The 60,948-nt window shown below is 42.1% G+C and overlaps 2 protein-coding genes across 2 annotated transcripts; one reads left to right on the forward strand and one right to left on the reverse strand.

The window, feature by feature from the left end:
- Positions 1-19,546: 19,546 nt before the first annotated feature.
- dlgap3 (discs, large (Drosophila) homolog-associated protein 3) lies at positions 19,547-40,740 on the forward strand. Its single transcript, XM_085345926.1, has 11 exons — positions 19,547-20,629; positions 28,470-28,684; positions 31,425-31,527; positions 32,443-32,659; positions 34,199-34,737; positions 36,493-36,587; positions 37,564-37,783; positions 38,855-39,149; positions 39,238-39,329; positions 39,505-39,651; positions 40,261-40,740. The coding sequence occupies exons 1-11, from the start codon at positions 19,547-19,549 to the stop codon at positions 40,576-40,578; spliced, it is 3,324 nt and encodes a 1,107-aa protein (XP_085202052.1). The 3' UTR covers positions 40,579-40,740.
- Positions 40,741-50,932: 10,192 nt separating this feature from the next.
- On the reverse strand, positions 50,933-54,756 carry LOC146609984 (tissue alpha-L-fucosidase-like). The gene is made up of 8 exons (XM_085346056.1): positions 54,230-54,756; positions 53,948-54,082; positions 53,414-53,551; positions 53,214-53,319; positions 52,844-53,044; positions 52,367-52,557; positions 51,863-51,962; positions 50,933-51,776 (listed from the first exon to the last, which is right to left on the reverse strand). The coding sequence occupies exons 1-8, from the start codon at positions 54,568-54,570 to the stop codon at positions 51,642-51,644; spliced, it is 1,347 nt and encodes a 448-aa protein (XP_085202182.1). The 5' UTR covers positions 54,571-54,756; the 3' UTR covers positions 50,933-51,641.
- Between the last annotated feature and the right edge of the window lie 6,192 nt (positions 54,757-60,948).

The following is a 60,948-nucleotide window of genomic DNA, read 5'->3' on the forward strand; positions in this document are numbered from 1 at the left end:
TTAAAGATGGACCACCACCCCATCTTTAAGAAGGGGTGGTGGTCCCCATCTTTAAGAAGGGGACCACCACCCAGGTCTGCCAGTCCAGGGGTACTGCCCCTGATCTCCATGCAACATTGTAGAGGCGTGTCAACCAGGACAGCCCTACAACGTCCAGAACCTTCAGGAACTCGGGGCGGACCTGATCCACAGCAAGGAGTTGTTTAACTGCCTCAGTGACCTTGCCCCCGGAAATTGGCGGGTCATCCCCCTCATCCCCAGACTCAGTGGGATTAAGGAGGTCCTCGAAGTATTCCTTCCACCGCCCGACAATTTTCTCAGTCGAAGTCAGCAGCGCTTCGCCAGCACTATACACAGTGCAGGTAGAGCACCGCTTTCCCCTCCTGAGACGCCTGACGGTTTGCCAGAATCTCTTCGAGGCAGTCCGAAAGTCTTTTTCCATGGCCTCTCCAAACTCCTCCCACACCCAAGTTTTTGCTTCAGCCACTGCTCGAGCCGCATACCTATCGGTACCTGTCAGCTGCCTCCGAAGTCCCATAGGCTAATCAAGCCCGATAGGACTCCTTCTTCAGCCTAGTGGCTCCCTTCACCTCTGGTGTCCACCATTTGGTTTGGGGATTACCACCACGACAGGCACCAACTACCTTGCGGCCGCAACTCAATGCAGCAGCTTCGGCAATGGAGATGCTGAACATGGTCCATTCGGACTCAATGTCCCCAGTCTCCCTCGGAATGCTGTTGAAGCTCTGCCGGAGGTGTGCGTTGAAGATCTCATGGAGTGGGGCCTCTGCTAGGCATTCCCAGCACACCCTCACTACGCGTTTAGGTGCACCAGGTCTGTCCAGCGTCCTCCCTCGCCACCTGACCCAACTCACCACCAGGTGGTGATCAGTTGACAGCTCAGCCCCTCTCTTGCTAGTAAAGGGTAGGACCTCCTTTTGCCTTCAGAACTGCTTTAGTTCTTTTTGGCAGAGATTCAATAAGGTGCTGGAAATGTTCCTCCGAGATTTTGGTCCACATTGACATGATAGTGTCAAAGAAATGCTACAGATTTGAGGAATACATATCTATAATATGTATCTCAAATTCCACCACATCCCAAAAGTTGGACTGTGCAGGCCAGTTGAGTACAGCAAACTCAGTGACATATTTGTGAAACCAGTTTGAAATGATCTGAGCTTCGTGATGTGAAGCACTATCCTGCTAAAAGCAACCAGCAGAAGATCGGTACACTCTGATCATATAAGTGGACAGACATGCTTGGCAAAAATACTCAGGTAGGCGTTTAAGTGATGTTCATTTGGTACTAAGGAGACCTAGGTGTGCAAAGAAAATATCCACCACACTATTACAACACCATCAGCAGCCTGAACCATCGATAAAGGATATGTGGATCCATGCTTTCATGTTGGTTATGGCAAATTCTGACTCCACCATCTGCCCACCACAACACTTTCATGGGACCACAAAACTTTTTTCCAATCTTCTGTTGTCCAATTTTGTTGAACCCGTGTGAATAAAGCTTCAGTTTCGTGTTCTTAGCTCACAGGAGCTCTTCTGCTTCTGTATCCCATCTGCCTCAAGGAACCTGCTGCTTACCGGATATTTTCTCCTTTTTAGACCATTCTCTGTAAACCCGAGAGATCGACCCAGTTTATGAAATACTCACGGCAGACCGTCTGCTACCAGTAACTTTTACATGTTCAAGCTTGAAGTAAGTCTTTCCCTCCCCCATTCTGATGCTCAGTTTGAACTTAACCAGGTTGTCTTGACCAATCCTGACCAATCATAAAAAAACTGATAAACTATTATCCCCTTTCTTTTCTGGACTATTTAACGGGTCTTCTCATTGGTTTATTGCCCATGTCTAATCATTAAAGTGCTGAAAGAAGGGTTAGAAATGTTTGTATTACTGAGCATGCATGAAGACCAAAGAGCTCATTTAAAATTGGTCTTAATCCTGAGGAAAAGTTCTTTTTTTTTGGTTTGGTTTTGATTTTTTGTTTTTTTCCTTTTTCTTATTCTCTCTTTAGTCTAACTAGAAAGGCAAAGTAAGATATTCAGTCCTGTCTCCCAGTTGAAGCACCAGTGGTGTACACGTAGGTGTACATTTTTTAATTGTCAGTTTTCTTTGGTAAAACCTACTAATGTACTCACTACGGCATGATTGGAACTGCTCACATTGTATTTATATCCCACTTCTGAGTCATATCTGGGATGAGGATCATACAATGTTTATAATATGGCCCACAACCTCATATTTGTATGCCAAATGTCAATGCAGTTAAAAGCTAAATACCCCACATCCTTAAGCTAACAGCTTTGCTCTCGTCTCACATCAGGCATTTATTGTGTCAAGATATGAACTCAAAGCAGAGAAGTACAGCCTACCGCAGCACTTGTTTGGGTATTTTCTTTCAGTATTAGGATAAATGGCTAGATGTAAAACATGAGTGGGGCTTTTCAGTCATAAAAACCACTATAGTGTACACCCTGCAGAGCTCCACGTTCAGTCTTCCCTTTGTGTCATAACCATGTGTGTGTGTGTGTGTGTGTGTGTGTGTGTGTGTGTGTGTGTGTTGGGTACAACTAAAGCCATTAGTAGAAGGAAACAGACATGTACACACTATCTCTGCCTCAAAACACAATACTTTCACTGCCTGCTATTTCTCACCTATTGCACAGCTGCGTCCCTATCGGCAGGAGTGACAGAACAATTCTCAACACAACACGGTTTTTATCTTTCTGTGTGTATCTGTACGTTGTGTGCTGTGTGCATGCGTGTGTGTGTTTTTTCCCAAATGTGTACGTGCACGTGTAAAAATCCATCTGACTACTGACACACGCAGCATGTGGCACAGCGGACACAGCCTGCCTTTTGACTAAATGATGTATACACATCCGATTTAGTGACCTCTAAACTATTTCTTTTGCACCTTAATGACATTAAGTGTTAATAAGCGTCCTCCGTATTTTCAATATTGGAACTCTTCAGACCGTGCACTACACTTTGAGCACTGATATTAGTTGGCTGTAATAAGGTAAGGGAGACTGGTGTGAAGGGAATGTGTGATGGGGATAATAAAGAATAAGAAAAAATGGAAGAGGGGAAGTAAAGGAGTGAAACAAATGAAAGGGAAGGAAAGCAGTGGAGTCAGCTCTGCCTCTGTATTAGCTTTACCCTCAAAGCTGCTGGATGAATGGATGGAATTTATTGAGCCCTCAAAAGAAAATTACTATGTTACAGCAGCAGCAGCATAAAGAATAGAAATAGCATAATGCGCAAAATAAAAAATCTATTAATAGTAATAGTACCATATACAGAAAAAGTGATAAATAAATAAAATAATAAAAATTAAGTTGAAGGAAAAATAGAAAGATAAGACTGAGATTTTTTTAGCATACAGTATTTTAAATGCCATTAATAAATAATATTTACACTATAAATAAATCAAGAAACAGCAAGAAAGTGTGATACAGAAATGTGTTATGTCCTGATAGGTGTGTTCATCTGTTACAAAAAGGAGGATTGTCGCAGAGTTTTACAGAGAACGATATGAACGATTTCCTGAAGGGTTCTATATGGTAGCAGGGTTGGATAAGTCAGAGGGAGAATGAGCTCTGCTGTGCCTGCAGTGTGGAACAGAGCGGGTACGATGGATGGTCCATGATGGAGAGTAGTTATCTCAGTGACTCAAACACCTCCACTCCCCCCAACCGACAGCAGCAAAGTAAATGGGATTTGCTACTACAGACTGGCAGAAGATGTCCAGTATCTTGCTAAAATGATTAACGGATCTGAGTCTCCTCAGAAAGTAGATTCTGCTCATATCCTTCTTGTACACAGCATCATTGTTGGTCCTCCAGTGTAGTCTGTCATTCAGGAGAGCACCCAAGTACCTGTGGCTGTCCAGTGTTTCAGTCTCTGGACTTAGTAGGTTTAAAATCAACCGCTCTCTCTTTGGTTTTGCTGACATTCAGGACTATGTGTATCTGCTCCACAAAGCTCTTCACCAGCACCAAAGCACTGCAGTGCCATCAGAGAACTTCTGCAGATAGCATGATTTACTGTTTTACTTAAAAATATGAGGTGCGTGAGTAAACAGGATCATCACCTGTGGTGCCCCAAATTGAGGCCTCTCTGGCACATAGTCAGTAATCCAGGAGACAGAGGAAGTGGTGATGCACTGAGCAGCTTCTCAGTCTGCAGAAGTGGTTGGATGGCATTAAAGGCACTGGAGAAAGAAAACATGCTTCTCACAATGCCACCTTTACTGTTCAGGTGAGAGTGAGCACATTGCACAATCCACCCCAGCATGAGTTAGGTAAGCAAACTGAATAGGGTCGAGAACATATTTCATCTGCTAGCTAAACAACTAGTCTTTCTAGCACCTACATGATATGTGATATCTGAAGTTGTTAAGGCCAGAAGGGTCTTTTTTTCGATACTTCCACTCTCCTCGTCCTGCACTTTCCTGCAGCAGACTAAGGCTGAAGAGATGCTGGGTAGCACAGAACTTCAAGACCCTTGGACTTATGCAGTCAGAGCCAGGAGCTTTGCTTTGGTGTAGTCTCTCCACCTGTCTCCTCAACTGACTAGCTGTCACAGTCATATGTACAGCCAGAGGAATCTGAGAACAGATAGGGTTGGGGGTTGGGGGCACAGGGGATGACTGGTGGAAGGTGGCATGGTCAGGTGGCTGAGGAGGTGGTAAGATTAGAACTGCGTGGAAAGGAGTGTTCAGTACTGAATCCACTGAAGAATGGCTTTAGCAGCAGGGCAACCCTGTCCAGGTTTCCCTGCTACTAATGGTCTCTTGAGTTCAGCTGGAGTTTGGTCTCCAGCTCCCACCAATTTTTACACTTAGACGGTCTTCTTTTCATTCATCTGGGTAATCCATGGCTTGTTATCAGGAAAATAGTTCACAGTCCTGGTTGGGATGGTGACATGTTTGCAAAACTGTATATAGTTTATATATTCTGTGATGTAGTCTATATAGTATGTTGATGTTGTCCTCAGTCTACAATGTTGAAGCAGGCCTTGCAGTTTTCCTGACGCTACAGCTGGAAGTGTTTGAACCACAGGGACAGGGATAGGTATTAACAGGACCAGGTTGTGGTCTTTTCTACCTAGTAGGATCAGAGCAGTGGTTTTGTATCTATCTCTGGTGTTTGGACAGAAGGTCCAGAGATTTACTGGCTCATGTTTTACAGTATACATCCTGCCTAAAAGTTGGCAGAGTGGAGTCCAGATTAACACGATTGCAATCACCAGGGATGGTGATTAAAGGCTCTGTGTGTGTTTATGCAGTAGGTCAGCAATAGTTGTGTATATGATGTCCCATGATGTAAACAAATCAAGATGGTGAAGTAGAATTACCATCATAACTAAAGCCTAAATTATGGTCCCACAAATCTGTCTGCAACAGCAAAGTTGCAAAGAACAGGACAAGTGCAAAAAATTAACCAGAACAGAGCAGGAAAAGTGCAGAGAGTAGCTGCAGTGGACACTCATCGTTATTTTTAACCTCGCAGTTTCTCTATTGTATGTTACAACTTTGCTCTTCTCTGTGGCTGACTGATAGAGCAACAACAGCACCAGCAAGAATAGTCCACAGATCAGTTGTATCACATGTTTGTGATACTGCCTCTGTCTGACAACAAACACTCTGTAGGTAGACAGGCCGTCCGTGACTGTCCACAGACTGCCTTCGCACTGCACTGGCTCAAGCATAAAACATGAATAATATTAATGTACAGTATACTCACAGCTAAAAGTCTGGAGAGCAGACGTTCCTTCACTGCAACTAATGTGGCAGTCCTAGATCAAAGCACCAGCCTAAGCTGGCACACACATGCAGACATGCATGCATTATGCAAATACATGTAGACATTTTGCATGTATACTTCATTTGCATTTCAAACGTGCTGAAATTTGTACTTCAAATCAGTAAACACACACATATTTGATTCCTGATCACAGATTTACACTTGGAAAATGAAGTAAGACTCATCAGCATTACTCTTCAAAGCATACTCTGCTCCACTGTTTCATGGTATACTGACAATTGTGTGACATTTATGCAAATTTATTCTACATGTAGTAGTCTAGTTCACCAAGTAACCTAGCAACACTAGAGTCAGCTGGTTAGAAGGCTGTTTGAATGTATGGATGTATGTGTGTGTTTGTATGTGTTCATCGCTCTTCTTGACCATCTTGGACATTGCTGCACTGAACATGCATGTGCAGAACATGGAGGATTTTAAAGTGTCTGGGAATCAAAACTACATTACTGTTAAAGTTGTAAATTGCCACCAGAGTGACTATGTGATGATTATTTGTGAGTTACTTCCTCTGATTTTGTCTTTACTCCTGTATGTCTTGCTGTGATTTTTTGCATCTCGGTGCTCAACTGTAGGAATGGGTACCGGTTCTGACATAAATGGTAGTAACCAGACTGAAAAGCAGCGCACATTTTGGTGCTTTATTTCGGTGCTTTTTTTCCTGAGACGTCATACACTTTGGATTCTAGCCAATCATTTTACCTTTCCGAGGATAGTAGGCGGGCCCAGGTATGTACGTTCTTTTAGAGCAGAGCTACAGAATAAAAAGGCTGGCTGTACTTCACAGCAAAATATGCAAACTCAGCAGCCTGCAACAAGTGCTTTAAGGTGATACTGTGATACGGTCAAAGGATGTAACACCTCGAATCTGATGAAACACATGGCGGCGCATAGCATTTTTTTAAAAGCCGAGAAATGCGCCATATTTGATAGCTTGCTGTGAGACCTCACACCGTGCACATCTACTGCGGGAGTGGTGCCTGTTATCGGACCCAGAGTTAGCAACATCTCCCAAGAACCCGAAGAGGAGAGTCCTGGCCCCTAGCCCTGCCAGTGTAGCAGAAATGATGACGGATGATGATGGCAGCAGGCGTTCTTCTCTGGGCGAGTAGCTTAGTGTTGTTCGTGCTAACCACGTTATTACATTAATGCACGTAAGGTGAACTAGCAAACACCATCGTAGTTACATGTGGCTGTCTTCTTGTTTGATGGCAGATACTCCCTTCACCCTGGCCAAAAAGGCTAAAAGGACCAAAGAAAAAATGGAAAACAGTTAAACATGAGAGGTTTTTGGACAAACTTGGTGTTTTTTCCATTGATTAAGCACTGCTTCCAGCCAAGAGTGATACCATATATGCCCCATAGCTGCAGAAAAGGCTAACATTGTTATCTTTTTACAAAAAAACAGCTAAACATGAGAGGTTTTTGGACAAAGTGTGTGTTCTCCATTCTTTAAGCACCGGTTCGAGCACCGTTTAAGCACTGGCACCGTTTCAAAAGTACCGGTACTGGTATCAGATAAAACCTAAACGATACCCATCCCTACTCACCTGTCAGTCAAATAAGCCCAGAACATCATAAGCAGTTGGATTTTTATTTGTATTTTTTCATATAATAACTTACATTTCTTTTTTTCTATCTCAGAAAATGTAGAACAAAGTGAGTGCAAGTTGCATGTAAAAGAATTTCTGGAGCATTTTGATCAGATCACGTAATCATCCAGAGCAGATGTTATTTTTGTCATTAGTCAGGGAAATGTAGATATTCAAAATTTGCATAAGAAGGACTTCTATGTGTCAGAAAACTGTGTTTATGTCTGTGCGTGTGAGATAAGGAGAGTGAGAAATGAAAGAGTTAATTTGTGTCAAAAAGCTGGGAAGAGCAAATTGTTCCTGCCAGTTTATAATGGCAGTTCAGAATTAAAGTTCATTCTTTACCTTGTTTCATAAGATGCTACAAAAGAGAGACATGGCACTCCACAAATCCCAAATTTAGGGGGGAAAAAAACCCCAAAATGAGTCAAACTTAAAATCTATTTTGGAGAAAAATCAGCAAACTTTTAAGAGGTTTTTTTTTATCAGATTTGACTGTTAGAATTTTATGATTGTTCATTGTATCCCAATAAACAATTAAGTTTAAGTTAGTTCTGGTATTATTATAAAAAGTGCCCAAATATGTATTCTGAGGCCGTTCACAAGGACTTGTGAAGATAGCTTCTTGAAGGACTTTTTGCTACGAAAGAAGTTAAATGACACACTCAAGATAAAAAAAAACAAAAAAACAAACTGAAGATGTCTTTAAAAGGTTTAAAAAACAATTCAAAGGCTTTTGTTCTTTATGACACTGTGAAAACATAATAGCTGCCATTGGTGTGTGACTTAATTCATTTCTAAGCCTCGGTCTGTGCATCTACCTTTGATTTTTTGTCAAGAGAGTTTGTAAAACAACACAAGCGGCTCAAGGTACTCATGGGGGAAAAGAAAGAGAAGCAATCCATAGAGAGAGTGGCAGAAACAAAAAGTGAGGTGGAGGTAAAAAGAAAGAAAGATATTTGTAAAGTGACGAGGTAACAGCTGAGAAAAGGAGGTTAAAGACGCAGAGGAGAAATAAGGAGGAAACAAAAAAAGGAAAGGGGGGGAATGTAATAAGTAGGTGGGGGTGAAATATGAAATCCAATGTGGGAGCCCCTCATGTGGTCTCGTACCACACCCATCTTTCAACTTAAAAAAAATATTGATTTCAGGTACTCCCTTTTTATACCTTAAGGAAGGAGGGAGGGACACCTAAGCCTTGATTATACTCTGTTGTGGACAGATGGAGACACAATGGCCGACTAGACATTCCTGTTATCTTCTTTGAAGACCACCTGAAGTCCGTCGCCTGGGGCTCATGCTCAGTTCTTGCACTATGATGTAAAGTCACAAAAATCTGGCAAGCACATGGATGTCCACACATTCTCTGTCTGATGACAAAATTTATGTCACTCTGACCCAGGCAGGCTGGCGGACATGGAAAGTATAATCATGGCCTTAGCCTCTAGCTACATCGCGTGCATGTCGGTATCGAAGGACTCACCATCAGAGGGTTAACCCCTGATGTCTGACGGCGGATTTTTGAACGAGCCTGTTACATTGTTCTTTCATCACCTGTGATCCCTGTTTATCCCCATCTAATACACCCATTCATGTCCTCACATGTTATCTGAGGCAGAGAGGGAAAATGAAGGCCAATTACAAGTGAGCAGCACTCTGCTGAGTGGTGTTGGTATTTTCCTTCTCATTAAGTCACAGTCAGAAGCTCTCTCAGGCTGTTTTCAGTGGCATAAACATACAGCTCAATGCTAAATGTGTGGGGGGGGGTTTTTCATCGCGCTCACTGAATCAGACTAATAGATGTTAGATGAGATGGTCAGAGGAGAGGAGTGCATTTTGACATTATCAATTTGATGTTTTTATATTTAAGGTTGAAAGGGTGGCGAGAAGAAAATGAAGAATAAGTTAGCTGGTGTTCAAATTCTCCAAAAGTCTTGACAGTCACAGAAAATTCAGGAAGTCCAACTGCATTAGGTTTTTAAAATAATTTGTACGTAAACAGGCAACCGATTGTCTTAAAGATGCATTAAATCATGAAGGATGTCCTCTCACACATACAGTTTTCATGAAGATTAAAGTGTTCATTAAAGAAAAAAATTACCATCAGTTAAATAAAAAACTAACTGTGTATTTATGAGAAGCACAGATGGAATTAGTGTGAAGTTATTTGTGTGCCCCTCAGTCTTTCAGCATACCAGGAGCTCTGACACTATGGGCCACTTTGGGTTACAGACTTCTGTCAACAGTCAACGCTGGTCGGATGCAAGTGCTTATCAAAAGCATTGTATTGAGTTCTACATATTCTTCTTGCCTGCTCTAGATTCCATTGGTATTAATGTTAAAGTTTAAAAACATTTCTAAGCGTAGAAGATGCATTACAGCTAATAGTGGGATTTTCGTTACAGTGGATTTCAAGAGGCTGTTAAAGTAAGTGGGAAGTTCATTGCCTTATAATGGACAATTAAGGGCTAAGTGGGGCTAATTAGCATTGCATTGCAATCAAAAATAGCACAGATAGGAATGGAAGTTTTCCAGGTGATGCACTAACAATGTGCAAATGTAAGTACACAGACAGGCAGTTAAATTTACAAAAGACCGGCACGATCTGACCAAGAGCAAATTAGAGTGTCTAACTATGTAGATGGAATGAGGATATGAGTAACACAGTAATAGAGAAATAATACAGTATAAGTGTCTGTTTCATGCATGTGTCTCTCTCAGGAAATCTTCAGATCGTGAAGAGGAAGGGGAAGCAGAATCGATATGTTCTCATGGGGGTCTGCGATATAAGTCAATATAAATGATCTGTCAGATACTGAGACACTGAATTCCAAGATCTCAGCTGGAGAGCAGGATACATGCAAGAAAAGGGCTGCTAAACTACATAAAAACTCCAGAGTATAAACTTAAAATCTGTGTTTAACTGCTGAACTGTCAGATCTGCACTGCTCTGCATACTCAAGTGCACAGTCTAAATTTTGTCTGCATTCTTTGTGATGCAGTGGGTGTTTAATATTAATAAGAAAAATCCAAACTCAACCTGCTTGCTAGCATGTTATGATGCAGTGTTTCCCATTTTTCTTAGGTTAAGAACCAATTTGAACATGATATGAATCTCCTGTTCCTCCAAATCCAAAAGGTGGTTTTTAAGATTAAGATCTGGTGATTGTTGAGGTCACCAGATCTGGGGACCTCAAGCCACAGCACTCCTCTGGATTGTAAAAGCTTAATCAATCTTAATCACCAGTTCAAGATGATTTCATGTTTTTGATACCAAAAGTTATCCTGCTGGAAGCAGACATCAGAGGATGGATATGTTGTGGTCAGAAAGGGATGAATATGGTCAATAACAATGCTCTGATGGTACTGAGGCACCTAAAGCATGCCAAGAAAATCTCCCCCACACCATCACACCGCCACTCTCAGCCTGTACCATTAATATAAGGCAGGATGGAGCCATGCTTTCATTTTGGTTACATCAAATGCTGCAGCAGAACTTGAGACTCATTAGACCAGGCTACATTTTTCTAAACTTCTATTTTCTAGTTTCGGTGAGCCTACACAAAGCCTGTTTCCTGCTGTTAGCTTACAGAGGTGCCACCTGGTGTGGTCTTCTGCTGCTGTAGCCCATATGCTTCAAGGCTCAATGTCCTGCACATTTACAGATGCTCTCCTGTATAATTTGGTTGTAATGAGTAGTTATGTGAGCCACTATTGCCTTGGATATATTGATAAGGATACTTTCAACCTTCAATGAGAAGACCATTAAATATATAATAACTATTCAGCATGCTGTTCTTATATTTATTTGTAACCTTGCTTAGTCATGGACAGAGTATCTCCTTGTACCAAACTGTTTTGGTGCCTTGAATTGACCAAAGTGGACAGATTCATGCATGCAAAATAGCACAATCCTAATATGGGTCACTGGAGTGTGCAAAGGGCAATGAAAACTACCAATTGTGTCAGAACACTTGATGTTTTCATAGCACCATGTTGCATCCATGGAAAATTCAGATGATTGCATATCTCTTAGAATTGTCTTTGACTTCCAGAGATGTATATCTGTGATAATATATTCTAGACTTCCACCACAGAGACATCCCTCAGGTAGCTTTAAAAGAAAAATCGTGCTAACCCTGCACCTCCTTTAAACTAATGGTGTTGGTTTTGTTGAACATTTTCTGCCAACCTATTCTGAGAGATGCAGATATAGAAGAATAAAAGGAGAACACAGGTTTGTGCAAGGGAATATGGGAAAGACGAGAGATGGGAAAACAGGGCAAGAGGAGGAGACGGAGAGAGCGCAATAGAGGAATTGCCCCCTAGGCACTCTTCAATTTTGCCCTTATGATGGGAGCATATTTCCCCTGTGTTGTGACCATCATCTCTCTGTCTTACGCACACACATCCACTGTCATATTCCCTCTGCCTCTCATTCTAGCATTACCCTTCTGTTTTTCTTGCTACATCTCTTCTCCCTTCTCACTCTTTATTGTCCCTCATAGGCATTTCCAGCACCACTCAATTGTCCGCTGCCTTCACCAACAACTATTTCAGCATCTAGAGTGTGTATGTGGGCACACATTCATGCGAATGTGCAACCTACCTTTCAGCACCGCCATGTTTATATATTAGCTTCTGCCACTTCCCACTGAAAAGTCTACAGCGCCTTGCAAACTTGCAAATACAGCCATTATATACACATTTTTTTTCCTTATTTTTCTTAAAATTTCACACCCTTTTTACCCACCTGTGCTCTCCAGTCTGTATGCACAGAGATAATGAACTGCAGTAGGTCAACTTGGCTCTGTAGTTGTGTTTTTTTTATGGGTCCTCTTCTCCAGGTCATCCTTGAAATCTTCAATCTTTCCCATCATCCCTGATTCCTTCTGGATCATGATGGGTTAGCTACAGCAGTTACTCAGCTGCCAGAGAACAGTGTGTGTGTGTGTGTGTGTGTGTGTGAGCGAGTGTGTGGTGTGGTTGTGTGCATATCGGAGAAAGACAGTGGAAAAATGAAAATAGATCATTCATGGCTAAAAGCTGAGAAGAGCAAATCAGTCCTTCTGCCAGTTTCCCAGCATGCATGTCTCTGGCTTGAAAAAAAGGAAGTGCATGCCAACACATAGCTGAGCCAATCCTCTATTATTTCCTATTCCCATAGTCATACATTTCACTATTGTCTGTCCCACTTGCCATTATGGGCTTTCAGAGTGCCTAGTATCTTTGAAGTACCAGCACATATGGGCAGACACCAAACTAGCAAAAACTTTCCTATTGTTTGACTACAATTCTATAAGCATTCTATGCAAGTTCACCTCGTTTTCTTAAATGGGTCGACGTATCTGCCTCGGACCACGTTCTAGCTTGGTTCATTGTATCTGCATTCAAACAAAGCCAGTATTCAGGCACACAATACCCACTGCCTCACAGCGTTAGCCCATTTTAGTGAAAGCCAAGGTTGTGCCTGCCTTGTCCAAATGATTGTCTGCTATTGTCCCCCATTAAGCTACTGTCTGTAGAAAAACATATGGGGAGAAATATATAAAACTGTTCATTCATGATATATGCAGATGAGACTAAATGACTTTAAAATTTACATGTTTTTGCGTGTTGGGCAAGTTACTTTGAAAAAGTAATTAATTATAGTTACTAGTTACTTCTTCAAAAAGTAACTGAGTTAGTAACTGAGTTACAAGACTCTAAAATTTATTAATTACTTGGAAAGTAACTATTGCATTACTTTAAAAAAAAGTGTTTAACCCTCTGGGGTCCAGGGTATAATTGGCAATTTTTAACTACTTTTGATGTTTCCTCTACATTTCACCTTTAAAAACTATTTACTTTGCCTTGTTTGGTATCATTCTTTTCAGCACAGCCTCACGTGTCTGAATTTACATTCATGTTTTCATTTTGACATACTGTATTAACACAATTGATCTAAATCTTCAATTTTAAAATCATATGCACGTGTTTTGCAAACAAAGTTATTTGCAGCCATTTACCTTTTACCCTTTGTTATAACCATTTCAAACTATTTACATAACAATCAGCTGTTCTGCATTAAATAAGATCCCACACAAATTATTTGTGTCACTCCAAACATTTCTGTCCACTATAAAGGAGAACATCACAGCCTGTGCACTCCTGTTCTCTACCTGGAGACAGCAGTCACCTCATTGCTCTGACACACAACACAAAACTATCCACAACACTACACACTAACTACAAAAGAAAACACATTAACTACACACTCCAAACACGCTAAACGTCACAAATCTCTCACATCTCAAAACTCGCTCTCTCTCTCTCTTTTTCTGCTGTCTCTCTCTCTCTCGCCGCCACTCCTAAAACTCCCCCCTCTTCCTAAACAACCAAATGTCTTGTTGCCAACCTGCAAACAAGTAGCTGCACAATGGTAAAATGGCCCTGTCCCTTTTTTTTTTTTTTAAATGCGTTGATGCCATTAAATTCAAAACTACTTTTTTTTTCCAAGCTTAACTATTTCATTTCTGAATAATATATTGGTTCATGGGATTTGCAGTTCATTGCATTTTGTCTTTATTTACATTTTACACAGCAGCCCAACTTTTTGGGGGATTTGTGATTGTATGTTGCTCTTAAGTGTTTTCCTCTTGTTCTCTCCCCCAGTTCCTCTGTTCCTCTGTACTTTGTGCATCCTGATTTCCTCTTTTTTCTTCTGTTTCCTCATGTGACACAGCCGTATTTTGCCATGATAACTCACATACAGACTCACAGTGGAAACAATTCCAGCCACGCTGTAGATGCTGATGACTGATTAGAAGTGGGCATATATCATGCAGCTATATTTTTTCCTGCCTACAACTGGTTTGCCATCTCAGTCTAAGGAAAGTCTTTTCTTTGAAACAAAATCTGTCTCCCCACTAATCTTGATGAAAATCTCTTATGATGTTTTTGAGCTACCTTGCCTTCAGACAAGCAATAAAAAATCATAGTTAAAAGAAAAAAAACATTTATCAATTAGACTTTTCCAGGTGTTAAATTTTACATTTCACTGATTTGAAACACCCTTTGACCTACTAGCTACAGACACAGTGGAGAGCGGGCAGACTCAGCTGTTAGCAAAGTGGGTCAGAGCAGCTGGCATGAGCGCATGAATATTTAAAATGAAACAGCTCCAGACTAAAGCCTCTGTAACAATCACTTCGATGCCAAGCAGTGTTAAACAATAGCAGCGTGTTGTACGGCTCCAACTGAGCAGTTACTGAATATTTCTGCCTACGCTGAAAGGAGGGGGAAGGTTACCAAACAGTAATAGAATTACTGAAGGAAAACACAAACTAGAAACCATCGCACCAGCTGCCCTGCCATCCGGTTCTACGATCCAATCCATCAGAGACTTAAAAAAAAGAAAAGAAAACAGCTATAGGTCAAATTTAAAGTTACAAGTGTGAGACAAAAAGTTGGGAAAGGGTGCAATGGTCCCAGTGCCTGTCCCTATTTTCAAGTTCAACCTTTGTTTTCATCTGAAGTAGTCCCCTAAAAAGTTTTGGCGATCCTGCCCCAGTGACAAAAACAGTCCACAAACAGACAGAACAGCCGTCAAAAAAACCTTTATTTGCAGCCCTGGGTTGAGTCACTACCGTATTGACTTTGTTATTGTTTGCATTTCTGTGGTGTTGCTTTCAGTCCATCAGGAGTGAACCTGAGCTGATCATGTTCACTTTTACTTTTACTCAAAGACAGAAGATTTCATGTCAGACTGGAAACTATTCACTTGCTGTCAGGGATATAAAAACAAGAAACGTGGCAACTCTGACAGAATAGTAGCTATGGCATTGGCATTGTGGGCAATGTAGATGCAATTAGAGCCTTTTACAGTTTGTTTCAGCTAGGCGTTTTCCCTCTGCTAATCAATATACTGTGTTTACAAGGCATGCTTCTGTGAAGCAGATCAATCACAGCTGTTTAGCTCTGCGTGCTCGCAACATGTAGTTACATTTCAGGTAAAGTACACTCCAGGCTACACTGTAAGTTACAGCTATACTGTGGCTTAAACGTTGTGTCATCAAAACATACACGCATGCAAAAAAAGAAAATAAAAGCTATCATGATGTCTCAGCTGGTAAAGACGAACGGGGGGAAAAGGGGAAAGTGCATAGAATCACTTTAAATAGTGTTGAAAACACTTTGTAGAAATAATGGAGAACAAGGCTGCGATAGAACTAAAGAAGCACCTTGAAACTCTTTTGTATTTGTTGTGTAACATTTGTGTAAATAATGCTATAATACCTCAGTTATCTCAGAAGACATGCACAGAAGAGAACACTGATGGATGGCAGAGGCCATGAGATGAAGAATGGAAACAAACTTTGTAATTAACTCAACACATAGTGCTGGCATGCAGAGGGCCAGACATACTGACAAGTTTAAAAAATGAAGAAGAAAAAACAAGGAGCTGGGGAGGAGGAGACATGACTGGAGGATGGATGGAAGTAGGTCAGAAAGAGAGACTGAGAAGAGAGAGAGAAGAAGTGAAAGAGAAAGTGACAGCCAAAGTTCAGATGTGTCTTTCATACCTTACTATCTTAGCGGTCTGTGTGTGCATATGTTTCCTTTTGGTGTGTGTGTGTGTGTGTGTGTGCACAGCCACATGTTCAGTGTGTGTGTGTGTGTCATTGTGATTGACAGCTCCCAGCCAGCAGCTTGCTCCAAAGCCAAAGACTTCATAATAAACAGAACAGGGTTTAATTTACTCCTTCAGGCAGAGTGGTGGTGCTCACTTTGCAGTCTGCTAGTACAACACACTGCATAAAATATCTTTCTCAATAAGTTATTTGATATTGAATTCAGATTCAACGTTGAATCGCTGTTAAAACATGAAATATCAACATTCATTTTTATATGTAAAACAGAATACACAAGAGATCCTTGATGTTATCTGACCTGTATACTTATGACAGAAGAAATTGATGTTTGTGTTCAAGCTCCAACAGCACTACCAATGCGTTTGCGTCTAAATGCTATGTTAGCCTCCATTTTATCACAGAGTGATGACATAGTAGATAATGATGGTGCTACCGTCATTCTCAAGGTTTTCACGATGGGATCGTTGATTGGTCTTTAGGCCTGTGTGACAGCTTAGCAATCGATTTCACAGCAGCTCTCAGCAATCACTCACAGTCGGTTAGGGAGACCAATGGTTGCTAACGAGTCTCCAAGCCTGTTTTACTGGGGCCTTACTAATACCCAATGCTAGCTGCTATATTATCCGAACATTGCTTCAATTGTTAATGTTCATTTAAACTTTTTGGTTTTCGGACCAGACCAAGAAGCTTAAGGTTAGTCTGCTTTCTGCATTTCAAACAAAAGGAGTATTGGCCAGTAGAGGCACCCAATTGTGTCCAGGTTTTAATCATCTAGCTGTTGACTTGAGGTGAGGTTGAAGAATTTGAAGAAGGAAGTCCTCTTTCTTCATTGTTCTTTCGTGCAATGTACAGGTACCACTGGCAGCTAAACAGCCCCAGCCCATGATCCTACTGCCGCCATGCTTGACTGTTGGTACAGTGTTCTTAGGTCTGAAAGCCTCCAAACATGCAAACAATCAGGGTAAACAGCTCCTGGGTTGTTCTTGAACATCCTAACCAATTTCCTCTCATTTGAGGGTGACAGTTTAGGTCTTCTTCCAGTCCTTGGCAGACTGGAGATATATCTGAATAACTTGTACCTACATAGAATTGCTTGTAATGATAATCCTGGAATCTGCAGTTGTTTTGAAATCACTCCAAGAGACCTTACAAGCTTATGTGAGTCTATCATTCTCCTTCTTAAATGTTCACTGAGATCCTTAGACCGTCCCATTGTTCAACCAAGATAGATACTATCTTGACTGTATGGTCGTATTAGTAGTTCTCCTTCTCGATTAATCTTTTTAACTGTGGTTATATAATGTTGAATAATCCAAACTATATCGGTTTGGACTGAAATGTTTGTGTTAATAATGGGATCCAAAACACCACTTTTTTTTATTACTAGTTTAGCTGAAAGACTAGAAATTAACATAACCAGAGTGCATTTTGTCAGCTCCATTACCTTGAGGTTAAATCTTGTGCTTCAGCATTACTACTGTGTTGTTATAGGGCAGTCCCATCTTCTAATTCATGTTTATGGAGACACAAGATCTACCCACTATCAAAATTTTCAAGTATTTTTAAGGGGTCACCATTTGCCACCTGATTTTTAAAAATCATCAAAACACACCTGCTGGAAGCAACACAAACACACAACCATGGAATGAGGGATAGAACGACAAAAGGAAGATGATAATAATTCATAATGTCACAGCTACTGACTTTACTGTCATTATTAGCTTCTGGGCTTTTGTTGTTTTCACTGCAACATGCAGAGTATTGCACAGTAATGGCAGCATTGTTACATTTCCCCGTAGGAATTGTGCACTGCTTATACCTTGTCAAAAAGGAAAATGCTTACAGGTTTTATTTTTTGGCAGTGAAATGATCATAAAGCCACAGAGTTAATGAGAGGTGGCTCGGTCCGCCCAGGTGGCACAACTGTCTAAAATCTGTCCATGGTTGGACGCTGACTTGGAGAGGCCCGTCGTCACGGCCACACCAATGACACGGCTAGATGTGGGTGAGCTTTCTGGGTGGCAGCTCTTATTCAGCCAATCAAGGCAAACAGGCCACGCTCTATTTAATGATTATCCCAGCATCTGTCCCCTATCTCTCATCTCAGCGTGAAAGCCAGCAAACACAAGTGCAAATACACTCGCAGGAGCTCAGTGAATCCCATCCAGCCGAGCAGCCCGATATTGGCTCGCATCGAGTAATTCAATCTCAATTTAATCAAATTTAGAAATGATGGCAAATGCTCGTGTGCATTATGAACAGGCTGTGTGCCCGTGATTCATTATATAGTTAGTGGAGAAGTGGTTAATAGAGGATGTGATTACACCAGCAGCAATTAATGCCAGTCCAATGAAATACATGATTACCACATTTGGAATGTAATCTCAGTTGTTATCCATGTCATGAGGAGAAAGGAAACCCAGAGATAGCCCTCATCCTGTTTACATTCTGTTTACTTTTACTTAGGTTTTACTGCTGCTTGACAAGGTACACTCGTTTCAGGTCCTGCATTAGCTTTGTGGAGAGGATCCCATCATCCACTACACTTTCATCCTCTCGAGGCAACAGTAGGGTTGGTTTTCACCTAGTCCCATTGATATCACGTTGCTGTTCATTTGGTAATCATCTGCCGAAATCCCTCTGCAGTATGCTTGGATGCTTGCAGCCACTCTCTAGCTCCTTTGCATTCGGATGCAGGTGATCAATATACAACCTGCTTTCCTCGGCTTTAAATCACAGGAATGCTCAAAGACTCCCTGCAGGCCTGGATGGAGAAAACGACAGATAACACGGAGCGCTGGGCAGATGAATAAAACGATAAATGTCAAAGAGGAGCAAAAGCTGTTAGATAGAGGGAGAAGAACAACTGAAGATACACACTGAGAGAGAAAGAAAGGCTAATATTCTTGATTTATCAGCCCTGCAGTCTTAGAGATGAATAAAAAGAGGAAAGCTGTCTCCGGCCGCTTATTGCAGCCGCGGGATGAATGTTCGCGTTTGCTCTGTTTTGTCTTTGGTTAGGTAAAAAATGAAGTGTAACATCAATAAAAATGTTAATCAGAAAAAAAACAATGCATTGTTTTCACTTTCAATTCACGCATTAAAAAGAAGAAAAGAAGAAAGAAAATAATCCTGACATCAATCATCAAAATCTACTTCCTACCACAAATGTCCCATCGCTGCACCTCCCATATGTGAGCCTCTAATCTTACCTTATACCTGTACTCAAAGTTTTATAAAAAAAACACCCCTTTGAGGTCTTAGTCCTTTCTGACAGGTATGAGAGGCCTAATTAGACAAAAAAAAATGACTCTCATCCAAACAGTCTACAACATTGCAATTGTTGTTCCTTTGCTACACTTAAATAAAATGTCTTCACATTGTTTCTTGTTTTTCTCACCAGGTGAGTGAGGTGCAGCCCTGTCACGCCCACAGCGCCCCCTTTCGGCCCGGACGGCACACCATGCCCCGGCGCCTATGAAAGGGTACCATGTCAGCCGGAGCATGTCTCAGCATTCCTCGGGTGGTGGTGGAGGAGGTCCCTGCCACTGCACGCCTGATGACTGTGACGGTCCAGGCAGAGACTACTACCACGGTCACAGCGATGGCCACTTTTACCCTGGGGGAGGTCCCGTTGAGGCCCTGGCGCTGGAGAGGCACCACTCCCGCTCACACTCCCATAGTCACTCTGGAGGAGGCACCTTTCCCCGCTCCCACCCCAACCAGCACCCACCTCTCCAGTCATTTGACTCTTGTGAAGAGTGCCTATCCTCAGGCCACGGGGGGAAGATGCACCGCATGCCCTCAAACATGATGGACCAGTTTGAGAAGCAGGTGCCCTTCCATCATGATGGCTTCCACACACTGCAATACCAGCGCACTGCCAGTGGGGGTGCTGAGCAACGCAGTGAGAGCCCTTCGCGCATACGCCACTTGGTCAATTCGGTGCAGCGCCTCTTTGCCAAGTCCCATTCCCTGGAGGCGCCATCCAAACGGGAGTACAACGGTACGAGGGGAGGAGGGGACTACAGGAGCGAGAGAGGTGGGGGCCACAGGAGTGGAGGGGAGGAGGGCCACTACTCAGGCCACCAGTCTCGCTCCACCAGGAGGAACAAGTCTCGAGAACGTAGCAAGAGTGGAGACTCGCGGCATGAGTCAGGCAGACGCCACCGCAGCCGGACAGCGGGCTGGTGGAGCTCCGATGACAACCTCGACAGTGACAGCAGCTACTTGGTAGGTGGGGGTAGACCGGGGTATCCCAGAGGACATGAGAGCCTGGATGCTGCCATTCAGGAGCTCACCATGAAGAAGCCCAAGGAACGAGGCGGCGGACCGGGGTCTGGGGAGTGCATGGCCTGCACAACAATGGCTCTGGTGGGGAGTGAGGGAGGAGGAGGACAGCACGGGCATCACGGTCACTCCCTGAAGAGGAGCACCTGGTCAGCCATGACAGTGAGTCAGGCTAGAGAGGTGTATCCTTCTACCAGAGGAGGAGCCTATGACAAAGCCCTGGTGCCCATTGAGAGCAAGCTCAAGGAGAGGACCTTCCACTATCTCCAGGTGTGTCTGTCCCTACATATCAGCAAATGTGTAATCAAATATATATGTGGTTTGGTGTTAAGCAAAAAAAAACAAAACTTATTTTTAAGGAATGAAAAGATTGTCTTGAACTTTTGTTTTTCTGTTTCCACTGTCTCAGACCCTTGAAGATTAGGCTAATTAGTCCGCTGCCATAACGACAACTATCATTGTGTACGGGACTTTATAAAAACGTGTCGACCATCTCACATCTTCTGCCTCTGCTCTCAGTCTGTGTTGCATCTCCATGTGTATATTTGACAGCCAGTACAGACACACAGACGCAGGGCATCTAGACAAGATGAAGCCTGCTCTTCAGTTATAACACAAAATCTGTCAATGCAGTGCCTTCTCACAGGCTTGTGGGGAAGTATGGGCTTGTATAGCTGTGCTTTAGAACATAAGTGCTGTGAAACAATCAGAAAACAACACATGTAGCACACACACATGTCAGTACTGGAAACACTTTGATTTAAGTGAGGGTGTTGCTTACCCACTTACTCGCTGTGAATTCATCAAAACTGCATAAACTACCTCCAGCTTTTCGTGTAAATTGTCTCAATTGGACTTCATACAGACTTTGTATTTGGAAGCTGGCAGGTTAAAGATGATTAGTGATCTGACAGCCTTGGACATTTACATTCTCCATGGATGGATTATCACGTCCACGAGATCAAGGCAACAATTTGCCACAGGCAAAGAATATACAGTACAAGTATACCCTGTATTCCTTTTGTTTTGTTTTTTTAATTGCTGCTTTATGCTTTATGCTTTATGCGTTATGTTCTAGACACCCCAATAGATATGATTTAAGGTATGAAACACATGCTTTAATATAAATAAATGGAAAACATGCTGCCATGATTGGCATCTCCCCATGGCATTCTTTGGAGTATTTGATGTCTTTAAAGTTAAAACTCAGTCTGCCAGAAGGTTCCAAGGTTCAGTGGTGATAAGTGACAAACGATTTCGTTTTCTCTGCATTTCTCTGGCGAACATCAAATAGCCTTAACTATAGGAAATTGTTAAATATAATACACACGTTTCTTCCACAAACAATGTCAGAGAGTGAAGCCAACTTCCAGATTTCCCAGGTCTAATAGTGTTAGCACTGCTACACCACAACCAAGATCTTCCCCAGGAGGCAGGACTGTAGGCTCTGTCAGATGCTGACAGTTTACACTTGCCGACATGCTAAGTTGACATTTCTCCTATAGGCTGCCTGTCTTCTGTCTTTCTCCTTATTGACCACCAGACTGAAATTTGACCTATAGGCTATCCAGTTATAGCTTATGCTTTAATGTACTAATTGGCTAAACGTTTAAAAAAAATAGGAAAAAGTGCAGACACTACCTCACCACCATGTGAGGAAGGTGCAGAGCTGAAAAAATATAACATAGAAATCTAGTAGTGAGTGCACAGTGTATGTGTGAAAGTAGTAACCAGCAATCTCTCTGGTACTCCTTAAAGTAAGATGTCTTTGTCATCTTTGTCTTTGTCAAAGACGACAAAGACAGACTGCTTTGTAGAGCTTTTCTGATTGCTCAAGTGGCCAATCAGAAAAGTTTAGGTCTACAAGCCCGTCCTTAAGTTTCTAAAGTTTTACCCACTGAGTGATGACTGCTGGGGAGGTAAAATACCCATTGATTTTAATTTAGGCTTTGTCCCTCCAAAGGTTAATTGTTTCAAGGAAAGAAAAGCAACCATTGTCCCTACAATTTTGGTTTAGACCCTGGTTTTTCCAGTTGAATACACAAGTAAAGGTATTCAGTTACTCAAAATGCCATCTTCCTGCTATAGAAACAAACCTTTAATAGCAACACAGCCAATTTTTGTTTCAAAAGCTCAAGAAAGCAAATTAGAAGAAGAAAATACAATCAAAGATGGGTAAGATCCTTGTGGTAAAGCCTTTGGATTAATGGGGAAATTAACAAGAATTTTTCAAAAGCATAAAAAACCCTTTTTCTTAAATAAAGGTTTCAAAAAAATCAAGTGAAAAGTATTTTTTCTTGGTTAAATGTCTGCCTAAGAGGCCAGATGGACTCTCCTGGCATTTTGCTGTGAGTCAGAAAAGAATAATCATCTTCACCCACCGTGTTATTTACCTGTCCCTTACAACAGTCGCTTACCTGCCTCCTGTCAACACGCTGTAGCTTGAATCTGCCGCATGCAATTTTCAGAGAACCCGTTCACTCATTTTATCTCCTAAAATGGCAGAAAAGGTTAATTAAAGACTGTTATTGGCTGTTACAGTGGCATCTCAGAGAGCACACGCACGCACACAAACACACACACACAAGCACGAGCTCAGAAACCTCCAGCTGTGTTGAGGTAGAGCTGCCATGCAGGCTGTGTTTCTACGGAAACAGGTAGCCACAGGAGTCCCTGGTGTTTTTCCAACTCTCATCCTTTAGACACAGCTGAGGTCTGCTGATAGAGGAGACAGCGAGAGCAGGGTCGTCTGTGTGTTCGTGCTTTTCTGAGGACAAACCCCACACAGTTTACCCTGTGCTTTAGGCTACCATCACATTCTCACCTTAGGACACGAAATGAACTTCCCCTGCTGCAGCTTTTCTCGTATCTCCAGGTGTCACCGGTGGTTTGGGGAGGCGCGGAGAGACAGTATGTTGAGTGAATTGTGCCCAGCTTAGATGTGCCAGGGCAGGCCAGATTGATCCACGGCTTCAGAGCAGACAGCTCACTGGAGCTGCAGATATAAAGCTGTTCAGGTCTGTTTCACCAGGATGAAATGTCAGGACTAACAGCAGCACAGGTGCAACAACTCCAAATTGAAACTGCCTGAGAAAGCAAGAGCAGATATCATACACCCAACAGCTGCCTTTAAACTCTATTACTTGTGTATTAAAGGTGGCACTTGTAATAAGAGACTGGCAAATAATTTATATTGTAAGGTAAAGACTCTGCAATATTAGTAAGAGAATAACAACCATCAGATGATCCCCTGTGAATGAGCACTTAGCCATGAAGAGAAGGAAGAACTGCTTTTTAACAGGAAGAGACCACCCACAGCTAAGGGAGGGCCAGCCATCTGCGTCCCCTCCCTGTGGGAGTGAGGGGGAAGAAGAGAGTAGACACAAAGTTATTGAAAATTCAGATGCAGGTGTTTCAGGATCAACCAATATAGTACCTTAAGTTTATCAAAATCAGAGAGTTTCAGGCCTAATCTTAAAAGTACCCAAAGTGGAAGCTGAATCAACAACAGAGGGGTCTGAGTCACCATATGCACAGAAGTGCTCTACTGAAGGAAGACATGCAGAGTGTTGGCATGAAGAAAGAGAGTGCAAGGGACAGGCCGAGATGGTGGGAGATGATCTGCTGTGGCGACATAAAAGAGAAGCCGAAAGAAGAAATCCCATTTCCACAGGTCTGGAAAACCAAGCACCCTGCCTTTACAAACATTTGTGAAAGAATCATTCATTCTAAAGTGCTAATTGAATTTGATTGTGGTGCTTCAACAGGATGCCAGCACTGTAATAAACCACTTTGTGAAATATCTTCCCTCCTAGGTATTCCACAATCAACTGTAATTAGTATATTTGTAGGTGAAAACATTTAGGAACCGCAGCAATTCAACCAAGTGAGTCAGACCAGAGCGCGGTCGACACAAAGTTTGCCAACGTTCTCCTGACTCACTAACTGCAGAGCTCCAGACTTCCTCTTACATGGACATCAGCACAAAAACAGTGTGTTGGGTGTTTCACAGCATGGGTTTCCATGGCTGAGCAGCTCTTATGGTGTGATATTTAGGTGGCACTGTACTTCTATCCATATAGTGTAGCTGATAGCTCAGCTGCACATTTCTACCCCTAAGCTTTAAAAGGCTGATGGGCTATTGTCGTCACCCTGCCGTGCAGGCAAGTGGCGTGGACACCCAATGTTGTGAATGCGATAACTCAAGAATGAGCTTTCGTAGGATTATGAAATTCGTACTATAGGTGCAACTACTAAAAATCTCTGACAAGTTCGATTCTCAATGACCTGATTTCTGAAAATCCCCCAGGAGGCTGAGGAGTAGTACTATTTCATATTTTGGAAACTCTAGGAACCACAAGTAAGCCTGAACTGTGACAGCAAAGTCCTCTATTGGGGTAATATTGTAATATGAGGTGTTTAAGATACGATGGGTGCTGATCTTTCAGAACTTTGGATGTGAAGAGAAGGATTTTAAATTCAGTTCTGCATTTAATTGCATTGAAATTGAGCAGCCACAATGTGAAAAATATGATCTTTCTTTCTAGTCCAACTTGTTATTCTTTTGGTCACTACCTGTAGCTGTAGGTGAGGGTCAGGACCTAGGTCAGTCAATAAATCGACAGCCTCACTTTCATCCTCCTCTCTCCTCCACACAAGATTAAACTTTGAATTTCTCCATGTTACGACTGAGTATAAATTGGCTCTACATCTGCTGGATTTATGCAAACAGTCAAAAGTGAAGAGCTAAATGTAGGTTGGTTCACATTAAGAAAAACGCTCTACAAAGCGTTGACTAAGTAGTTTTTGTAGCACCTGGAAACATTTGATTTGATTTGATTTGATTTTATTGATTAGCATTCAAATATCTCAGTGAAGACAGAACAAAGATCTACCACAAAGCAAGAAAGCATGAGACAAGGCTAATCAAAAGGTATTAGCTGAAGCATTTGCTTATTACGCCAACCCTTTTAACAAAAGATCTTTTTGCATGCAGCTCCTGTACACAGGGCTCGAAGCAAATAATAAAACAAAGCAAAAACAAAACAAACAAACAAGAAAAAAAAACTTTCCACATGGTCAGTTTTAAAACATAAAACACATGGTCAGTTTTAAATCAGTTCAAGTATGCTACAGCAGTCCCTCTCTCGTTGCAGGGTCAGTCTACCTGCTGTATGTTATTTCCATGTGTAAAAAAAGGAAACATGTACATACAAGCTAATACTTACACAGGTTTCCTGCAAAGAGTCAGGACCGAGCAATAAATGCAAGTGAATCTTCGCAAGTCTACGGTCAGAGGCAAAGGGACATGTGCAAACTTTCCCCCATGGCGTCAATGCCAATCACAATGTGTGGCATCAGAACCTGATGCTCTCCGTTCCCTGAGCCTCTCACCTTCCCCTCAGCCTGTGTGTGATAGATATGAAATGATTAAAAAAGAAAAGAGGGCCGAGGGGAAAAAAAAGCTGAATATGGAGTAAAAGGAATGAAAAGAAGAGCAAAGCGGTGAGGTACAAAGAGTGTTAGAAAAGATGAATGCAGAGGGACCCAGAGACAGTAAAGCAAGCTCAGGGATAGAAAAGAGATAAAAGAGGTGATGGTAGCCAAGGGGCAAAGCAAGAAGAGGAGAGAAAGGGGCGTTTGAGGAAATGAGAGAGATAGTGGACGGCCACGGGGATCACGAGATTAGGCTGAATCATCTTTTAAGTGATGACCTTAAAAACACACACTCAGCTGGATGCCAAACCCCGGGGCCTTGGCTATGTGTGTGTCTGGGTGCAGGTGTTGGTCACATGCTCGTATATGAAGCTGCACCTGACAGCATTTACAAAAAAATGAAAACCAAAATGAAAGGCTGAGAGGTCCTTCGGCCAAAACAGCTGCTGTTAGTGTACGAGTGAACACACACATATATAAACACACATATCCAAGTGAGTGGTCCTCCACAATAGTAGCATGTTACATGCGAGGTTAATAGCTATACTCACGAGCTATGATGCTAATTAAAGCTGCGCTTGTCAACATAAGGGGTCACTCGTGGCGAGAAATACCCCTGTGACCTCATCACCTAATTCTGCATTTCTCATCAGCTCTACTGAGATTTTTCAGATCAGTTCTGGGTTTTGACTGTTACCGAACGCTGGTCCTACGCTGTCTACAGCACTGCGATCAGGAGTCCTGTAATTATATTTTTTATGTGTAAGGCAACATCAAGTTAGTCTTTAGACTTTCCTAACAAAGTAAATACATAATAGTCTATACATATAACGAGTTATTCATTAATTAGTATATTGAAGTATAATACTTGGACCATAAATATAAACTTTACTACATTGTGCTGTCTTTTATGGTCATGAAAATTTCTCCGAAGTGTTGAGCCGTTGTTGTTAGTTTCCTCCATCAACCTGTGCACAGCTCCTGACGGGCGCTAAAGGCTAAACAAAGATCAGCCCATTGTCACCAAAACTCTCTCTGTACTAGATATTTGGATATCCAAATGTCTGATTATCTGGTTATTTATTCACTTTATTTATATAGTGCCAAATCAAAACAGCAGTTGCCTCAAGAGGCTTTATATTGTAAGGTAAAGACGCTACAGTAATACGGAGAAAACAATCAGATGACTCACTGTGATCAAGAAAAAACTTGCTTGCAGAACCAGGCTTAGGCAGAAGCAGCCATTAGTGGCATTAGTGGGAGAGAGGAGGGAGATGGGACAAGAGAGGTACTGTGGAATAATGAATAATTTAATGTAGAGTGGTGTCTAAGCATATAGTGCCATTATTAGCCTCCTGTAGTTCTTTGTTTTAGGTTGTTGATCCAAAGACTGGCCAAATGCTACTTTAGCATTTAGCATTTGCCTCATTTCAGCACAACACACATTTAGAAATTAGCTGAGAAAATACCAGTCAAGACATCTTTCATGCTTTGTGTAATTTGAGACCAATAAAGCAGCTCCAGACTGAATCTCAATGCTAATCAGTTAGCTGAGGTTGTTTGATTAGAATTTTTTTAATGTGTTGTTTTATGTTGTCTTATTTCTTCAAAGTAAACAAAAGGTCATTTTCAAAGCGTGTGTTTCATGCTTGACTTCGCTTCCCAACTTTGGAGTAGTTCCACATGATACCCACTCACTGAAGGGTTGCCTGTAATTGCTGAATTTGCAAAACTTCACTGACACTGTGATCTCTTCCTGGGTGCGCTAACGCCTTCGTGTATTTTACATTAGGGCCACTGTGAGAACATGTCAGCGTAATTCTTGGGGTTAATTTCATTGATTCTCTATATTTCTCTTCGTGTTGTCTTTAGTTTCTTGTCTTGACTGCACTGCTGTGTTTGTTGTTTTCCCATCAGAATCATTTGCTCGTCTGTTAAATTGCGTCTTCTGTTTCGTGTTTTTGCCACCACGTTCATGTCTTTCTCCCACTCCGTGTCGCCACTCCTGTCTGCTGCCCTCTCTCTCTTGTCTACCTGTTTTTCTCTGTTTTTATTTATTTGCTCTCCGTCTGTCGGCTTTTGAGCTTACGTTGTTTTTCCTTCTCTGCGTCAGTGTTTTTCCAGCTGTCAGACTTTCTCTCTCTCTGTAAGTCCCTTCATCCTATTCTCTCTTTCTCTTGCATCATTACTCGTGTATGCATACATGTGCATGTGAGCGTGTGTGCACGAGTGCAGTTGACTTTTCGGTTGTGTCTGCCCTCCAACCCAACGCTGTGTGCACGTGGGCCAGAACTGTGCTGCTAAATAAACCTTTTACCATTCGAGGTGTGAAATATTTTTCGATTAATTAAGAAATATATTTCTGTTTTGAGAAGCCTTTGGATCTTGACATCAGATATTGAGAAGAAACTGCAAACAGTGCGGTGAAAAACATCTTCAATATCTCGGTGTTGATTAATTCACATCATGACTAATTCCTTTTCCCTTAACAGTGGGTGTAGAAGAGGAATGCATACTTACTTTTAACGCATTTAACTGTTTGACCTACTAAAACCATGTTGGTCCCACATGGTTGTTACATTTTTACTCACTACCTGTTGCAATTTCAGATCAATACAAGTTGGTCAGTTATGGTGACCGTGTGCATGTTTGGGTGGATGTGGATGTGCCTCAGGTCCCTTCAGAAGACTGGGGAGGTGGTTATGGTGGTGGCGGAGCAGCTGACAGCGGAGGGGAGATCCCTTGCCGTCGCATGCGGAGTGGCAGCTACATCAAAGCCATGGGCGATGATGACAGCGCCGACTCGGACACGAGTCCCAAAGCCTCGCCCAAGTCCACGCTGATTGCCCAGAGGGAAGCCTTCAGACGATCTATCAGCATGGATCAAAGGTCAGATGGCACAAATTCAGCTTTTATATTCATGCTGAAATACTTGTATTTACCCTCGACTCAACTCTCTGCTTTCAAAAACCGTAAAAAACACGTTTATTTGGTTTAGTTTGGTTGTCTTTTTTTTAAGCAGTGCAAAAGCAGCACAGGATATCAAATAGGAATTGCACAGATGTGACAGAAGTAAACAATAAAATACAGAAACAGACAGCAGTGGGATGACAAAGGGGAAAAAAACAACAACGTGGAACAAAATGCAGAAAAACAAAATAGCAAGTTAGTCCTAGTATGGACGGTTGCTGTTTATGCGAACATTTCCCCACAGGAGGATTTCTGCATTATGTTACTTTACAGCTTTTTTTGGTTTGCATTTAGAATTCATTCCTTTTCCATAACTTTATAAGAGGCTGCAGCTTAAATACACAACACTGTTTGATTGTGCCTTTAAGGCTCACTCTTTAAATGTGGACAACATTATTTTCCACAGTGTGGGTGAAAATACAAAACCATTGGATAATTTCTTCTCATAGCTTCATAATATCTTTTAGACAGTCTAAGTCTCCCTCCTTAGAAAAACCCTGCTCTCCAAAATCTTTATTTTCAGTTTGTAACATGATAAAAATCTGATGTTTACAAACACATTTTGGGATAACTATTAATTTCAGACTTTAAAAAGATCCTTTTAGACTCAGAAAATTCATGTCTGTTTAGTTAAAGTAAATAAAGGAGGTTTGATCCCTGTTCAATTTGTAAGTTTGTTCACGTACAAATAAACCAACAGTCTTTAATTTTATGGTGGTTTCATTTTAATGGAGAGAGACAGAATATCAGCCAAAAATCCAGAAAAAAACACGTTACATAAACTTTATGAACTGAAATGCATGTTATTGAGTCAAATAAATATTTGAAGTCTGTGTGTATGCTTGTGTCGAATAGATTACGATTAATCAATCATTACCGATATGCCTGTTCTCAGCTTGTTATATGTCTAAAACAAACCTCTCCGTAGAATCAATTTCTTAAATTCCAACTTCCCCACCACCATGGGGAAGACCAAGGAGCTGTCAAAGCACATCAGAGACAAGATTTTAGACCTGCTACGGGACCATCCACAATAAGCATGTCAGGATGGTGACAACTGCTGGTGCCATTATTTGGAAATGGAAGAAATATAAAATGACCATCAATCAGATTCTGTCTGAAGCTCCATGTAAGAGCTTGCCTCATGGGGTGAGGATGATCATGAGAAAGGCTGTGGATCAGAACAAAACCACACAGGAGGAGCATGTTAATGGCGTGAAGGCAGCTGAGACCACAGTCACAAGGTGCCCCTGCTCGAGAAGGCAAAGGAACAGGCCCGTCTTAAATTTGCAAGTGAACATGACTCAGAGAAGACTTGGGAGAGAGTGCTGTGGTCAGCTGAAACCAAAATCAAACTCTTTGGCATCATCATCATTTGGCATCTGCTCATTGAGGGGGCAGTAGATTTATTTTTTTTACTTTATTTGGCCTTTATTTATACAGGTATTCCTATTGAGACTCAATGTATGGGGCCATGTACCATGAAATCTTGACAAGAACCTCCTTTCTTCAGCCAGAACACTGACGATAGGTCATGGATGGGTCTTCCAGCATGACAATGACCCAAAACAAAGGAGTGGCTAAAGAAGAAGCACATTAATGCCATGGAGTGGTCTCGCGACTCTTCAGACCTCAGTCGTATAGAAGATCTGCAGAGCTTTGATTTAGAGTTTCTTTAAAGACGAGTGAACCAAAATCCTGAGCTGTGTGCAAACCTGGTGACCAACTACAGCATCTCACTGCTGTGCTGGCCAACAAGCGTTTCTCCACCAAGTACTAAGTCATGTTTTGATTGGTGATCAAATACTTTTTGGTTGATGTTCTGTCTCTCTTCATTCAAATGAAGCAACCATAAAAATGAGAGACTGTTCATTTCTTTGTAAGTGAGCAGACTTACAAATTTAACAGGCGATCAAATCATTGTTTCCGCCCGTGTAAATACTCTGGAGATTATAGATAGAAACTCAGTGACCCAGCAATGCCCTAATAGCAAGCACTTAACAAGTGGGTGAATCAAAGAACACAGAGGAAAATAAACATCAGCTAGGACGAGGCACACTGTGTTCTGTACACATGATTTCACACTCTGTGTGAAACTGAGTGAGTAACCCTTTTAAGACATATATAAAGACGCATTTCAGTAACATTCAAGCACCATTTATTTAGACAAATTAAGATTTTAGACCATAAACTGAATTATTAAACTAAATTATTGCTTGGTGGTAAACATCAGTAAAAAGATAACACCAGCGGATTTCAGTTTATAGGGAAAGAAACTGAAAAAGGATGTTAATGTTCTTGCATTATGCAGTAAATACTTTCACATAGGCAGCCTTGGGAACCTTCTCACATTTAACTGTAGCTCTGCTTGAACATCATAATAGCTGCTGGAATGTCTGGATTTTATTTTTCATATAAAATGAACAAAAATGATGGTTCCCTAATTGGCATGGAAATGCACCGTCACAGCACGGAAAATGACTCCAGCTGGCTCAGTCATGACACATGATGCAGTGAATTGTTATTTGATGGTTCACCAAATGGTGAGCTGTTTGTGTTGCAAACATTTTTTTTGATAAAAATAGCAACGCGAATGGCGGACGTGTTTACAGCCACAACAAAGCATCAATACTAACATTTATGCTTGTGTTTATTCCAGGCACTCGTGTAAACAGTGTACAGATTCTTACCCTAACAGCAGAACCACACCCAAGACCCACACCCGCTCCCGTAGCTACACCCGCTCTTTGACCAGCACACAGGTAACAAACAGCAGGGTGAGGCTTTGAAGTGTGTAAACCGCTCCTAGAATTGCCTGTTTTTCTACATAGATATGACCTAGGAGATCTGTTTTGAGACCTTCCTGTCCTTCCGGGTGCAAACATGAAATACGTAAGCCAGCGAGGCTGCAGTGCAGAACAAAGCAGGCACAGATGACAATGGATTTGACGTTGATTACATCAGATACGGCATGAAAGGCATAGATGGGATGAAGGTGAATTGCAAGGCATCTTCAGATGTCTTCAACTGCGGGATGGCTGAAACAGTGCATATTTTATGAGATGTTAATGTTCAGAATGGCATCAGTGGAGGCATTAGCTGATGTGGGCTGGCATTGTGGATGTCACCTGAGCTGCACCGAGCTAACGATAAGCTCGATTTGATCTGGTCATTCGTTTATTGAGGAAAACGATCCAATAGTGCATGTCTGTGAGGGCGTAAAGAGCATAATTTGAAGCTGAAATTAGATGAGGGATTTTCAGTCAATGATATGAAAATGGGATCAATCATGAATGGGACAAAGGTGATTTCTGAGAAGCTTTGCACATTAATGAATGCAGTCCACAATTCAAGACCACCGTTACCCTCCAAAGGAGAGGTCAACCTACAAGGTTAACTCGACTGTAAAGTATGTCACAGCAAAAATCTGACTTACATCAGGAAATTTATCATGAACGAAATTTCCTCAATGACTAGAATCTAAATTAAATTTCTTTAGGACTTGTGTTAAGCTGCAATAACTTTATAGGTTATATTTGTGTAGAAAATGACAAAACTGGGTTCACAAGCTTTCAACAGACAGTTTCTTTGGGGATATAAATTGTGCATCTGACATGTGTAAGACAAGTACTGATGTAGGAACTCTCATCCCCTGCACCTTCCCGCTCATCCTCCAGCTCGGAGAGACGTTAAACCGTCAGTTCGAAGCCGTGTGTGGGACCATGTTCGGGGAGGTGGAGTCTCAAGCTGTCGAAGCCCTGGATCTTCCAGGAGTGTTCCGCACTCGCAGCCACAGCTACGTTCGCGCCATCCAGGCCGGATGTTCCCAGGATGACGACTGTCTCTCCGTCTTCTCCATGTCTGGCCCCCAGGGAAGCATCAAGGGCGGGGCCGGTGAGTGTGCGGTTTGAGTCCACCAGTATGCAAAAGTCTGGGGTGTCTCTGTGGAGCGTTTGGATGCGCGGCTGCCTTTTATGTGGCAGCAGCGCGGCAGGAGACACAGTGGGAGATGAAACTTTTCTTGTCTTCGCTATTCTTTCAACCTCTAATGAGCTGTTTTTTACCCCTCTCCTCTGTGTTTGTGCCTACATATGCATGCTATAGGCTCAGCTGTGTGTGTGTGTGTGTGTGTGTGTGTGTGTGTGTGTATTACATTTGTGCATGCTCTTTGTTCTCTGCCATCTCTGCCTTGCCTTTGTATCTCATCTCTCTCCGATCACCCTCCCCTGTCTGATTGCAGGTTTCACAGGCTCAGAAATAGGTACAGGAACCCATGTGATTATGATGATAGCTCAGTGTCTCCAGCTTTTTGTCTCTGTCTTTTGGTTTCACTCTTGATGATGTTTGCTTTGACAAGTCTTCCCAATAATGCTTAAGCCTAATATTGGGCTGTTTTTATTTGCCACAAAATCCATCCAGTGTTTCCTAAAGCCTCTGTGAAGTGTTATCCACTTTCAGCACAGACCCCTCCCTGGTACACCAAGTCACACAGCAACACTGCGTATGCACACAGGGTGGGTTACAGCTTTGGAGTGAGCATCTCTGCACTCTGAAAATAAACTCTGTTCAAATATATATTTAAAGAAACTGTGAGTGATGTCTTTCTTAAATATTGCTCTCAGGAAAATGCTCTGTCTTCTTAACTCATTCACTGCAATTGACGTCTATAGACGTCAATTGAAAAACTTACGTTGACTGCCATTTACGTCTATAGACGTCAATTACGTTTTTCAATGGGAGGGGCTAGAATACAACCTCGGGCAGCTTGTCAGTGAACATCAGACTGCTTGAAATGTATTTTTCACAAAAAGCTCGTTTTCTCCCTTTTTGTGGTCAAAACAGGCATTTTTGGTGGAACCCACCTCTCTTCTACAGCTGATTACTAAAGAATGGAAAATGGTAGAAACAAGCTTTTTTTTTTTGGATGAAAGAAGAGAGTCTGTTCTTCATTTTGGTAGGTTCAGCGTTTATATGATCATAACACACAGTTTTCTGTGGCTCTTCAAAAATGAGTAAAAATGGCAGTGAATGAGTTAAGAGTTAAATTAGCTGCGGGGAAGAGGTTTTTGCTTCGCTATCATGTCTGTCTTTTCCAGCGCATCCCTCCCTGCCACTCACTGAAATTTATACTAAAAGCTGTTTTTAAATGAAAAGAAGTTGGACTTTTGTGTGTTTCCTCTTCCATCTTACACTGGCTGTAATTCTTAATGGCTTTATCGTTGTTCTCTCCTCCTTTCCATGTTTGTTTGCCTCTTTATGTCAACCGCTTTCCTATTTTTTTCACTCCTTAACTTTCCTGTCACATTCTCCTTCCAGTCTGTCCCTTTTGTAAGTATCCACCTCCCCCGCTCCCTGTTGATATATTACCCATTTTGCTTTTAACAGCCCACTGTGCCTTTGTCTTCCTTTTCTCCTGCTCTTCTGACACTTCAGTCTTTCCTTATCGTAAAGGTGCTCCTCCTCCACTCCCACCCCGCATGTCAAAGTCTTCACTTTCGGTGCGAGCCCAGAGCAGCACAGAGTCCACCCAGGATGCCTACTTCCAGAGCAGCGGGCAGTTGGTCTCAAGCTCCGGTCCCGGACGCCCCAAGCAGCACAGCAACTCCGTGGACCTGGGTAACTCTGACGGGCCATCGGGCCGCACCTCCAGAGGAGGCTACTACACTGGCAGCGGACCCGGGCGTTCCCGACAGCACAGCAACTCCGCAGAGAGCCTGGACGGGGTTCGGGGCTCAAGAGAGCTGGTGCCCTATGGAGGGGGTCCTGGAGTCGGGGTGAGAGCCAAACACAGCAGCTCAGCTGACAGCCTTCTGGAGGGTCCGCCAAGGCCAGCAAGAGAGAGGGATGGCAGAGTGGGAGGCAGTCTGGGGAAATCAGCCTCTCTGCCTCAGAACAGCATCGTGCTGAGTAAAGCTGGAGGGCAGGACGAAGGGCGTGCTGTCAGAAAGTGGAGGCCATCCATAGCTGTGCAGGTGAGAGGAAAACAAAAAAATATGCCTTTTATTTTCATTTATTTAGATTAGGCTCTCTAAAAGATGATAGAAAATAATCAAAGGAGCTTGCAAAGAAAGCGTCTGGACTTCTTTAAGTTGCTTGAAGACGTTTCACCTCTCATCCGAGAAGCTTCTTCAGTTCTAAGGTCAAATGGTGGAGAGTCCCAGATATAAACCTAGTGGGAGTGACCCCCCACAGAGGGACAAAAGGACCCCCTGATGATCCTCTAATCGCCTGAGCCAAGGTGGGAAACTGGGCGTGGGTCCCAATCAGCCAGAGTTTCGGGTGTGTTCATTGTGAAACCTGGCTCCACCTTATCATGCGAATTCCTGAGGTCAGATGGCCCAGGATGTGAGTGGGCGTTAAGGCGTCTGGGAAGGGATCTCAAAACTGGATTATAGATGGCAGAGAGTTGGTGTCGTAAACCCCCGCCTCTGTTCAAAGATGGTCGCTCACAGTGGACATAGATGGATTCTTTGCAAGCTCCTTTGACTACGATGACCTGGATGACTGAGAACCTTCACAGACATATAGAAAATAATGAAAACTGCAAGTCTTCAAATTGCTTGTTTTGGTTAAACTGTATCCTTTGTCCACAAATCCAAACTTGATTTGCAGTGATACGAACTTCAGAAAGCACCAAATCCTCACGTGTACCGAGCCCGAACAAGCAGATGCTTGGAATCTCTGATGAAGGCGCAGTAGTTTGCACAGTTAAAGGCTGTGAACTAATCACTGCACTCCAGCCCCCTCAGTTCTTCCCGAGGATGTTTGGTTTTTTGGCTTGGTGAATAACTTTACAGGCAAGCTTTACAGATGCTAATTTTCAACTCAGCTAAGCCAAGAGAAAAATGGTTTCAGCACCAATCGAAATACAGTCCATTTACACAAAGAACATGCATAATCCCTCAGCGTTAGTAGCTGCAAACCATTTTCTGCTCCATGTGAAGACTTTGTCGAGTTTTCCTGCGATCTAGGTGCAAAGCTTAGCTATTCAAAAGGCTATAGATCCATAATTAGCATACAAGCTTGGGAGTGGCATCAATATTCTGCTATAGAGCTATACTTTTATTAAATAGGGACATTCATCTCTGACATGTCTTCAGAGATGGTTAGTTATTTTTTAAGTCCCCTCTAAATGAATGAACAGAGCCTTAACACTAGTTGTCATACAGTAGTCACATGGACATAAAAATGGCCTGAAAAGAATCACCAGTCAAACCTAATTAACCTCAAAAGTCAAATAGCTTAAGTACTATTTCTACTACACAGTAGTATCCCATTATTATGATGTCATTACTAGCTCAATCCAGGATTGTAACACGATCGGTGTGTCTGGTCATCCTGTCAGAGCTCTCAATAAATGCTCTTATAAACTCTCAGGCATGGAATTGTGTCCTCCTGAGAATCAGCCTATCTACCCTACTAAGTCATGATGTACTAAATAAAGGACATCCTGGACTTTCCATTGATATCTCATGTGTTTGGGTTGCCTCTTTTAACACCAAAGAGGAAGGAAATCACAAATAAAGTTCAATGGGAAGATTCTTTTTTCTTGGTTCTTAGGAGGATATGAATGCAGATGAAACGGTTTTGAACCTCTGCTGTTCACATGCATCCATGCAACACAATGACTGCATTATATAGTCCCTGTATGTTCAGCAGGGCAGGTGAGGTTTCCGATTTCATTCTCTCCACTCTGACTGTGGTGCTCGTGTCCTCCTCTGCTGCAGGTGGATAGCTCAGAGACCCTTTCAGATTCCGACACGGAGGGCAAAGCTCTGACCGAGGTCCACTCTGTAGGAGTCCAAGTGGAAGACGACAAAAGGTACCAGGAAAGTAAAAATCAAAGAAAAACTACTCATCTTTGAAATCCAGTCTAAACATGAGCTGTTTATTTTGCCTGACATTTAAGCTGCTTTCATTATAAAAAGAAACAAACTTGCAAAATAAGACGTGTTTGTTTATCTCGCTAATTTATCTTTGCTCCAAAATATGTAGCTTCATCAAGAACTTTTGGTCTTTGCACAGTAATTTATGTGAATAATTTTCATTTACAATTTGAAAAAAAAGCCTTCATCTCCTGAGCGCCCAACAGAGCAGCCACCTATGGTTGATTTCTAGGCTAGATCCTATTATTTCATTTAACATTTCATCAGAGATCACAGCTTGAACTCGGCAACACTTTCTTCCAAGAATGTCTTGTTTTTCAGCCATTAGTGAGTGTAACCATGACTACTGCAAATCATACACTCTACATGACTTTCGCACGTGACTCAACCCATCTCCTAATTATATCCAGCTTTGCCTGCAGGTCAGATTTGCACGCATGCATGCAAACACTCGTAGCATCGCATACTTCCAAACCCCCGAGCGGTTTGTGATCATGCATCCCTTAACAACGTCCCCCCCGTCCCCCCACGCCCGTCACACCTGCTCGTCGAGCGCGACAGCGTGACATCTCAGAAAACAGCAGACTGATAACGGAAATCTGAGTCACCCCTCATCAGACAGGAAAGAAGGGTGAGGAGGAGGTGGGGTATAAACTTGTAATAGAGTTAACGATCATCGCCCAGTCCACCGACGTGACATTTTGCCCACACTGGTGCGTCATATGCCAGAGGATTTAGCAGGTCTTATCATAATCAAGTGAGTAGTAGTGAGTGCAGTGACATGGCAGCCTTACTCAAAGAAGAACGTGCAGTTAACAGAAGCCAAAATAATAGCACAATAAGAAAGCATTTGCATATAGTTCTCTGTGTGACTCGATTTCTCTGGGACTGCATTGACTCCCTGTCCTGCAGGAGAGCTCGTTTCAAGCGCTCCAACAGCGTGACGGCGAGCGTGCAGGCCGACCTGGACCCCGAGGGCTTCCCGGGATTGAGCATCGCTGTGCCGATGCAGGACAAAAGTCTCCAGTTTGGCTGCTCCTTCCAAAGGCACTCGTCTGAGCCCGAGTCCGCCAGCCAGTATACAGAGTGCCATCGCACCGTCCACACACAGGGACAGTGGGCCTACAAAGAGGTAGCAGTGAGCAATTCTCCTGTAGGATCACAGGCAGCTGTTGAAGTTTTACAGAAACAATCAAATACAAAAACATTTTAGCTTCATTGATCTCTGAAGGAAAACTTTTGCCACTTTCACTTTAATGCTCCTCTGGGCTTCATTTAGACATAGTAAATGACAAAGTCCTTATATGTGCATGATTATTTTGATAGTGGCAACACTGACAGCAGGTTGTGGGGACACCCAACATGTTTGCATGTCCTCGGGTTAATGGATAGAAATTCATGGTGTAATCGGTGTTTAATTAACTTGCAATCTTACAATAAAAGACATTTTCTTCCTTATACAACATCTGAAAATCAACATTTTTTCTGAATATTTTGCAATCTGAACTACTCATTTGCTGGGAGACCTGACAGATCAGCCTTGGGGCTGAGAGTAATATAGACAGAAACAGCTGAAGACACCTGGAGGCAGGTTTTCTCTAGTCTTGTTAGATTTTATCTTGTCAAGGCTGAAATGTAATTTGCTCAAATACTGTATTTAGGTACAGCACTGAGGTATCAGTACTGCACTTTCATCATTTTTCCCCCTGTATAACACTTTATAGTTCCACTCATTTCTGAGGAAAGAGTTTGACAGCTTTAATTACTATGATTTATACATACAAAACATTAACATTAGTATATTAACATTAGCTGTCAGGTAACTTTCTTGGTTATTAGCTTGGCTAATGTTGCTGGAAGAGTACCCTGGGTCTTCTAGATTGCACTTGTCAGCTTCCCTGCCTTTAGGAGGATATCTTTTTCTCACTGGTACTGTCTGTAAAGTAAAAGCTTTAAATAGCAATGGAAGTGAAGCTGGCCGTGAGTGTGTCCTTGTGTATTTGCATGGCAGAAGGATTTGCTTAAAAACTAATTATTCAGTAGTGCTATTCATGATTAAATATAAAAATATCATTGGGTATATTTAAACTGGATCAAAAGTGGAGTCCACACTGCACATTTGTGGCATTAATACTAGTATAAATAGTGGCTGAGGTTCAGCAGTGGTTCGAAAACAGGCTTTTTTGTTCTTATGTTATCCCAGGACTTTATCCAGACTGGCTACACCACTGAGGCCTGTCAAGCTGACACACGGCCCCACCAGCAACCGCACCTGCCTCCACGTTCCCACTCTCCTCTCCCCATTACCTCTGAGCGAGCTTGGGCGGGGACACCGTCCCTAGAGGGTCCCCGGAGCCTGCCCGACTCGGGCCGAGCCTCTCCCTGCATGAGAGATGGAGAGTTCTTCTTACGCCTCCTGCAGACAGAGGTGGAGAGGATGGAGGGCTGGTGCCAGAACATGGAGAGAGAAGCAGAGGAGAACGAACTTCCGGAGGAGAGTGAGTGAGAGAGGACGACTCGAGATGAAGATTAACAATGAATAATTCTTGGGTTTCTCAAACTACGTGTGTGCTCTTTCCCACCTAGTTCTTGAACTGATTCGAAACGCAGTTGGCAGTGCCCAGATGCTCATGTCTCAGAAAGTCCAGCAGTTCTTCCGCCTCTGCCAACAGAGTGTGGTGAGTATGTGTGATTGCATGCGAAATCATGACATTACATATGGCGCATGATTTTTGCCGTGATTCGCTAAAGGGCTAGATTTGCTCGGCTGCAAACACTTCACCGGTGAAATTAGTCTGTAAATCCCCATGTAATGCTTTACTTGTTAAGTCCTGTCTCCCCCCGCACACCCAGGACCCATCAGCCTACCCTCAGCCCACGTCTCAGGACCTGGCTGCCTTCTGGGACCTGCTCCAGCTCAATATAGAGGACGTCAGGGTCAAGTTTCAGGATCTCCAGAGGCTCAAGGACTCTGGTTGGAGGCTCCCGCCTGAAAAGAAGGTGAGAGACCCGGGGGTCCAAACCACCCTGGTTTCCCTTCAGCACTCCCCCAGAGCTAAGATGGCAGTGTGCAGGCGAGTAGCGCAGATGGTTGTGCCCTCCAAGCCTTTGCAGGCTGTGAAAATACAGAACAGCAAGAGGAACTGAGCTGAGCTGAGCTGCCCACAAGACTGTGAAATCCAAAATGTGCTAGACGTCTTTTGCATTTAATGCAGCGTATTACATTATTTTCTATATAGGTTTGGCTACTCACTGATCAACATTATTCAGTCAACACCAAACTAACAATTGTTTCTCTTTTCTTCTTTTTCTTTGTGCATTACCTCTGTTTACCTTCTCCCATTTCATTGCCTTTTACTTCACCCAATGCCAACGCATGCTGAGATGTTTTTATGTGCTTTGTCGTTATGTTTCGGTCCGTGATTCTTCCTCACTTGAATTTTTGCCCTTTATGTTGGATTTTCTTACCTTTTTGTTGGGTTTTCATCCTCCCTCTATCTCCTCTTGTTTTTGCATGGGATTCCTTCTACACAACCATACAAAACCATATTTTTTCCCCCCTCTCGGTTAATCCACTGCCTGTTCACCTGATCACCACGACTGGGCTAGGAGGACAAGAAGCTTCCTCCACCCTTACCAAAGAAGCCAGCAGGTGGGGTGAGTGGCAGCCTCCGGGCTGATAGCGTTGGGGATGGGGTTGCTGGAGGTGGAGGAGGAGGTGGGTCAGGGGGCCTGGTGGTGCCTCGCGTCGGTGGGCACACCCTGCCCATCAGGGAGAAGTCAATGGACCTCGGGGACCGTCAGAGGACAGAAGCGAGGAGGCGGCTGCTGCAGACCCGGCGCACTGCCTCCTTCAGGCAGAACTCGGCAACAGAGAGCGCCGACAGTATCGAGATCTACATCCCCGAAGCCCAGACTCGACTCTGAACACCGAGCTGAGGTGTTTCCCTCCCACCTTCTCACCCACCCTCACCCCCTGCAAAGCTGGCCAATCTCAGTCTGTCTCCGAGCCCAGTTTTGGATCCGCACGCTGTTAATGCGCTACTCCCCTCTAGCATTTCCATCGAAATCAGTTATCATACTCATTAAACAAGCAATGACAGCCATCGTAGTGTCTTGAAATTTGGATATTTTACAGACACAGAGGCCTAAACGTGGAATGGTAGCTAGCTAGCAGACATTTTCAAGTCTTTTTTTTGTTTTGTTTTTGATTAATATTATGGCTGAAGACAAACAGCAGTCCACTTTTATAACCAACTGAGGTTCACGCAGTAGTAGCATGCCTGTGCGTGTTTACCGAGCACATCTCCATCACTGAAAAATCAAGGGCTTAACAGATACAAGAACTCATACAGAATCTCCCTGTATGGATGCCGTGTGCAGTAAAACCTCATCCTTCTTTGTGAGGTTTCTTAATCACATACAAGATGTGTCCATTCGCTTGACTGATGCTACCGGTGTGGATGAACAAACATGGATGAATTGAGCATCGGTTCTAATGCCCTTAAAGTCAGATGGCTGGCAAACCCCAAAGAACATCCCTCCCAGTCGTTGTCAGCCAACTACAGCTTGCACCTTTCACCCAGGTGCCATCTGTCCCCGGCAGCACTCAGTCAGAGAGTATGAAATCACTTTAAGTTTCTCTCTTTCGTTCCTCAAATCCCGTGTTTTCGTTTGACTACCCTCAGCATTCAGCAGTCAGGCTGTTTGAACGGGCAAGTGCTATTTGTACATAGAGTGCACAGTCATGTTTGCCAGAAGGAGCTTTTGCAGTGTAGCATCACAGCCTTGATGGCTAGAGAGCACTGCAGACATAAAATAAATAAAAAACTAGGGGAGAGAAGCTGTTTGCTTCTTATGTAGTCCTTCTGAAGTTTCAAGCGTTCAGGGGTGGGGTTTCTGTGAGCTTTTAGAGGAGAATATATTTTCCAAGGCTATACAGGACTCTGCTGAGAAAGCCCCCTTTTTCACTGTGAGACTATAGCACCACCAAGTGGTTAAATGAGGACCCAAACTAATAACAATGGTCTGTAGGAAGTTCTCGCCACTTCAGTCAGGAATTAACAGACACCCCAATGAAACAGCCATGACGGAAGATGGGGGGGTTTTGGGTGGGGTGGGGCTCTTTTTGTTGTTGTTTTTCGTGCTTTTTTGCACTTAATCAGTGCTTTCCCTGGCGCGCAGTACATTTTCTCTTCTCTTAGAAATTGTTTCAGTGGATTTCCCCCTACTGCTTAATTAAGAGGGCAGCAGATCGCAAAATAAAAGAACCGTCAAAGTCTTCAGCAGAATCTGCTTGCCTAACTCGAAGTGCCGTCCTCTCAATCACACAGAGCCCTGATTACAAAGAAGGGATGATTTCTCTGAAGGGTAGTAAACAAAAAAGAGTGGTATTCAGTGAACAGCAGTGCCCTACGAAACCTCCCCAAAGAGACATCAAACACAGGAAACCGCCGAGCTGCCAGACAGAGTCTGGCAGCTGTGGTGAAATTAGCTAATACTTGATTGAGTGGACGTGTGCGTGCTTTGTTTCTCGTTATTGACTTCCTGAAATTCTCTTCTCTGTGGTCTCCGCTCTGAAAAGTGTAGCACGATTTGAAGAGTTTTTGAAGGGGGCCTCATTTGCAAATCTACTTCATAACAGATATTTCTGATACAAGTGTTTTGTATGGATGTTGCACAGAAAAATGGCATGTGTGTGTGAATGCACTGGAATTAATGCTTACACAGGGCTGCGAGTCACAAGGGACATGTGACGAAGCCCGGCGAATACTAAAAAGTCCAAATCTGCCATTTTGACGATAGAAAAAAAAACAAACCCACACACACTTAAATTTGAAAAATCTTTTAGCATGACCTGTTTTTTCTTTTTTTCTAATATTTGGATGGAATGTGTTGGAAAAATGGGATATTTTATTGGGAGATGTATATTTTATAATATAATCCACATTTCTAGATTAGTAGAGATTATTGAGTACAGTATATGTACGAATTTTAAAAAAAGCATATATCAAATGTGAAATTCTACAGTATTATTATGATAGATTATAGCATTGTGTGATACTACAGTTGTGTGGCATATCCAGACTCAGTACATGTGAAAAAGAATCTCAAATGAATATTATTATCTTCAGTGTGTGAGTCAGGTTCACAGGGTATAACTGGCAAGAGTGTTAATTGCCAAGTGTGAGCCTCCTTAGGCCTACTGTATATCTTCTTCTGTGGTTCTAATGACATATACTGCTGTATCCCCTTCCTGTATTTCCTCTTTAGAGCCAACTACATGTGCCTAACCAGCTATATGTGGAGGTTTCCTTTGAACACAGTTTACAGTATATAAAGAAATGTAAATAGAAAAGTATAAAATATACAGAGAATATTGTTAAAGAAACTCTTTTTACTGTACTGACACACCATCTTTGATCTCCCCCACTTTCACTTGCAATACCCACACAAGACTGGCAAATTCTATTGATGTTAATACTGCATGCTTTATTACAGCTTCCTTTAGCAGAATCTAATGGGATTTGTTTTTTTGACCGATAAAAGGAAAGCACTTTTTGTAGCCTTTTTTTGTGATTTCAAACAAAAACAAATTGGTAGGATTTTACACTGTCTTTGTACAACGATCACATCCTCGGAGGACACTGATGTCGATGTCCTTGAAAACCGCAATCGATGTTTCGGTTCGACTCCGAGGCGATGCGCTTAACAGCCTCCATGTGAAACGGCCGATTTTATGTTTAATTCATTTGAAGGCGTGCGGTTCAGAGAGCGGCCTTTTTATCCCCATGATCCTCTCTCCCTGAAACTTGACAACATTTCAGCTGCGTTTTTGACCCAGCCCTCATGAAACAAAGCACAAAGACCTGCTTTATTACTGTAACTCCACTGTGAAGGACTCTTGACTCCACCCTCGCAATCCTCAAAGCTACATTCAGAGGGATGGCAAGGTCTTTCCATTATGAGTTGGCCTCGAGGGGCTCCAGGAATCTTTAAAGGCTTTGTTGGATATTTATCCACAGTAGCAACAACTACTCCTACTACTTTGTCTTCAGTTCTCGCTGACATTCTCCTCTATTGTTTATCATAATTTGAGGTGTTAGCCAGCCACCTTGCCTTGTGATAACAGGTCCACTGAAAACACACTTCTGGTGGTTGTGATTTCCACGGTTTGCGTTCTTTACTGTATCTATTCGTTGTTCGATATCTGCACAGTACACTGGAGTTGTACAAACATGACCTGACCACTCACCGACACAACAGACAGACTGCTATATGAACCTTTTCACCTCTTTCTGTAAGTGCAAAAACCCCACGTGGACAGCCAGATGGATAAGCCAACTCTCAGTACCTCAGTTTCTAGCAGCAGTGTCTCCAATCCCCAACCCAGGCCTCTGTCCTCAGGGGATTCTCAACCAACAGACCCTGAACATACAGCGTCAGACCAGCCCTGCAGGAATGTTGTTAATATTCTCTGAAAGTGTGGAAATCACACGTCATTTGAGCCCAGATTCTCTTTCAGCCATTCTCCGAGACTGGAAAGCGCAGCGCGGTAACGTGCAGGTGCTGGCGATGGAGGCGATCGTAGCCGATGTGCTACGTGTGTGCATTTGCTGTGTGCTGTGCATCTGCAACAGACTGAAGGTGTAGGGGTGTAGTAGCAGCAGATTTGAGTTTTAATTTTACATTTCTGTGAGACAGAGCTGCTCTGGAGGAAAAAGCTAAGTCACTGAATTAACCCTCATTACGAGAAGCAGAGGGGGCAATTTTCTAAAAACATTTCGTTTGTGTCATTATTCTCAGCAATATTTAAAGGTGATCAAATGTGTGAAAAAAAACTTTTTCAGACAATTATCAGCATTTGAATACTTTTAACCAACAGCAATAGGAAATATTTGCTTAGCATTAGCAGTGCTAGGATACAGGAGAGCGAATTGGAAACCATTGGAAAATAAGATCAGTGTGGAGAGATATGGAGGCTGTAACATTATTCAAACTCATACATCAAACTTAGCTTATTTAAAGAGGTGGGGGTTAATATATGTTTCCATGTTTTGGTCCTATATAAACTGTTACAGTGGTAAAAGGCTATACAAAACAAAAACTGAAATAAGCACTGGTTTCTGATGGTTTTTCTGTTCTTGGCTCCGTAGGATATAGAAGACATCAGGTATCAATATGGCCATCTCAGGTGCACAGCTCATGGCTGTGAGCACAGAAGCCCCACCCACCTTCAGTTCAACCCTTCTGTTTGCGAGAAAAGGCCAGTCAGAGGAAAGTTGGTTTATAGGAATTTGAAGCTGAAACAAATGAGCAGACAGGTTGTATCAAGACCCAATATATCATCAAAAGATCAAAGCTCTACTAGTAGAACTAAAATAAACACATTTATTACATACAGAATTGTTTTTCAAATGTATATGTGGATCCAGCCTACTGAGACTGCTAGCAGTTACATATAAGCGTGCTGGATTGCATCAATTCTTCTCACGTACTCGTGTTTAGCTGGAAATTTAAGTTCAGACTAAGGAATTAACAGAGGTGATTACAGTCTTAATACACTGAGTAACTATTCCTGAAAAGCTGAGTCCATATCTAATAAAAAAAAATGTTTGCACGCTTCCTTAAATGTTCTATGTTGCTTCCTTTCTGCCTCCAGAGCAGCTCAGCGCCAAGCAGATGTTTAACTGAAACTCCAATGTGCCTTTAGCACTGAGGTGTACTTCTGTATGTGTGCGTATTAGCACTGTAATGTCGCTTTACAGTAGACACGGTTAGCCATGCAGATCAGAGAAAACTGAGCAATTACTGTGTAATTAACAAAAATGATACCCTGCCACCGTCGTGTTTACAACAATGTAAATACCTGTTACCAACAGACGTTGCTCTTCTCAATATTGCACATATTGTTATTACGTCATGATTATTAGTATGATTGCTGTCATTAAAATGGTTAATAATTGCCATCCCTTCCATTATTACAAACGGTGTTGTTAGTCACAGCCATGGGGTAAACATTGTTCTATATTCAAGGATGAGTCTTGTGTACAATAACAAAACAAAAAGAAAAGGTTTAATATCTAACGAGAAAGTAAATAAATCGCTGCTACTAAGGAGATGGAGTACAGGAAGAGGAAACTGAAAATAACTCTGGGAAGATATTTTTCTCTGGGATCACGGATGGACACTCCCATGCGGGGTGAGATCACTGAGAGAAAAGTAAGCACTGAACAGGTGGAGCGAATAGAAGACCCAGACCTAAGACCTTCTTTCTCCGTGTGCTTTTACTCCACTCTGAACTCTTAGTGCTGCCACAACAGAGACGAAACACAGACTTCAAACTGATAAGACGCTCCACTCTCTGTGTTCTACTCTATAATGTAGCAAAAAACACAATAGCCCCCTCTTCTCCTTCTCTTTCATGTCTCACCACGATTTCTAAATCAGACGGGTTTGACACATTAAGCTTTTCTGTCTTTAAGCTCAGCTTTATTGTCGTGCTTACTTGTTTTATACACGTTCGATTCAGTGCCAAGACAGTATATTGTACAGTTAAATCATTAAATGCTTTTGTTTTGCTTTATTTGGGGGTTTTGGTTTTTTTTTTCATCCTATAAAGAAAAAGAATTGACCGGAGCATATAGCAATAGAGATGCCATAAAATATGAACTTTCACATTGCCACCAGTGAGTACACAACGTGCATGAACACAGCGATCCGAAGACGTGCTGGACGGCGGTGGAGGACGATGCCCGGTGTACATCCTGATTCTGTTTCTTGTGTTGTGCTTCTCATTTTGTACATACAAATTGATTTTCTGGATTTCATAATGACTCATGGGTCTGGATGTGTCGAAAGGAGCACGCCTGACAGCGCTGAAAGCCCAGAGAGATGGCACACTGTGACGTGGTTTACCCCAACACAGAATGTAACACTGTCAACGTTGTCGAAACATTTTCTAATGGCTAATATTATTACTATTAATATGATTATTATAAAGCTATTTTAGCGAGGTAAATGAGTGGGTGCTGCGTCTTCTTTGTGTGTGTTGATTTTTCTGATTAATGACCAAATAAGTAGGTGAGAATATATAAAGTGCATGTCACCCTAATCATATTTCATCGGCCTCGGCCTCACCTGCTTCAAGCCAGCAATGAAAGACAGGAAACAGTCTTCTGACTTAAATGGATCTGCTAGGATTACAGGATAAGATTGATGCAACTCATCCAAAAAATCGAAATGTGAAAATGACATTGTGCCTTACGGGCAATTATGACATGGTCTTGACCTTCGCAGTTGCCATGCAACCAGGGGCGGATCTAGAGAAATTTTCTTATGGTGGCAAAGAAATCAAATGGGGTGGCAAAATCAAAGCCTTTTTTTTTTCAAACACATGTGCAGGTGGTTACATATGGTTAAAATAATTCAAATGCAGTAAGTATACACGTTTTTCATATAAATATAGTCTATAACTTAATTATTGTCTGTAGCCCACATAATTACACACTTTAGTTACATAAAACATGTGAGTTTTGATCTTATGTACTGTATAGCCTGTATAATAAATAAATATGTAGCCCAATAACTATAAAACCCAGAAAGCTACACAACATGGGGCGGTTCATTTACAAACACAAGTCTAACTTACATTTCACACTGTTTTTTGTTAGAAAACAATCACATTGTTACAGCTTAAATTACACAAAATGTCAGAAATCTGCACTGTCATGAACAAAAATTTAAATCTAATTTTTCACGATTTGTTGGATGAACCCTCTGAGGTCTGAAATACAACCGGCCATTTTTGACTCCTTTTGAGTTTACGTTTGTATTTCACCCTCAAATTGTTTCATTTTATTTTTTCCCCTTGCCTTGTTTGGTATCTTTCTTTTCAGCTCAACTGAATTTAACTGTTTTTTTCACTGACATACTGCATTAGTATTACTGATCTGAAATCACACAAAGAACTTAAAATCCTAGTAGTATTTCTTTACTGTAAAAAAACCACAGACATGTGGAGTAAATTTTTATAACTTGAAATGCAAATATAAATTGTACATTTTGTAAACATATACAACAATTTGCAGCCAATAGACCTGACGTTTTTTTTTTCATTTTGTACAACCATTTAAAAATATTAACTAAAAAACTAAAATGAGAGAACAATCAGGTGTTGCAATAAGATGCCCCACAAATGTTGTGTGCCAGTAAAAACAGGAGAACAGCACAGGGATAAACCTGCAGGCCTGACAACAGGAGGTGTATCACTCCGCTGGTTTTCTACTTAGTGACAGTGTTTACCTTGCAAATGTGCCTCTGTGACATTAATTAGTGCCCTCACTGACACACAAAACAAAACGACTACACAACAGAACAACTACACAAGACAACACAACACACTTATACACTCCACACTAAACGTCACAAATCTCCCACATCTAAAAACTCTCTCGTTCTCTCTGTCTCGCTCTGTCTCGCTGCGTGGCTGCAGCCTGTTTCTATGTCAGCTTACATCAGTCATGTGATTTGGAGGTGCAGCGTGTCCGTGGACCACAGAGGGTTAATAACACTCACCTTCCTTCCATTTCCAGACTGTAACATCCAACCACCCATGGTGTTGTTCAAAATGTGCTCTGGCACAATCATAAACATCACTTATGATGAAAAAAGCCGGTCCTGCTATGGGCTGAACCATTTGTTAATGATGGAGGGGGGAAACACTATGCAATATATTCAGTTTTAGCATTTATATTAACTGTTGATTGTAACTACGCTCAAACTGTTAATGCTATCTTATTTTAATAAACAAAACTGTCATATGGAAAACTGGGGTGGCACTTGGGGTGGCAAGGGATCATCTTAGGGTGGCACTTTCCACCCCATGCCACCCTTCTAGATCCGCCACTGCATGCAACCAGTGGAGACTCCAAGTCACAGGCTGGTTTTGACATAAATAGTCTTTGACTCTTGGGTTATTCTGAAAGTCAGATGTCAGGAAGAGATCTGAATTTTTTTACTGAATAAATTTGTGCAGTTTGTGACTATTGTAAGCAGGGAACCAACCAACAAAACATGGGTGGGGGTGTCTAACTTCTGAAAATGTGTGTCTTATATGGGAAAACTCCCAAAGAACTTTAGCAACAACTTTTAAAAGAATCTAACATGAATACAAATGTGATAACAGGAGAATTAACCACCTAGGACCTGGCGTCCACATATGTGGACATCACATTTTGGGTTATTTAGACCAAAATACTCAATTTTGCTCTACAAGGGCCTGATATCCACTTACGAGGACAATATACTGCTACTGTTCTACAAATATCCTCATATGTGGCTCTCGTTTTCTTAGAAACAAAAATCAGGTAAAAAAAAAAAATCTGGTCATTCTTTGTTTTTACATTCATTGGGTCCCAATATGCCCAAATATCAAAGAGAAATCAAAAATGCATGACGTGGAAGAGTTCGGATCTTAGGAGGATAAATTGCCACTAATATATTTATATATACTGTATGTAAAAGACAAACGAAGCCGAGTAGTTCTTGGATTTGATGCCCATCTTCGAAGCAACCACTGCAAGAGGAAGTTTACAAGTTCATTACCAGTGTTGGTCAAGTTACTTGAAAATAGTAATTAATTATTAGTTAGAAGTAATTACTGATTAATTATCCAAGAAAGTAATCTAGTTACTTTACTGATTACTTATTTTCAGAAGTAATTAGTTACTTTATTACTTAGTTACATGATAGACAACCTGAATACGTAATAAACAATAGACCTTTCAGCCCAATTCTATTTTTTCTGCATATTTGCAACTGCAACTTTATTCATCAAGCAAAAATTAAATTATATGCAACATTCTCTGACTTGAAGAAATTTGTTTAGCATTTAAACCTATTATCTGTATATTCCAGCATATAAAATAAAATGTTTTGTTTTTACATTCACTCTTTCAAATAGATGCAAGTAAAACACAGCAAAAAATAAATAAAATCAAAGATTCAGCGCCACTAAGTCCTATCATTCTCAGCAGGAGTGGGGCCCGGTGCCACAGCGGTCATGTCAGTGGGGGGATCCGGGGGTTTCTCTATGAATTTCACATTCCTGTGGTGGCTTGGTAGATGCTTGTTCAGATTTGAAGTTTAATTTTTTGCTCTAGAAAGAAGTGTACAGCGGACACTAATGTTTTTGTCACTTTTTATGGAATAAAACTCAAAGTAATGTCAGTACATCCACGCTCTAAACGCTGCATGGTCGTACTCTCTCTCCCACACTCAATATTATCCTTGTTGATCTGCACACGTCTGTTGCTGCCACAGGTGTCGCACGCTCTTACATCATTGTCATAAGAAACTCTCACAAACAAAATCACGGTTTAATAACGCAGTTACGCAGCGTGCTTATGGGAAAGTAACAGTAATCTAATTACTTTTTCGCAATATTAATCCCTTACTTTACTCGTTCCTTGAAAAAGTAATCTGATTACAGTAACACATTACTGCCCATCTCTGTTCATTACACACGGTCGCAATAGTCTCGGCAGTGATGTGATTTCCCTTTGTGGGACTAAGGTGAAGTGGAAATGGAATACATTTTCTGAGCTTTTTAGTAGTTTTAGATGTTTTAAAAAAACATTTTTTCATGATGAATATTTCAGATTAAACTCAAGAGTAAATCACTTTATAGATTCACATCTTTTTGCAGCATTGATGTATTAACCTCGACAGCACACAGCTAAAATGCAAAGTAGAGGTCAATGATAAGGATTCTCCAAACCGATTTTCCATTTTTCTCACGTCCGTCACCGCCTGAAAGCATTTATAATAGAAATTCTAAGTAGACCAGATAAACCTATTAAGAAAGCCTAAAGGAGAGGACAAAAACAATTTAACGCATTCTCTGTCAAATGCTCAGTCCCTGTGGCCATTCACTTCTCAGTTAAGTGCAAAGTCAGACTGACACATTCAGGGGACATTTTTGTCAATTCGGACAGCCTAGGAATTAAAAGCAGTCAGTGGTTACTTATATATGAATACGGACCTCCTGTGGCACTTCAGGGGTTAGAACATCAATGCAGTCATCCATTAGTACAGATGTCATAACATTATCATGCCCCGCAGGTTTGTTACTGTCAACTGAGGCACTGATGTATTAAAAAGATTGAAGGAGGATAAAAGTACCATTTATGCTTTAGCAAATGCTAAAATACCTGCTTGCTGACTGACTGCATTGGAAGCTTAATAATAACAGAACAATTAGAAGATGAATCAAGTTGTCTTTTATTCCACCAATTTCAAAAGGAGGCAAGTAGAAAAAATAAGTGCTTTGTATATAATCTGCTCATTTTCAAAACAAACCGCAGGCATAATGAATCATTTCTGAAACGGCACTTAGCCGAGAAACTGCCAGAAAAGCTCCACAAGCTCAACAGCAGAATCCCGTTTTCATTCATAAACACTCTCTCATGACAAAACAAACACAACTGAGACAGTGACAGTAAATCTTTAAGCCTTCAGAGCGTCAAAGCGAAATCACACAAACTCATTACACCGGTATTTTCCCTTCAAGACAGACTGGAAGTTTCCCCATTAATCTAAAATCATTAAAACCTGAGTCGAGTCACTTAAAAATAATTCAACATTTTGGGCGTTTGTAGCTTACTGCAGCAGTCCAACCTTTTTTGCGCCACGGACCGGTTTATGCTCGACAATATTTTCACGGACTGGCCTTTAAGGTGTCACGGGAAAATACAACAAAATAAAACTAGTACCGGTACTGAAAAAAAGAAGATTTATTCATAACACACATGAAAAGACCCAGGAAAACCGAGTTAACCATAAAAACAATAACAAAATAACGCTGAAAACAGATAAAAACCCTGAAAACCATACATTTCACACCTGAGCCTCTACTCTCGCAGCCCGGTACCAAACGACTCACGGACCAGTACCGGTCTGAGGCCCGGTACTGGTCGGGGACCGCTGGCTTACTGCACTAAGTCCAGTTCAAGCGTCCATGCCTGAGCAGGAGTGTAAGGCAGCTCTGGCAAAAGGACAACAAGGCCACCACCGGGGTTGACTGGGGCCCAAGATAAAGGTGTGGGATTCCCCACCAAGAACACCTGGGCAAGAGATAAAAGCAGATCAATAAAAATTTGTTCATGTTTTTCAACTCTGAGTACAAACATGGACAGCATTGTTTCTTTACCTGTGTGATGGCTGAAGCTTTGGGTGCCAGCAGTTTCACTGTGCTCATCGGGGGTTTGGCTGTTAGGATGGCATAGACTGTCAACCCCTTAGATGTATACCTAGAACAGTGAAGAGCATTACAGAGTTTTTTTTCTGCATACAAAAATACCAGCACCAAACAAAGGAAAAATCACCAGGACCAAGCAAGGTAACACAGACTCATTGCCTAACTAGATCAATACAGGCGATCATAGCAAGCTTTATTATGCACTTTACTCTGAAAATTCTCAGCTTCCCCACATCGAAACAAACACCATGCTATTTAACATACGTGTTGCCAAGTACAACAGTACACATCCTGTCTGTATCTCCCCGTAACCTGCATTAATCCTCAGAGACGATTAGCTCTCCCACTGCACTAAAACTTTCATACAGTTGACAGATTGTCGATAGACTCATCTTGAGAGTCAAGAAAATACAGTGAAAGTGAAGTGATCTGAGTCACATCTCCCTTTTTTCTTACCAAACTGGTACAGTGGTGTTTTCTGACTGCACCCTCCAGGGTTTGGAAGAGTAAATGGCCTGCCCGTTGACCTCCAGCCAGTCTCCAAGACCTCTTAGCCTCTCCTCAAACAAAGGGGGGATCACCCCGTCAGGTGTGGGACCCACATTCAGAAGGTAGTTACCCCCAAAAGCCACAGTGCGGACCAGATCCTGCAACAAAGCAACAGCAGACACAAGAGGAAGCAGGCAATAAAACAGTGTTACATTCCAGATGAGCAAAAGATTACCATTATGGCCTAACCATCAGAAATAAACAGAACAAAAGGACAACACACTTGGCTTGGATTAATTGATTAAATACAGTCATTATGATTACAAAAGTATTTCCTGAAGGCTGCATGCACAAGCAAAGATTAAAGGTATTCTATAATAGCCATATACAAATAAAAACAACCTTAACTTTAAATGTAGAAGCTAATATCTGTGCTACTATCACCTCGATAATCGCAGCCAATGGCAAAAGTTCGTTCATCTTCATGTTTCGACGGTAACCCCAGGAAAGAGTATCCACAGATGTGCATTTCTCCCACTTGTGTGTGGGCAGCTGGCCCGGCGTGTACTTGTCCTCGCAGTTGTAGTAGCCGCCATGTTTACAGGCACAGCCAGCTCCCCATCGGTCATTAGTCACAACGGTATCCTAAGAAAAGGAAAGACAGGCAATCATGAGGACTACTTTTGCTACCTGCAGTTCAATACACCACAGCTAAAATCCAGGAAGCACAGGGGATGTCTGCTTTGCAGCATCTGAACTTTCAAAATAAAAGCAAGTGCACCATCTATGACTACCTTGTCATAAAGACACTCACTTTAACCGGGCTGTCGTTGTAGAGCCAGGCCAAGAATTCGGTAGAGTTCCAGTAGGTGTCAGGTGCTTCCCAGTCTCCGTCAGACCAGATGACTTCAGGTCGATACCTCCAAGGCAACAGGAGAGCAAAGGTTTAAATATACTGCTGGCATGCATGTATAAAGTGCGATCAGCTGACGCAACATTTTAAGCACCACAGACCTTACAACCATGTTATAAAGCTCTGGAAGTAGTTTCTGCAGCACAAACTCCTGCGTTTTGAAGCCATTTTTCTTGTCAATGAGATAGAGAGGGTGGAACCACTCATACAAGGAATTGTAGAGTCCATAGTGCAGTGACCTAAAAGGGGAAATTACAGACATTTGTTTAAAAAGGCAATACGTGCAATTTAAATGACATTACTTGGGAACACATCTGATCTAACCAACTATTACAACTGATACACATGGCCGCAACATTTTTAATGATTAATCTTGACCCAACAATCACCTGGTGGTAAAGAAGTTTACGACAAGCAAGTTCCACAAATATGAAGCTTTAAAGCTTTTCTGCATCGTTAATGACACTCGACTGACACGTGAAGAGCTCTGTACAGGCTGATCGATGTGAAAATACAGGAAGCTCTGTAGGAGGAAGGCAGTGGGTTAAAACTGACTGGCCTTTTCTGCATACCAGTGTCAGCCCATCTGTCAACAATAACCACCTTTTTTTAGCATCGTAACTTAAGTTTTTCACCTGTTGCGCACTGCCTCTGCCAGGTCTCCCACCAGGTCTCTGTGAGGACCAGTATCAACAGAATTCCAGTTCCATGAGTTTGGAGACTCCCAGTTAGTAAACCCTTCGTGGTGTTTGGCAGTCAGGACCACATACCTGCATTGACGAGGGTGTGCAAGTAACACAGGGTACTGTGCAATAATAATAATAATAATAATAATAATAATAATAATAATAATAATGTGTGTACTGAGAGAAGGGGAGGGTCAAAAAGACGATACAATGTTACAGAGAAACACTCACTTTGCACCAGAAGCTTTGAAAATATCCGCCCACTCATCCGGATTGAAGAACTGCGCGTGAAACTGACGAGCAAACTCTGGGTAGGTGAAGCCTGGTGGGTAGTTCTGGGACATGTAGTTCACATATTTCTGGTCCGGGGGCTGCTGGCCCTGCCAGTGCCACCAGAACCACTCGCTGCCAAAGCCGGGCACAGAAAACACGCCCCAGTGGATGAAAATTCCCAGTTTGGCTTCGTCGTACCATGAGGGCAACGGCCTGGCGTCCAGGCTCGTCCAGTCCGGGGTGTAGTGAGCCGCAGTTTGAGAAACAAGAGCAACGACAACAACAAACACGGTTAGCATGATGACAGACAGGTGAGCTTCCCCGCAAACTGCAGCTGCTCGAATGAGGATGTTGAAGGAGCGTCACATTTACAGTTCCCCTGACTGTGTCCAGAAACGGAACTGCACAAAGTCCAAATGTCCCACAGGCAGCTCGGTAATACGACGACGTTTTATATCCTTTCCGTTAAACTGTGCCAGTTTCATTTCCGTCATATGACTCGGAGTCACTATCACGTGGTTGAGTTTTTCTTGGTTTTTTTTTGTTACAACTTTATTGAAACCGATGCCAGAACAAACAGACACCTGCACATGTAAGAATAAAGAAATACGTAATTATTATACCTTGTCTGCTTTATAATCAGATTACTGTTATTTTACTTGGGTATTTGTGCAGTATTTTTTCTTGGTAATATTAAATCTTTTTTTTTAAATTAAAGAAATCTAAGAATATCTTGATTTATTCTTAATCAGGAAATTACAGAAAGGCAATTCTTTTATTTTTGTGTTATTTTTCTTCAGTAATTTTAATTTAATGTAATGTGTGTATATGTATTCATGTATTAATTTATTTAATGTTTTCATAAAAGGTGCTTTAAAAATAACGTTCTGGGCGAAGAGTTTTCAGTGGTCACTCCTCCAAGTGACTTCAGTCTCTGTCTGCAGCAACAATAACGGCTCATAACCATCATTAATTATCTTCAAATTGTTTTTGACCAGTGTGTACTGAAACCAGCAAAATGAATCAGTCGTGATCCATCATTATTCCTGTGTTCTCGATATGAGTGGTGCTGTATTGATGGCTCTAGTTTTGCAAAACACACACACACACAAAAAAAAACAACAACAAATAAAAACAGGTCACGATCAAGATACCATTATAACCTGTATTTTATAGACAGAACACCTGACAGATGTTAAGGTAAGGGACAAATAAAAGTATCCAACATCTGGAGGCAGATTTCTTTTAATGGTTTTGAAGATGACTGAATTATCTGAGGAAGATGTTCTCTGCACATCTGATTACAAAGAAATAAAAATCCTGATCTGGCCCCAAAACAAAGTGTGTCGTTTTGCAAGTCATAAAAACTTAATAATAAACTCGAGGAAACATATTTCTAAGGCATATTTTCTTTAACTTTCTTTAATTAATAACGAACTGCTCTACAGTGGACAGTTTTCTTTTGGAATACTAGGATGTCGAATGGGAATATTCCAGTTCTTTACTACTACATTCATGTCTCCAAGTCATTCTCGTTACTGCGCGCAAGCTCCGTCGTGGAGGACTCGATCTTTGGCTCCTGTTGCACCTCACACTTCATGTCCGTCGAGGTGTCCGTGTGTTCTTGGCCGGATGTGTACTCGGCTAAAGCTTCCAGCCCTGCCGCGATGAGGACGTCCTCTCCCTGCGTCTTGCGGCTGTAACCCAGCCTCTTCAGGGTCCGCCGGGCAGTTGCGAGTGAGATGGGCTTCTCCACCCCGCTGCTGTTGTACATGGCATGGATCTCCTCAATCGTAGCCTCGCTGTTGGCTTCCACCAGCCTTTCCAGTCTCTTCTCTCCGTTGTCATCCACGAGCCGCTTCCTTCCACACGGTCCCCGCTGACTGAAGGTTTTCTGCCTCTGGCACCATTCCCTGTAAACTCGAGACACCGCAGTCTTTGAAAAACCCAACAGGTTCACTGTTTGCGAGATGCTGAGCCCGCCGTCTCGGGCTCCCACTATCATACCCCGCTGAAACTCACTTAAATCCCGAGACTTGCCCATCATGGTGCACAAACGGTGAGAAGCGCTGCAGATAGAAATACTCATTCTACTTCGGTGGTTTTCGGTACATTAGGCTGGAATGAAGGCTTATTGTCGCCCTCCTGAGTTGCATTGGTGATTTTTCGATTTTTGCTCTTAAAATATGCATAAAGTCCCCCGGAAAATCAGCTATGCAGCCATACTACCACCAGGCCCACCACTAAAACTAACTCATGTGTTCATACACACACACTTAAGCTAAATCAGCAGAACTTTAAAAAGCTCATCAGACTCGTCCTGAATTAATGAGAGACAGTGATCACAAATTAATCCACTAATTCACAGGATGATTTTGTGACAAATCATCTCTCCCATTCAACATTATCATCTTCGTCAGAAAGGTGATTTATACTAGCTGTGACCTAGAGGATTCTGCAAATCGTCATCATTTTATGTCTGTATGCATTACCCAGCAACTTTTGCTGTGTAAGAGTTATCTTTAAAAGTTATGTATTATTTCAGTTGCAACTCTGTATTTTTGTAGTTGTTTTGAGAACAAACTACACGTGGATAGGTAAAAACAGATGGTAAATGGTAAATATTTGTATAGCGCTTTACTTAGTCCCTATGGACCCCAAAGTGCTTTACACTACATTCAGTCAGCGTGTGAATGGGTAAAAGTATTAAATAAAATCGTCATCCATACTTTTATTTTCCCTTCCAGTTTTTCCTAAATGAAGCCACGTAAAACACCCTGAAAACTTTCACATGCTTACTGGGTCTAATTCCCTGTTTACAGCCTGCACTCCTATACTGTCACAGGTCATACTGTCCCATTTCCAGCTTTCCATTTATCTCTGAGATTCTGGAGCATGCCTTGCAGCATCACAGGTCCAGGCTTACTTAATTAATAATAACTTTAAGAGCCATTCAGACACAGCAGGAAAATAGCTTTTGTTTCACCAGGGACCTCATCCTTGCATCACATGCATATCCTTGACCTCAGTTCTGCTTTCGATTCCATCTGTCATCTTCTGTTATTACGACTGGCCAGCACTGGAATCAAGGACACAGCACTAAAACGGTTTACATCATACATGGCTGACAGAAAGCAATTTGTTCAAGGCTAGACTCCCCACTAAATATCGAGTGGCCCCTTTATACCCAAAAAACTTTCAGTATGCAAATGTGCTTTTTTCTTCCTTTTGGACAAAGCAAAATGTTTAAGTAAACACTGTCTGTCCTCTGCAAGCTCAGGAATCCCACGCTGACAGTCATGTTTTTCTTATGTACAAAATACACAGAAAATCATTTTCCTTTATTTCAGCTGTGCAATTATAGAAAATTCAGGAAAGAAAAGGCTACAGTGATGATTTAAAGCAACCATTCCTAAAGTTAAGCGTGCTGTGGTCTAACTTAGAAAACAGAAGATCCCATGGGACCCACCTAATTTTAAATCTTCACTCTAATCAACATACAAGAGAAAGTGATGCATTTCCTTGAGAATTTTATTCCAAAAAGATAAACAACACAGGGGATTGGCTATAAATCTCTAATGCAACACAGTCATATGCAAACTTCAATACAACAGCTGTAAATTTAAGTCAAAGTAATGAATAATATCACAAACTAACAACCTCCTGTTTGAATTCATTTTTATATAAATAAATACATTTAGATAAAGATGTAACTGTACACACTTGTGTGTAATCACCCTGATGGGAACTGCAGCTGTAACACAAACAGATTTGTGACAGCATCTTGCATAAGGGTGACGAAACTGTTCACAGACAAACATGCAAACATACGCCAAAGTACAACCCCACGAGTGGATGACTCCAGATGGCACGTTGGGGGGAAAAAGTGTTTAATGTTAAACTCCAGGTTGATTAACTTTTGTTTTCAGTTCCAGGGACAGTAATCAGAGTTAGCTCGATCAGCTGTGTGTAAGGACGGATTGAAGAGGTGCTGTGGTTGAGTTCTGTAAATTGTTATGAATGAAAAGCAAACAAACAAGAAAGACCACTTAAAATATTTTTATTATAGCAAACTTCCCTGATATGCTACCTCAGGGTGCTCACGTTACAGCTGCAGTGAACAAACTGGGTTGTGGATTACCTCAGTCCAAGTTTAATCTAAGTTAAGTAAGTTGAAATGCAATAAAGCACACGGCTCCTTCTGATTTATTAGACCTTTGAACGCTTTAAATAAATAGCACCACTTTAAATCATATTTGGCATTTGCAGAGACTTTTCCCATAAGCCACTGCTTACCGGTATATTAATTTTTACAGTTGACTGAAATGGTGTTTGCTCTAGTAATGACAGTGCAAACCCTGACAGCGATCGCCTTATTTCAAATGTGAAAATGTCCATGGTTCAGGAGAGTTAACGTGCTTGGTTGAGACTGCAATAACAATGATTGATTAGAGCGATTGTTATAGTCTTCAAATTGTTTGTTGACCAGTGGGTACTTAAACAAGCAGAGTGAGTCATTTGTGATCCTTCCCTCATCCTGTACTCTCAGTATGAGTTGTTACCGACAGCCAGGTAGTTTAGACTTTAACAGCAAGAATCAAAACTCCTTTGTTCCTCTGTGGAGACTTTTAAAGGTTAGCCTAAAATGAGCTGAGGCTACACGGCACCCTGAGCGATGCCTGCTGTTAATAAATGTGTCTGTACCTGCTGGTGCTGTGTTTATGGGTCTAGTTTTCTACAGTCCAGATCAAATTTCACCATGAGGAAAATAAAGGATCTATCTTTAATATATTAATGGTTATTTTGGCGTTTTGAATTTTAAATTTTTTATTATAACATCCACGTTTCTGTTCCGTATAGACAGAATATCTGACAGCTGTTAAGATAAGGGTCCAACATCTGGATGCATTTTTCTTGTTAATGGTTTTGAAAGTGACTAAATTGGCTGAGGAAGATGTTGTTTGCACATGATTACACTGAAATAAAACTCCTGATCTGGCGCGAAAAACAAAGGTGGATATTTTGTAAGACATCGGAATAAACTGGGGGTGGTTTAAATAACAGCTCTACAGTGGGCAACTCTGGAAATATCGCGACATCAGAATGGTTTAATCCAGTTCTTTACTACTACATTCATGTCTCCAAGTCATTCTCGTTACTGCGCGCAAGCTCCGTCGTGGAGGACTCGATCTTTGGCTCCTGTTGCACCTCACACTTCATGTCCGTCGAGGTGTCCGTGTGTTCTTGGCCGGATGTGTACTCGGCTAAAGCTTCCAGCCCTGCCGCGATGAGGACGTCCTCTCCCTGCGTCTTGCGGCTGTAACCCAGCCTCTTCAGGGTCCGCTGGGCAGTCCTCAGTGAGATGGGTTTCTCCACCCCACTGCTGTTGTACAAGGCATGGATCTCCTCAATCGTAGCCTGGTTGTTAGCCTCCACGATCCTTTCCAGTCTCTTCTCTCCGTTCTCGTCGACGAGCCGCTTCCTCCCGCTAGCTCCGCGGTCGCTGGAGGTTTTCTGCTTCTGACACCATTCCCTGTGAACTCGGGACACCGCGGTCCTTGAACAGCCCAGCAGGTTCGCTGTCTGTGAGATGCTACACCCGGCGTTTCGGGCTCCCACTATCATACCCCGCTGAAACTCACTTAAATCGCGCGACTTGCCCATGAATCCCCGCTTCTTCACACTACCCAGGGGTAAATATGTGAAACCATGGATATTTCCGATGCTAAAAACCAAAACATCCTTCTTCTTTTGTCGTATATCCGGCAAACTAGATGCATTACAGTTGCATTGTTGCCCTCCAGAGGACATTTGAAGAATTGCAACGAAAAAACCCCTGAATCAAATGAAAGACTTGTTACCAGGCCTTTGCCAAACTTCATGGCATGCCAAAGAGATAATCAAACCATTTGATTCAGCTGTGTTGGAGTAGGGATGCATCTAAAAGCTGCAGGACAGTAGCTCTCGAGGACTGGGATTGGGCACCCCGTTGTGCAGGTTGGGTACTCAGAGGGACTGGGGAGCCGGATTTAAATGCAAGCGTGATAAATGGTAAATGGCCTGCATTTGTATAGCGCTTTACTCAGTCCCTAAGGACCCCAAAGCGCTTTACACTACAGTAGTGATGGCCAAATGAAGCTTTCCGAAGCACTGAAGCTTGTATTGAAAAACGGTTCATTACTCGAAGCTTTTCAACACAGTCCTCTCCGGTGACATCTGGTGGTGAAAATTTTGAAGAGCAGCTTGAATCTGCAAAATAAAACGGACTGCTCAATTATCACTGCTCACTCAAGAGTGGAGTTCTCTCTGATATTGGGCCACCGTTCCGTTGCTTTGAACATGTAATTGGTTTTGTTTTCTCGATTGGGGGGCTGAAAAAAATGTAATGCGTATTTGCGTAATACATTTTGATCAATAAACTTTCCCTATTTAAACATGCACTATGGTGTGGCCTTTCTTTGCTCATAACTCCTTGATGTTGGTAAATACAATAAGTGAGCAATATATATAATATACATATGAGAATGCACAGCACATTATGGAGTATGCCCCTGCTGTGAAGTCCTGCCTCCATCTACTTGTCGTTTAATCACTGGACAGCTGGACAGGTTCATACAAAATATTAGATGAGGCCAATTGTCCTATACATATTTTTGACCTAGGGGTGGGATTGATTG

The sequence above is a fragment of the Diplotaxodon limnothrissa genome, linkage group LG22 (genome assembly GCF_057381915.1).
Source record: "Diplotaxodon limnothrissa isolate DT_005_m linkage group LG22, D_limnothrissa_male_GT1.1, whole genome shotgun sequence".
In the NCBI taxonomy this organism is placed as follows: domain Eukaryota; kingdom Metazoa; phylum Chordata; class Actinopteri; order Cichliformes; family Cichlidae; genus Diplotaxodon; species Diplotaxodon limnothrissa.

Coding starts and splice junctions, on each gene's coding strand:
- dlgap3 (XM_085345926.1), top strand. CDS start 19,547: ATGAAAGGGTACCATGTCAGCCGGAGCATGTCTCAGCATTCCTCGGGT. Junction 32,660..34,198: donor AAGCATCAAGGGCGGGGCCG/GTGAGTGTGCGG, acceptor CTGACACTTCAG/TCTTTCCTTATCGTAAAGGT. Junction 37,784..38,854: donor GACAGTGGGCCTACAAAGAG/GTAGCAGTGAGC, acceptor ATGTTATCCCAG/GACTTTATCCAGACTGGCTA.
- LOC146609984 (XM_085346056.1), bottom strand. CDS start 54,570: ATGCTAACCGTGTTTGTTGTTGTCGTTGCTCTTGTTTCTCAAACTGCG. Junction 53,552..53,947: donor GCAGAGGCAGTGCGCAACAG/GTGAAAAACTTA, acceptor TTCCCCTTTTAG/GTCACTGCACTATGGACTCT. Junction 52,558..52,843: donor CATTGGCTGCGATTATCGAG/GTGATAGTAGCA, acceptor GCTTTGTTGCAG/GATCTGGTCCGCACTGTGGC.